This window comes from Grus americana, chromosome 1, assembly GCF_028858705.1.
Source record: "Grus americana isolate bGruAme1 chromosome 1, bGruAme1.mat, whole genome shotgun sequence".
NCBI classification, from domain to species: Eukaryota; Metazoa; Chordata; class Aves; order Gruiformes; family Gruidae; genus Grus; species Grus americana.
Window position 1 is genome coordinate 167,906,668 of NC_072852.1, and position 72,089 is coordinate 167,978,756.

Sequence of the window (72,089 nt, forward strand, 5' to 3'; positions counted from 1 at the left end):
GAAACAGACAGGAATTCAGGCACTCTTCAGCCCAGTTCTAATAACTAACTTTAGACAACTTTTTAACCATCTCAGACAGCAAAATCTCCTCAAGCGCTAAGAGCAGCAAACATTAAGTTTGTATTTTGCTTTGAGGTATAGGCATTAAAACATCAGTAACATCTTTGTAGGGACCCGTCTGCTGTTGATCTCACACATAGAAACAACTGGACCTGAGTTACCCAGTTTGAAAGGTAAGTGACTACAGCTTATAACACAGACCACGAGCAGCACATTTGAAACATGTCGAGAAGAGTCTGGGGCCCATCTGCAAAAAGCTCTGCAGGAATATCCTGAGTGCTTTTAGGATCTAGCAGTAAATTGTACCCTTTATACGGGCTTATATATGTGTGTCCTACATAGGCACCTTTACGTGTGTGCAATTTTGTGCGTGTTGAAAGAGGGAACTTCCTTCCAGGCTTGGAAATAGTTAGATTGGGCCTTTAAGCTTGAAACAATAAAGTGATCTTCTTCTTTTTTCTTGGGTTTTGGTTTTGGGGTTTTGTGCGTGGGTGTGTGGGTGTGGGTGGTGGTGATGGTTTTTTTGTTCTTTATTCTTTCAAGTGGTTTTAATGGTTATATTCAGATGGCATTTATTACATTAGTGCAGCCTTTTGAGTTAGAAAATCAGGTATCAGGCTACATTCACTCAGCCATAAGTACATGAAAAGATGTGCTTATAAAGATATGATAATTATTATCTAGAAATCCCTGAGTCCCCAAGAAAAAAAGAATTGTTTAAAAATATCAGGTTTGTTAAATCTTTATTCAAACCACCCCCCAAATAAAAGAAAAAAGGGGAAAAAAAAGAAAAAGAAAGTAAAAAAAAAAAAGAAAAAAAGGAAAAAAGAAAAAAGAAAATAGCCTTCAAAGTTAAGATATGTTTCAGAATATGCAAAAAGCCTTATAGTGACAAAACAGACAGAAATACAGGCTTTTATGTACAGTTTCCAAATTATTTTCACTCTGACCTGGGAAAACCTAAAAAAAATTTTGTTTTGTTCTATTCAGTGAACACCAAATAGATATGACAACAAAGACAACTATAAACACAGAAATTACACAAAAATAGCCTCAATGTAAATGAAAAATGTAGTAGAATTTTGATAGTCTCAAAGATAGATAAGCTTCATCTGGAGAATACCGCATCATTTCCAGGAGGTATGGTTACCATATGCCGAAGTGAATCTTATATATAAAACACGTAAGTTGGTTTTTTTTTTTCCTAATATGAAACTAATGAAAAAGTAAGAATACAAAGGATAGAAATTCTTTTTACTAGAAAAATATGAATCTTAACAATGAGGGAGCTTCACCATATGATTAGAGTAAGTATTACAGTAAAAATATTGAACTGAAAAAGGGGGGGGGGCATCCTATGAAACCAATTATCTAGTAAAAAATACACTCTCTGAACACTACAGAAATTCAAACTTTTTGATACAGATGTTTCTTTAGTAAAAATTTCCATGATAACAGTATATACAAAGATCATGATTAGGTTATGCCTTCTTCATGGGTAGCAAAAAAGATTCCAGAAATGCCAGATTTAAGTATTTAAAAGGTGCTTTTCCTTTAACCAACAGGAGGAATTTTTTCAGGAGGATGTTTTCAGATACATAAGAATTTGGAAGTGGAACTGCATTTAATACAAATAGACTCTGAAAATTTTCAGTATCTCTTCCATGCAGACAACAGTTTGATGCAGATGAACAGCAGCTTTTCAAGTCATAAAAAGCCTTATGAATTTCACAGGATCCAACAAAGTATTTTTGCCCTCCTGCATAAGTAATGCACAAAACTCTGCGTGAAACTGCATCCCTTAACAAAAATGTGGAAATATTGTTCAGTTGCATTCTGAAGAGTTAAAATAAAAATCACTTTAATTTTAAGGTTTAGACAGATTCCACAGAGAGGATGCTAGATTTTTTTTTTTTTGTCAAATCATAAAATCATAACCCCTTGAAAATATTTAGTTTCTTATGAGTATCTGAAAGTATCATTTGCTACTAAATAATCTCTTCTAATCTAAATCTCTTCTAATATAAATCTAATTTACTAAGTAATCACAGTGGACAACAGTTTGGAATCTAATACCACAATCTTTTTTTTTTTTTTTTTTGTGAGGACTGCTTACTTTCTATTTTTACTTCTCCTTAGATGTTTTGAAAATGTTGGAAATACCCTCAAGAATTTCAAGTCAAAGACTAAGTTGTAGTCCTGCATAAAAAAATCATTTATTATATGTTCTGTAACCTAATAAGTCTATAAGTCATTACAAAGATGGAGTGAACGGAGGAAGAAAACAAAATATACAGTTAAATGTACAACACATTTTACTTCACTATAAGATCAAAGCATAATAAATAGTCTTTACTCACAGTTTCAAAAAAAACCCTCAACAGTCTGAGCTGAAAGGCAGATGTCTGTATGACACAAGAATATTTTCACTGCTGGCTTTCAACTTGATGAGATTTGCAATGATACTGTAAAATTAGATATAACATTTTCACCAGCACATTCCTGTACTTCACTTTGTCCATCTGTGAGAGATATATAAGGAACTTAGACAGTGACTCCTAAAGTAGGTGTCCCAGATGTAATCCTACAATTGAAATGAGCAAAGCCAGAGTGCTCTCAAATGCTGGGATTATGAGCTCCTGTGCCTTGCCCCCATCGCTGTACTGCTTTCAGGTGTAAACCAGCAATTCTGAGTGTTACTCTGTTGTGCCACATGAGAGTTGCAGCATCACTCTAAGATGAGCAAACTTGGTGCCTCTGTGGAGAGTACAGTGTAGAGCTGCTTTCTGAACATTTTAGGCTAGCACTACTCCCCTGCTATTGATGAATTCTTGAACTTTTATATTTAACTGCCTTGACAAGTCAGTCTGAGGTATCAGAGATAAAATTCAGTTGCTTCTGGATTTCTGCATCCAGCAGCAGAACTACAGGGATCCAGATTCAGATGTAGACACTTAAATAGAAGTGTCTCAGATGTCGGTGTTTATAGATGAGCTAAGTGTCTACAATTATACTGAACAGAAAACTAGTGCTTAATTCAGGTTTTCACTCCTACACACTTACTGCAGCCTAAGGATAGGATGCCATAGGAGATCCAAGGCATCCACACAAGGCTAGTAAATACAAAATTGGCTTGTGACAAACTTGTGTTCTTCTGCAATGGCAGCTGGAGTTCAGGAAGAATACCGAACACCCCACAGTGTTAGGAGAGGTAGTAGGTATGTGTGTTTAGGTAACTGATTGCTGTCTACAGTCAGCTAATAAAATAGAAAACATGTTTTAGAGTGAGTGGAAAACCTCTGCAGACTCTATACTTAATTAAATTGTCTAGACATTCAAATTTTGTGCCATTCGAGATGCCAAACATTATTATTTGAGATAATCAATAGGTTATTCAAAACAGTAACATGGAGCTGGCAGATATGACAGAGACTTGTAACCTGCCAGATCCAGTAGATGGATGGCTAAGGGAGTCTAAATTTATACTAGTCATTTATTGGTGGACAACTGAATCTTTCCCCAGCCAGACAGTCAATGCAGAGCTTGATTCAGATGCTTGCATGTATGGCATGTGATGTTAATTTAGATGCCCAAAGACATAATGCCTACAGGCGATGTTCTGCAACAGCATTGATCTACCATAGATCATACTTGTCAGCTCTGTGCAGATGTCACAGAAGTCATGTGACATCTCAAACAGTGCTAAATGAAATGTCATATGTATTCACCAATATGTAGGTGTCTACAATATGGATCTTAAACCTACTGCTTCAATGAGTATGAGTTTATTTTCACTTACTCTTTCCAAAATTGACTTTGAAATTAATGTTGCAGGAATAAACTGATTAAACAGCCACAGAATATTGAAGTTGAGGGTCTGCATATATCTTTACAGCAAAGCAAAATTGGCAAAAAGCAAATATATTTACCATCTACTAACCTTTTAACCAAGATACCCTGTCACAAGAACTTTAGCATGTCTACTTGCTTTATAGAAAATTTTGTGTCTGCTTCAAATTCAAGGTTTAAAGCCCTGTAAAGTGATCCTGCGAAAGATATGGATAAAAGCATTTTCAGGTCAAAGCTTATTGTAGCCTAAATTTGAACTTGCACAGAATTTTTTTCATCAGTCTAGTCTCTCAAAATGTTTAAAGTTTGCAAATATTTCCTATTTCTGTTTTCTTTACTGTTGTTAGTTAGAGCTGAACTCAATGGGGATGTCACAACTAAGAAAGATGAGGCTGGAATATTGAGAATGTGACAGATGGGGATGATAAGAGAAAAAATATTTCCTCCAAGACAGAGGCTTGGCCATTGAGAAAAAAGTGCTGGTATTATTTTGTGGTTTTCCACTTAATATCAATCATGAAAATATATGATATGTTTCAGTAACAGGCACTAAGTATCCCTTCCTCAAGAAAATAGTAATAATAAAACTTCCTACAGTGAGAACAGAAAACAATCACACTCCTAAAATTATCCTAGAGAATCAAAAGCAAGGATAGACCAAAACAAGATGACCTTATATTTAGCTATAATGGTAAACTAAACAGTATAGAAGAAAGTTTCTGATCCTGACTTCTTTTACTGTTACAGATGTAACTACAAATTGGCAGAACAAAAGATACCTTTGCAAAGCCTACATGACAACTGAGGGGAAAACGGTGCAGGTTTCTATGAGTTTAATACTTTTCTTAGTGAATAAGAGTAGATGATCATTTAAAGTCATTTTGCTTCCTTTTAAAGGGTCATGAGCTCATAAGAGAGGAATCATGCAAGAGGTTCAACAAATATTCAGTCGTGTATAAATCAATGACAATTTTCAAACCTTGTAGAAAGAAATAGATACAGGAATATGAGAATCTGGGGGAAAATGGGAGTCCTTAAATAGTCTGCCACAAATAGCAGAAGATGTTCAAATTCTCTTCAGAAATCAGATGCAAGTCATTTTTGGACTGTATTTTTTCCCCTTGAATACTGCTCAACCATGGCAAATCAAGCACAAAGTTAGGTACATAGAATATATATGACTCTGTGGTTAGTTTGCTTCAAGGAATCTGACTGAAGCTAAGCAAAGAGCCCCAGGCAGCGTCAGTCTTACTTAGCTTCTGTCAAAAACAGTGCTGTTCCCTCAAGCCCCCTTTAAATGGATATATATTATTAATTCATACTTCCCCCCGCCCTTAACTTGATATTTATGACACTTCTGACATCTAAGACAGTAAAAAATGGGAATGATCCTTAATATCATCCAGAATTTCAAAGACATAAATGCACAATTCCCAAATATCTTCTAGATTAATTCTCCTCTTTTTTTTTTTCAGTTTTCACATCATTCTTGATCATTGAGAGAACAAAGACTTCCATTGTTTCAGAACAAATAAACCAAGACTACTCAGCGTAACGATTTATTAACCATAATGCCAGTAAGACCTTGTAATGAACAGGTACAGTAGTAGACATTACAGTTTTTCATTCCTCTAAGTATTTTGCTAGACACCAGCTCCGTCATTTGCAAAGATGTCTCCCTAGCATAAAACAATTTTTCCTTATATTTTTCTCCCCATCTCTGCAGGTGTGTAGCCACATATGAAGTCCAAATACTATAAAACATTTGCAAAAATAGGTGTTAAAACTAATCAAGTGATATGGGAACTTTTGACTTCACTTGTTTTATGTCTACCTCCCTCTACAGCAGATTTTTCTAGGATAAAGACAAATCAAGTGAGAAGTACCATTCAGAAATATGAGTAATCAAGCAACTCTTGATGACTTTCATCCTCTTTTATTCAGCAATAAAGCATTGCCTATTTTATCTCCTGTCCTGATCTATTTATCCCCTTAGTTTTGCACTTAAACTTCCTTGTTTCTTTTCTTCATCTAAGACCAGCTGATCTATCATTTAAATTATTTGTCAGTTTGGGTCTGGGAAAATTCTCTGCTTTTATGGTTTTTGAAATAACTCCACGAACCTTATAATGATGCTTTAAAACTCTTATTAATACTTTATTTTTTAATTCTCAGATATTTTTGTTACTTTCTTATTCTTTGTTCTGCTCTAGTTTAAAAGGTAAAAAATTGTAAAATGTTGCCCAATATACGATTTGTATGGAAGAAGTTATCTCCAATGAACTTGTATATATCATTGACTTTAAGGGAAATCAATGACAAATTCCTATTCATAGGAATGGAGCTAGGACTTCATCGAAGCTGTGGACTACTTTTTAGTCACTCAAATTAGTCATGTTTTCTGTGGATATATTAAGAAATAGGATCGCTAGGTTATTCACTAACAGAATGATTCATATCACTGTCTGTGTTCCAGGGACAGGTATATAAAGCTTGCCTTCCTCCAACTGTTGCATTATAAGCAACAGCTTGGAGGTTTTTCTTGTGCTCAATTTCACAAACAGTAAATCCTATATAGAAATGGAACCTATTTCATGTCACCTAGGGTTACGTAACAGCTTATGGCTTAATAAACTTCTGCTACACTTTGCTGAGTTTTAGCATGATATCCCCTGGCTATATACAATATTGAAATTGCCTGTGCCTAGTTTTGTGGGTCCCTTTTCTCATTTAATAATCATTTAAGTTTAAATCAATAAAGAGTGTTGAGTTTGGTTTGGTTTGGTTTGGTTTTCCTTTCTGTATTCTATAGAGCATAACAAAATTCAAGTATTAATTATTTGGATTTGAACTTGAACTCCCAGTTGGCCTTCAGCTGCCAGTCTAAAAGAGGATGGGTATCTCTAAATTCTATGTCAGATACAGAATATTTTATCAACCTTATCAGCCTATCAGCTGAATATTGTATCAGCCCTATACAGAGAACCTTGTTACCACAGAATATCTCCAAAGGCACCGAGCATGCATGCTATGGCAGTTGAATGGAGCCCATATTTTTATTTTTTTACGGACTTAAATTTTCCCAGGTATTTGCAGTGGGTGATCTCTTTGGATTCCAGCAAAGTCTTTTTTTTTTTTTTTTCTTCTTTTTTTCTCCTGTTGAACTCAAAACCCATATAACTCAGACTGCATATATGGATGAAGGTCTTCAGCCCACCTAGAATTTTGGTTCAACTCTTGTGGTCCTTTTCCCACTCCATGAATAATGGTGTTCAAAACCAGATTTAGCATTCCCCATCATGCTGTGTAGAGGTAAAAAACAATCAGAGATGAGTCTTATACACAAATGTTTTCTGATTATGCTTTGATTCAGGCGACATCAATTCCAGATGCCAAACTTAATTATATATGGTTTTGCCTAATGGCTGCTGTCAGTGAGTTAGAAGGAACTCCCTGCTTCTGTAAGCTTCTGAAACACAATCCAGATACCTGAAGAGGAATTAAATTAAAGAACTCACAAACAACAGCACTTTGTTGTAGAGAACCTTACAAAACTTTATGAATAAACAAAATCTATGTATATATAAGTTGGAACCATAAGAAGTCTGCTTGTTCAAACATGCAGTTGCATGTCAGAATTTAAAAAAAAAAAAAAGTTAGAAAAAACAATGCATGTTTGTGGGGGTTTTTTAAAGAGTTGTATTATACATGCTATGATACTTCTATCCAGGTATACTTTGCATTATAAATATTAACTAAAAAGTCTCTATATATTTTTACGTAAAACTGCCTGAATCTGTTAATAACAACACAGCTGTGCATGAATTGTGGGACATTTCACTTGGATTTGTTCCATACATTCAACAGGTAAAGCCTTTCCCCTTTATTTGCACAGTCTTTAGATTAACAGGTAGTTTCTGTTCATATCACAGGATGTGGCAGGTCAGATAAATGTCTAACCAAATTTTATTCATAGTCATATAAGCTCAAGTCAGTTGCCCACACTGAAGTGTATGAAACCAATTCAAACACCTTACAGATATGACACGGGATCTTTATTCAAATTCACATGGAGGGCATGTGAAAACCTTAAGCCATCTTAAATGTCCATAGATGTTGGTCTGTGGGCCTATGAATTGAGTCTTTAGTTCAGTACAAAGATAGCAAGAAAGTACAAACAAAAATCCCATATCACTAAACAGGTTAAAGAGCCTTGAGAGCCATTCAGCTCACTCTTAATACACCAAGGGCTATATCCAGTAGCCTGAATATAGGTGTTATTATGACCGAGATGTCTGACACATCTGTATGGGATGGCCAGATACGATACAAGATTTACAGGGATCCCATGTCCTTATGGAGAAGCAGCTGTGAGTCAGTAGAATACCTAAGGGCATCTCAAATGTTTACAGATGCCTATATTTAGGGAGCTGAGTTCAGCCCCGAGTAGCTATATATCTCCTTATTATAATGTACACCCTACTCGTGAATGCAAATAGACATATGAAGAAAGAAAAAGACAACTGTGATTCTGACCTCTCTGTTTACCAACCAGCTGCACATTTTGGGACTCTGGAAAATAATTCTCCCTTCCAGGCAGAAACCTGCAGGATACTGACCCAGGCCGGTGAAGTTCTGCAAGACTTCCTCCTTTGGGCTGTGTCTAAATGACATGCTAAATCTTCACTAAGCTTCAAAATTCTGTTTGTAAAGCAAATTGTGTTTGTCAACTACATTGCTACCAATTTCTTGTGTATGACAGGCCAGATTGATAAAGTAGCATGGTGTTACATTTCCATCTGTTCTTAACTTTCTTCCATGTTGCAATCCATGCTACAAAAGAAATATGTTTAATGTTGTGTTAAATGGATAATACATTTAAAATGTGGTATATTTGTACAGCATGACACTGAAAATATATTTTCATATGTTTTGAATAATGAAATGTGTCTAGTTTCAAAAAAACTGGTCGTATTTATTGTACAAAATGTGACATTGAAATATGCTAAATTTTAGAAGCATTATGGCTTCTTCTTCCTCTGAAATACAGTAGAAAATTACTTTTTATTTGGAAGACCATGTTTCTCTTTCCTGTTTTCTTCCCATCTTGCTCTCCTCCTTTAAAGTGAGTGGAGCTGCCTACTGCTGAGCTTGACAATAATGTAGTTCTGTTTATCAGCCAACAAAGGGAACACTCCAACCTGGCCCTCCTGCAAGATAACGAGATGAAGTGTTGCTGCCGAGACACCTGGACAATCAGTGCTTTCTTTCCTGTGCTTTGTTACTGTAAACTATTATGGATGACCTACTTTCTTTATCCTCTCCAATAATGTAGAAAAGTATCAGATCCAACTAAGATGCCAACGTGGTCTGTAATTTCCAGTTTAGAAAGCAGCTGTATCCCAAAGGAAAGGTAATGGATCAGATTACCATCTCGAGCTGCATTATGCTAGATAACCATGGCTAAATAAAGCTTTATAAAAGACTTGAAACTTGACAGCTTATTTCCAGTATTGAGGTATTTTTTTCTAAGTTTCATATGAATTCTTCATCTTAAAAATGAAGTTTAAGTGCCATAGTTTAAACTTCTTGAAATGGACTTTTGCAAGTTTAGCTAACAATACTTGCTCTGTGAAAAAAAATATCTCAGTGAAATTAATTACTGGAATCTTTTTAAGGTAAAGAAGTTGAACAAAGTATATCAAGAGTTAGATTTCCTTTCTTCTTTCTGATAATCAGCCATTTAATTCCTACTCAGTGTTATCCAAAATAATAAAAAAAAAAAAAAAATCTGACCTTCTTGTATTCCATTTGATGTCTCAATTAATGTGCCACAGAAAGTGTTCCTTCTTTCACTTACACTGAAATGGATATTCAGGAAACTTCTGACACATGAGTTGGATGAACATTGGTGCGGAACTGGACCAAGAATTCCAGGAAAACACTCAGAGATCTACAGGGAAGGCTGAGAAGTTTAATACTACAAGAAAACTCAATTTTGTATTAGTTGAGTTCAAACAACTGTGGAGAATCAATTAACTTGTCTGGACGCCAATAAAGAGAGTAAAAGAAACAATTATGCTTGGGGGTATGCTGTAGGGAGACACAGATACGAATGTGCCTTACAGCAGAGAATTCATACCTTCACTTAAATTCCTCTGAAATTCTAGGACATTTGACTGTAGGATATAGTGCTGGATTCCTGAACGCTTACTCCAATTGCTCCTGTTCACTCTAGACTTTCAGTTTGGGCCTCTAATTAAGAGCAATATAATAAAAAGCTAATTATTCCAAACACTTGCAGAAGTCACTAATTACTACATAATTCCTGTTTTCTAATCCTTATATCATCATTACTCATACTCAGTTTTTGCTTATTATGTTTCAGCTCCTTAAGCTATTTATACTTTGCCTGGTATTTTCCCTTTGTTCACCCTTAGAAATCAAGTCAGAAATATGCTTGACATTCTTAACTTGGGAAACATTGTGGAAATCATTTTACCTCTAGATGCTTAGTAACTAAGAAAGAATATGGATACTTGTATTATTGTTATACCAGGGTGCAGGTCTGTGAAGTTATTTATTGCACAGCTAATAATAAAGCAGATGGAAATACATATATTCTTAGGATTTAGAGTTATTTTAGTTACATAATTGGTCAGAAAACAATACACTTCATCATCAGTCTACTTGTCCATTGCTCAAGAGGTGAGCATCAGTTCATTTCTATAGTTTCTCTCCATATTTAAATATTAACTTTAACTTATTTTGGGAAGCCTAGCAATTCTAGTTCTTCATGGCAGTACTCAGTACTCACCTGTAAGAATAGTAAGAATAGAATAATGTACAGGTAATCTTTTTTACAACTTCTTTTTCCCCCTGTTCCTTACATAATCCCTAATGATGAGCCAAAACTTGACTATAAGAAAAGGATTTTTACAGCATCAACTGTTGCTTTAAGTGTATAAAGTATAAGTAGGGATTAACCAAAGAATGCAAAAAGTCTTGTTAAGTAACAATGTTTTTGAATAAAAGCCAGTTATTCCTCAGTTGTATTATCACTTAGAGAAAGAAATATGTCTTCATTTCTGCTCTCATGTATATGTTATTATTTCTTCAAGAACTATTATTGTCACCTAAGACTGACTACAGAGACACATGACAGTTTCTGGGCAACTGAGGGAAAAAAGCCTTAGCAGAGGAAAAAAGCCTTAGCAGATCATTTAGTATGAATGAACACATTCAAATTTAATATAATGCATGACTGAGAATTATCTTCACAGAGATAATTCAGTATGTTATGCATATTAGTGCCAGAGAGGTCATTGGTTCTTATTCTATTCAAAAGATAATTCTGGAAGGAATACCAGTTTATAGAAATCCTATAACAATGGTACTGCAGAAGTAATTCCTGGAAAGTGATGTTGAATTAGGTCATCATCACAGCCTGCTGTGTCGTCTATTTTGCCTTTTCTCAGAAGACTAATATACTCCATGTGAGGTATATATTTATACTTCGCAAAGAAAGATGGAGAGAGGAAGATGTTATTTAGCAAAATCTCATCTTAGTAGCCATGGAGTTCATTTATTAATGAATGTTTTAAAAAACATATGACACTTAAGAGATTTTAATGAACCAGAGCTGTAGCTCTCATCACAGTGCAGAAGTCCACAGATACTGAAGTTTATACTAAACATAACTGCATCATAAACATGATACAGTGGACATCAAAGTTTCTAGCTTTTTTTCTTTTTCAGATTTTAACAGTAAGGCACTATGCCTTATCTACATAGCTGTTGTAGAAACATATTCCTTGGTAGCTGCACTCAAGCTCATGTTGTTTATCTATTATATTAGCACAAAAGGAAAAATTTCAGTTATCTAAAGGACAGAAAAGTCAAACAAAACTTCGCAGAAACAATTTATACACAAGTAATTTTACATACTGAATCAACTTCTGAAATCATCTTTAACTATTAATTCATTTATGCTTTATTCTGAAAGTGCTGATGGGCAAATTAGAGAAAGAACTTTCACTTTGTCAAGAAACTTATTTTATTTACAGTTTGCTTGCATTGAATCTTCTTGTGACTCGTCATGACAAGACTGATGTTGATGATGTTGGAGTGCACCCACAATAAATAGTTCTAGAGGAAATGCAAGTTCTGTGCACTCCCTTTGGCATTTAAAAGCTTAAGAAGTTTGATGTATACTTCGTTCACTCCTCCATTAAAAACAATGAACCAAAACTTCAAATAGCGTTAATCGATGTAAGTCAAAGTGTAACTCTAAATTATCTCAGCTGAGGATCTGGCTTGTTTCAGAGATGAACCTGAATTACTACATAAGCCATTTGCTGATGGAAAAGGTTGAGATGATGAATTTTATTTCAGCTTAAGTATTATATTTTTGGATTGACTTTCTGAAGGAGTATCCATAGCAAATCTCTGATAAAGCAGGCCATTCCAGAGAAAAAAATCATCAAACGGTGAAAGCAAAGACGTAGCATACAAGGGTTTTTTTGGGGGAAAAAAGAAGAATATATCAACCAATATGAAACGAGTGAGTTAATAAAATCCACTAAAACAAGGCCAAACTTGTATCATTGACTGAACTTAATGAACATTGGAATCACAGTTAGGTGATGACATTTCAAACAGGAATGCAGTATATGCTTCCCTGGCCAACAAGTTCCCTACATTTATGATAAGACATTAACCTTCCAATAATTGTTATATTTTTCAACCAAGAGCAACTTTGCTCAGATTTATAGTTTCTGATTGTCTGCATGAATATAAGCATAAAAAAAATCTTACTGATCTGATGCTAACCCTATACTTAAGAAATGCAAAATTTAAAAAATCCTTAATATTTGTGAATATTTTCTCCCAAATTCTTATCCCAAAAAATTTCCTTAAGCCTAAAACATTGATTTGTTACATTATAATTGTTTTTGGTTTGATACCAAAAAGTCAGAATGTTGGAGGATTTAGTCAGAATAGAATACGGTCTGACTATGTACATAAGACTATTTCACTTTTTCTTTCTTTACAAGAACTATGAGATATTAAGTTAAAGTATATTATGCAGACAAGAACATTTTTAATTCATTTTTTTATTTAAGAAAAAAAGAAAAAAATAAAATTAGTATAAACCTTTGTCCTGGTCATCCTGTAATATCAAAGCTGAATAACATATCTTTTCTCCAGAATTTTAATTTTTTCAGTTAATATCTGGGATCTGTTGCTACTCACTACTTATTTATTCTATTTCCTAAAAAATATTTCTATTAGAAAGCTTTCTAAAATTTTGAGGTTTTTTATGGATTGGCTATTTTCCACTTACACTTCATTGATCATACACTCTAGTAGAAATGATGAGTCTAGGACTTTGTGATATGAACTTGAGATAGATGATAGACTGAAAATAATCACTATAAATATCTCAGATGCTGTAGAATCCTCATAAAATTTAGAACCTTTCACGTGAAAAATTTCTGTTTTTTCTGGGAGAGTTCCTCTTTCTGGTCTCTCTTCCAAACACTTCTTCCCCTGAATAAATTTTAAAAGAAACTATATGATAACTTGTTACCAGTGCCTTTAGAAAATAAATAACTGGAATGATTCTCTAAGGAAGAGATTTCAATTAAAAAGTTTGGGGTCTTCATTAAGGATACTTCATGGTTTTCTTCAGCAAATTCCCCAGAATTTAATTGTAACATACAATTGATATGCAATTATACTGCTGAATGCTTATTATTTTGGAGTTTCATCCTTGGGATATGCAGCTAAATCATATACATGAGTGGACATTACTTTTTCTCCCTCAGGAAAAACTCAAGTATTTCAAATGTAATTATCAGGAGGGAGGGAGGGAGGGAGGGAGGGAGGGAGGGAGGAGGGGAAGGAAGGAAGGAAGGAAGGAAGGAAGGAAGGAAGGAAGGAAGGAAGGAAGGAAGGAAGGAAGGAAGGAAGGAAGGAAGGAAGGAAGGAAGGAAGGAAGGAAAAAGAAGAAAAGGATCTAAACCTGTAATTTAACTGTGGAGTTTCTAGCAAGAGGACTTTGCAGTGGTATTGTAGATTCAAGAAAAGCTTAGAAAAATAAATGGAAGGAAAATCAATCACGGACTATTAAGCACAAAGACTATATTTAGCTATATAAAATAAGGCTACAGAGTATTTCTCAGCCACAGGTGAAATGACACAGACTGGTCTGTAGACATACTATTACCCTCAAAAGCATGTTAGCCACGTCCATGCCATACAAAATCTGGCATTCGGGTCTCCAATAGACCCCAGTAAGTTTAGTTGGAAGGTGCAAAATGATTAAGAGAGCAATCCCCAAACCAGTTCAAATCTTGTAATTTGTTGGTGGCAGGCAAATTAGTGACACTTTGATGCAAAGGAATTGTCTTCTGCTAATACAACCAAAGAAAACTGTTGTGCTTCTGATGGGAACTAGAAAGTCAAAAGAGAAAAAAGTGGAGAAAGTAAAGGTCATATTATGTGCATTTTCTCATGACCATAGGTATCTAATTTCACCACTTCAAGGTTCCTTTGGGATTTATCTAACACCTCAGAACATTTGTGTATCAAAGACCTTAAGAATCCCTACTATCATCTTTGCACCCTACTTACTCTTTAAGTCAGTCTGGCAATTTAGACATTTTAAAAGTATGTTTCTGTTCTTAAGGGGAAATGAGAACTCTCTTTAATCTTCAGGTGACCTGTTTATGAAATTTGATTAACTCAGTAAATATTTTTAGGGTAGGTTTTTTGTTGTTGGTTTTCTCTTGTTTTTTTTTTTTTCTACTTCCTCCCCATCCGCCCCCCACTCTCCAGTATGTGTATTTATCTGCACTGTCTAGATTTGTTCATGATTCAGAAATAGTGACACATGATAGGGAAAGGAAGTACTGTCAGACTTCCAAGTATGCTGAAACTACTGTTGGAAATGCAAGTCTTATGAGAGATTTTTTTGGGGAATTTACAGCTCAATTCATAAATTAAGAAGTTATTATATTTGGATGCATTTCAAAATAACATCCATTTTTCTATGCATAGCTGAACCAAACTTACAAACATTTTTCACCCTTTACTGATTTTAATATAAATTGGTTTACATTATTTTCAGTGTTCTGGAGATGCTGTAAAGCTCTCATGTGAAGCCCTCCTGAGAAATTTTGTGTTCCTATAATTTCCGTTATACGATGTACTATGCAAATTAGACTATGAAGCAGATGCTTTTTTTTTCTTTACTCTGTGCTCTGGGATCATAAAGTCACACTAAACTCTACAAAATAAAGAAAAATAAAATGAAAAAAATGATCGCAGCATTCTTCTATACTTTTATTTAAGTCTGTGTATTTACTGCAGATTTTTTTTTAATACTATGCAGAGTTAATATGCTTTAAAGGATAGTTGATGCACAGATGAGGATCTAGATCTGATTTAAAAATGTATCTAAACAAATATCAAGAGGAATTTCATTCTCCCATATGTACATACATGCTGTTTTAGTTGAGACTAACAAGCAATTTGCTCCCTCTGTGAGCTCCCATTTTCCATTCCCCTGTCACGGCACTGGTGAGTCCTGCAGCACTGCAGTTTTCCCTGGGTTGTCAGTCCTATAAACTAGATGAAACTAATTAGCCAGACAATCACCTGTAACTACCACATAGAAGGTAAAAAGGTATTGTTGTACAGAGACATATGATTCTTCCCAGGTGTAGCCTTAAGAGACCTGAAAGGATCTGATGGGGCCATTCATCCATCATCACACCTGACACAGGGACAGAACTCCATCTCATATGACATGATCGTAATGCTTAATTTCCTTCCCACTCTTGTCAAGGTTGCAGCCACTCTTCTTTCTCACATACATTAATATGACTTACAGTACCTTTCTTTTGCATCAACAGTGATAAATCTAACTAGACCTGACCTGCAAGTACTGTATTCTCCTATGAAGGAGAACTCATTGATTGATTGATTATATCCATAGTATGCATAGAGCATGATGTCCTTATTTGTCTTAATTTAGTGATTGTTAGGTTCTGGAGTGGGGGGAAGGACTGGGGTTGTTGGGGTTTTGTTTTGTGGTTTTTTGGTTTGGTTTGGTTTGGTTTTGTTTTTCTTCTAGGAAAATAACTAAGTAGCTCCTGATGACATACCAAAATGCCAGTGTGGCTCATAACCTGAGGCTGATGTACAGGGAACATTCTCTTGATTATACAAGAAATTTGAGCAGCCAAACATTTCAAAATTTCACCTGGATTTTACTATCTCAGCATGGATTTTGTTTGTTTGTTTGTTTTGTTCATAAGCCAAACCTGGATAAGTGGATGTTCAGCTCTATTTTCATTTAGAGAAGGATGTTTACATTATGAAAGAAAATCGACATAGTAAAACCCTCAGTACTTGCTTCTCTTAGCACCATATCTGTATTTACAAGGGCATTGAGAAGCCAGTGAATTGCTGTTGGTAGTAACTGGTGAATCTAAGTCTATGAGGCAAGAGCACCCTGGTAATAGATTTGACATCAACTGATTTGTTACTGATTGTTGTAATAAAATCATGTGATATTTTCTTCAAGTTTGGTTTGGAAAGATAGAACATGACTTTAAATGTTGCTTTAAAAATCATAATACTCTGACTCGAGTAATAAGTATAACACACTTAGTAAAATTCACTGCTCTGTGATAGGACATTATTACAAGAACCAGAAGGAAATGTCTAAATTCCCCTTGATTACAATGCAAAATCCAGGTTTTAAGTTTATCATGGGCTTGCGAGCATTCTGAACTATTGTCCTTAATCTTGCACCCATTAAAGACACACAAAAAGAAAGATATAAATTATTCATAGCACTAATTTCCTACCAACATCCCACCTTGCCATTAAGGAGGAAAAAAGTAAAATGAATGTGTTAATTTTCCTTCTGTTTTGGTCATAATTTGTTCATGTCATAGAAAATATTGGAATACTACTGTGGAAGTTAGAAATAAATAGAGATGGATCTGTGGTCCCTGAGATTATATCTCTTGACATGAGATCATGTGCTGAAGTAGGTGGTAGTATGAAAAGCGTAGACAATGCAGTCCACAGACTCTCTCATGGAGTCATAGAAATCCTTTCATGTCCAAAAGTTTAGCTATTTTTCTCAGTTATATCAGTCAAATGAAATATATTACTTCTCCCTACGAGTCTTACCTCATTTAATTCCAAGTGAAGCAGAGCAAGGTTTTTTGCCACTTTGTTCGGGTAAGGTAATGTTTGAAATAATGACTGATTGTACCTCCTGACATCTGATGCCAGGAATTGTTAATAAACTGCACAGGCTTGCAAGCTTTTATATTTATCATACTGAAAATACACCCAGAAGAGTAAGTTCTGGCTATGTGTTTTTTATGTATATCAACATCTAATCTTTGTCAGTATCTTGTCTTTCTGACTTCATGCCATACATGCACAAAACAGCTTTGTTTCATAACCAATGATTTTTTAAAGGAAATAAAAACACTGGAAGAAAAATCCAGTACTCCTATCATTACTTCCTCAGTTCTACTTAAGAATATCAGAACACAGGAAATGTCCTACTGGGTCAGAGAGTCTTGGTCAGTCTGTCTAGCTAAATATGCTGTCTCAGACAGTAACAATGGGAGATGCTATTAAGGAAAAGAACATGACCCATGGCAAAAGCTTGGTCCATCCCCTTTGTATTTCTCCACCATCTAGAATTCTTGTAATAGCGGCATTACACAGTATATCCCTGCATAGTCCTTGTGGTAGGTTAACCTTAGCTGGCTTCCATCAAGCTGCTCTCTCACCCTCCCTCCTCAGCAAGACAGGCAGAGAAAATAAGATGAAAGAGTTCATGGGTCAAGATAAAGACAGGGAGATCACTCACCAATTACAGTCAGGGAAAAAAAGAATTGACTTAGGGAAGATTAATTTAATTTAATATCAATTAAAAATAGAGTAAGATAGTGAGAAATAAGAACAAAACTAAAACCACCTTCTTCCAACCCCTCCCTTCTTCCCAGGATCAATTTCACTCCTGATGCTTCTACCTCCTCACCCCCCATGAGCAACACAGGGGGATGGGGAATGGGGTTGTGGTCAATTAATAATGCTTCATCTCTGCTGCTCCTTTCTCCTCATGCTTTTCCTCTGCTCCAGTGTGGAGTTCATCCTATGGGGTAAAGTCCTTCAAGAACTGCTCCTACAGATTACAGTTCCTGCCAGAAAACACATTCCTGTGTGGGCACTCCATGGGATGCAGCTTCCTTCAGGGTACATCCACCTTCTGCAATGTGGGGGACCTCCACAGGCTGCACGGTGGATATCTGCTTTGATGTGGTCCTTTCCATGGGCTGCAGGGGGACAGCCTGCTTCACCATGGTCTTCTCCATGGGCTGCAGGGGGATCTCTGCTCTGGTTCCTCCTCCCCCTCCTTTTTGACTGACCTTGGCATCTGCAGGGTTTTTCCTCTCACATTTTTCTGACTCCTCTCTCACACAGCTGCAGCCAAGTATTTTTTACCCTTTCTTAAATATGTTATCACAGAGATGCTGCCAGAGTCGCTGATTGGCTCAGCCTTGGCCAACAGTGGGTCTGTTTTGGAGCCAGCTGGAACTCTATTAGACACAGGGGCAGCTACTGATCTCTTCTCACAGACACCATCCAGGTAGCCCCACTGTTACCAAAACCTTGCCATATAAGCCAAATACAATCTGCCTGGAACCTGGTTTTGGAGCTGTCCTCCAGGAAGATGTTTAATCCCTCTCTGAATGTATGTTTTTGTAGCCCTTTTCTACCTCCACTCTTTTCACTGCAGTGTGTTTCTGATGTTCCCTAACTGCTGTTTTAAAAAGTACCTCCTTTATATATTTGAAACTGATGTCCTTCAAGTTTCACTGAGTGCCCCTTAGTGAATAACTGTTCGTGTTCAGTTTAGCTACTGCTTTGATGATTTTGTAAATCTTAGCCATATTCTTTCTCAGCCTGCTCTTCTCCAAAAGTTCCAGCTTTTTTAAGCCTTCCTCTTAAGGCAGCTACTACATCTTGATCATCATTGTATAGATGTCCTTCTCTATACCTCCTCTACCTCCATCACAAAGTTCTTGAGATGGAGACAGTAAAACTAAAGACAACTCTCAGGATACTGGTGTTTTATTCCGTAGCAAATAACATTTTCTGTCTTCATCTCAATATCTTTCCTGTTCATTCTGAGCACCTCATTGCTTTTCTGGCTCCCACTGCACGCTGAAATTATTTCAGAAAATGGCTAGTTATAACTCCAGTATATCTTTCCATACTTTACAACTACTCAGAGTCAAGCTTGCTTTACCATCCCCTAAGGACAACGTACTCCTGATAAAGCAGAATGTGGTTGGAGATATGCTGATCTTTTGGATAGCAACTGCACGTAAGTGTTATTGGATAAAAACAAAGCAAAAGAACATTTCTGGAAAGTCTAGCTCTCCTGTCTTCTAACTGATGCATTAACCAGAAAGCTGGAGTTAGGCAGAACTATAAATCAAGGTAAAATTATTGCTAAAATATCAAAATGTCAAACAAATGTCTTTAATAGGTATTCTGAATCTCTATGTTTATGAAAAAAGAGGATGAAATAGTAACAAAGAGCTATGTTTAAAAGCACATGGTACTTGTACTGGGCCTTTTTCTCACAGGGAGATTTCCAAGCTACTAAGAAGTTGATATAATGGTACATTTTACTTTAATATTAAAAAATGGGAGGAAAACAGATCAAAAGGTACACAGAGAATATTATTTTTAAAAAGGTCTAGAGAAAGTCCTTATACTTTTGGGTCTAGTGTAGGCATCTACAGTGACAAGCTGATCTCCCTGACAATACAAAGTAACATCTGCTTCAGAGTTTAAAACAATGTACATTTGGAGTTAGCAATAAAAAAGGACATTTTGTAAACAGGAAAGGCAGTGCTATAAGTATAATTCATACTTTTCTTTGAGCAAAATCTTATAAATCAAACCCCAGACTGTTTATGTATATACAGATTCCTGAAAGCTATTTTTTTTTTTTTTCCCATAATGGTCATCTTCCAAATGAAGGTAACAGTGGTAATTCATTAGCCATTGTTATTTTTCACATCCTGAAGCATATATGTGGAATGTATTTAATTTAAATTCTTTGCTTCCTGGCTTCATATTCATGCAGCTCACACTTAAACCAATTGTATCACTTTCAGTAATCTCTAGAAGAAAGTCAAATTTGTTCTAGTTCCATTATGCTTGTTTACGGCGATATAAATTAAATACATCCCTGCATATGTCTAATACTTTTTATTTAGAAAATGCTACCATTTCTTAATATCTGTTTGAGTTAATACAATGAGAATAAGTTGGAGCAAAAAAAGGTTGCAATCTGGCTTCAATTTCCACAGATAAGCATATTTGCACAATTTTTCTAAGGAACTAAAGATTTTTCAAAGACTTTAGTTTGAAAAATCTTTAGTTCATTTGGCTTTAATAAGAGGCAAAATTGCAAATCAGTTAAGTTGTTAGTAGCTGTATTTTTCACCTCTGTGGGAAAAAACCCAAAAACCCACTACTGGAATGTTTTAGGAGACAACATATCTTGGCTCCTCAGACTGGAAAAACAAAAGGAACCTTCTGTAATATCACTGATAAACACTGTAATGACACATTTTTCAAACTATCCAACTGAACTAGATGTGTTGACAGCTAGAGAGGTCTCAGCTGCTTTTGTTACCAACAGACTGCTCTTCCTAGCCTTTTTTTTTTAAATATATTTTAGTTATATAAATATATACATAAAACAATATTTTGTCTTTGCTTTAAGTGGTTGGAGATCATGAGATTCAACTGGTATTCAAACTTAAGTGACTTAGAAAGTAAGATCTCTACCCTGAAAGATAATTAAATAATACAATGCAGTTATCACTAAGCAAGCTGTTTTATGGTTCCAATAGCATTTTAATTACAAGCAATACTGCTAGTTATCACTGATAGATCAGTTATGAAATGTCATCTGCATGATGATGATGATGATGCTTAGCTCATCTTGCAGACAAATGTTAACCACACCATCTCGTCTTGCTCAGCACTTAACTGACTGGGTCTACACTATTTTGATAGTTGCTTCAGAGAGGCTGTTAGCACAGCATGCTCTGAATTACCCTCATTTTCCATTATAAGGATTCCCTGTGGTAAAGTAGTAAGTGAACACAGCTAAACAGAGTATTGCATACTCTGAAGGGCTTACATACTACAGCCATTTTTGAGGGTGTCTTTCAAGCTCACTGTATGGAAGGCTGGTGAATCTGAAATTTATTGTAGCTTCACAACTTTTTCCATACATTGTTTAGAGAATGTCACTGAATTAGATCATGCATGAAAAGAAACTAGTGATGGCTACAAAGTTGAGAGTAGCGTAGAAAGGAGAACACTTCAAGTAAAATGTTCTCCTGCAGCAATTGAGGGTTAAGTGGATCCAGTGCTGAGGGGCCCATCAAGCCTCATCGACAGTCCCATATGATCTATGAATGACTGGAAGATTTGTCTATCTGTTAAGACTCAGTGTGAGCTGTGTTAATTTGCCCATTTGTGATTTCCAGGCTTATTTTTCTTTTATCTAAAAACAAAACGATCTACTAGAAAAGCTAACCACCAAAAACTCCCCCTCAAAGTTGAACACCAAAAACTCCCCCTCAAGGTTGAACACCAAAAACTCCCCCTCAAAGTTGCACATGCTTTAGAAGCTTATTTTCAGAGAAACTCAGGTCTCCGGGGCCATAATCACTTTCTAGTGCTTTCACATTAAATGTTCAGTTCTCTTCAATATTTCTGTCTGTGCTTCAAAGCCCTTTGTGAGACTGAGAAATTAGCTAACTAATTTTCTTTTTTTTTTTTTTTTTCCAGACTTCAGTCCACCTGACAGCTATGCTTCATCAGACTTTTAAGAAAAGAGGACAGATATCCAACGAGAATGGAAACAAGATTAAGGAATTCACTGATCTGATGAGATTGCCCTCAAACATCATCATGTTCTGAACAAAACATACAGCTCACTTCTTTGAGTTCTGTTTTCCCACAGCAGATTCTTTTTAGTTATTAACACAAAGGTATAAAGTGAAATAGAATGGAGACAGCATCTGTCATAGTTTATTCCTAGTAAAGGGACTTACTTTGATACTCTGCTGGAAAGTGACACAAAAATTCAGGACTTTGTCAGTTTCAAACCAAAGATTTCTTAGCATAGTGGTGAAAATTTGTATTAGAAATTTTTAATGTTATTACAAGTTTCCTTTGGGGAAAAAAATTGTGATGTTTTGGCAAAAAGCTTCATAACGGAAGAAATTTCAGATTCTAGAAAGAGAATCTGAAAGGTTTCAGTCCAAGAGGGGATGATTTACAAAGCTATGTTATTCTTAAAATCCTTCACAACAGAAATAGGTAAAGGCAAAGTAGCCCTAATGTCTTTTCTGATGTCAGTTCATCCAAGACTTCAAAGCTATAGGTGATATATATCTACTCTGGATTTTGAAAAATTGTGAAATAAAATGATTTTTTGATTTTATGTTGAGACAGACTTCAGATTTACATTATTATTTGATTAACATATTTATGACAGAGTAATAAAGAAGAAAGTAATGTTTTGGGCATCTGAAGAAGAAAATGGTAGTTTTTCAGTAATCATTAATCCCTCCTGAGGTCCAAACTATTCCTTCCCATTTCTTCCCCAGATTCCCTTTCCCATGGCATGGGTGAGCTTTATCCACACCGAAGAGAATTTGTGGGGATAGAAGGAAAACCAGTACCCAAAACCTTTAAAATTTAAGCTTTATTTTGTACATGGTCATACTGTGCTCATGTGTATTGATAATATAACAAAGTACATTATCTATGCTTTTTATTCATAGATAAAATATGAATATCTTTTTTAGTGTTGTGTCATGAGTCTAATATAATTTCTGGACTGATGCTTCAGAATAGCTTATCTTTCAACTTGTTATTCACCAATGAAGTTAAACGTGACATGTTCCACCAATTTCCTCACAGTTTCTCCTCAAATCACAGTGTTTCTTCTCCTTCTTTTTACAGAATTCCGAAACAGTAAAAGGTTTTGATTTCAGATGCTCTTTTACAGAGACTTCGTTAAAATTATTTTACCTGGCTTTGTAGTATGAGTTGGCTTCATTAGTTAATCAGAATAATTCCAAAATTGAATCTTAATTTAAGTAATTCTATGGTAATAGCTTTCAAGCCTTCCCTGAATGAGCTACTAAAATGGTTTATTAATTACAGACTTCAATTTATCTTATTTGGGTCAGCCAGCAGGAACCAGACAGCTGACCCCTTTTTACTTCTAAAAGTGCATGAAAACCTGAGATACCTGAGGACTCTATTTCATTCCTAAATCTATTTTGAAATATACCTGATGCAAGACACCAGATATTTGTCCAAACAGTTTTATATTTAAATTAAATAAAATTATGTTTCATCTGAATCTATTATTGAACAAAATCATAAACCTTTTTGCAAGCTTTCAACTGGGGGGGGGGGGGAATTTTTTTAAAATAAAATAGAGGCTAGTTCTTATCTTCTTGGAATGGAAAAGGTGAATGCTTTTATTTTAAAATATATCTCAGAAATTTTCTTCAAGACAAAATAATTTTTAAAAGTAATTTAAATATATCTAAGTAACGAGTTCAGCTGCCCCAGAAAAAAATCTCATATATCTTGTAATCTCAAGCTTAGTTTATTAGTTTCCTGAGTATAGCTGGTTTATGAGATGTGTCTTCCTCCTTGATGTTTGCTCCTTTTAGCATACCTGTAAGCCCAGGTTGTGAGCTCTAGCTTCTCATTAAAGTACAGCCACTTATTTTTACTAGCCTGAGATCATTATTTTCAATCCAGTGAGTTTGCAAAGACTGTCCAGTTCTCATCAGTTTTTCTCTGGCTTTTGTTGCTCTTTTAGGGATTTGTTTTCTTTTATGTCATTAGTCTAAATAGTCAGGTCAAAGACAAATATACCACTGGCAGTAGTTGCAGCAACAATCTTTTCAGAGTAATTTTTTTTTTTTTGTAGATTTTTTAGAAAAAGCTTTTGCAGACTATTTGCACTCCAACCCCCAGCATGTGATACCTACTCATGCATCCTCATTCACCTCAACTAACTGCTGTATCAGCCACATATTGCTATATTTTATCTTTATGTATTGTTTTTAAATAGATAATTTTAAATCTTAAGGATGTCAGATATATAGAATATAGTCACCATTTCAAAACGGAAGAAAACTAAACCTCATCTGATTCCCTTTTTGCACCTGGACTACTTTGCAGTCAGTAATGAAGAAGGGAAGTGAAGATAAGTCAGCAGAGCTGACTCCAAAGCAGTCTTGAATTTCATTCAGAGTTTATTTTGGCCAAGTGTTACAAATACTGTGAGGTTTAGGAGTATTTGTCCTCGATTACCCTCTCAAATGAGAGACGTTCTCTTATTTGCTGGATAATGTTATATGTAAAGTGCAAGAGGATAAGGCAGGTACGCATATAAAAGAAGTAGTCTGCTTTTCTATTTGGAGAAGTCTTAGTTGTCTATACATTGCCGGATTTCTTGTCCATTGAAATCTAGTGAACTTGGACACTTAATTTAGGTTTGTCCTCCGAAAGCTATCCTATAATGTGGTGCTTCTGTACCTCATTAGTCACATAGTAACTGTGTCTCATATTCCTTTTTTTTCACTTTCATTGCTATATGACCTAAAGACCTTGTCTCTGCTAGAGTTTGAAATGGGCAGAGAAAATGGGAACACAATTATTTGAAAATCTAGTAAGTGGAGGCAGAACCATTAGAAAGGGGATGTTCGCTTCTTAGTTACGAAGGACGCACAATTTATAAAGAGATCTTAGGATATGAAGGCCTTTGAAAGTAACTTTATAGTTGAAGTCATAGAGTGAAGACAATATTATGGGATGTATTATGACCATGCACCAGCGGCGCTTATCTTTGTGACCTTAGAGTCTTAGACATCAGTGACCAGTTTTGACAGCTAGGTCTCAGGACTCTGCCTACCTATACCATCATGGTGACTGAACTTCTATAGGTTGTCTACCTGACTTCACAGTGAATCAAGGTCCAGCAGTCCTAGACAAAAAGTAGCTTAGATCGTATATTATTCTATCACTTCACTGTAGTTTTGGTTTCCTTCCTTCCTCCCTTCCTCCCTTCCTCCCTTCCTCCCTTCCTCCCCTTCCTTCCTCTCTCTCTTTTTCTCACTTCATTTCTCTCTCTCTCTTTCTCTCTTTCTCTTTTTCTCTCTTTCTTTCTCTCTTCCCTCCACCCCTGCCCCAGCACTTGATTATGCTGTCTAAATTTGGCTCAAATAAGAGAGCCATGAAAATCATCTTTACAACAAAATTATGGATAAGCAGAGTAAGAGTGCATTTCTCATGACTAACAAAACTGACATTTTATTAAACTAAGTATAAGATGGTGAGAGTATGGATGAAATTATAGTTTTCCACATAAAGTAGTTAGACTATGTCTTTGTCAGGCGACAGCCAAAATGTCCAAATATTGCTATTATGTTGATTTCAAATTAAATCACAGATCCATTCTTTATATTACATCTCTTTTGATATCACATTGTTTTCCAGTATCTAGTATGTGGGTAAATAGTTAAGTAATACTTGAGTTTCAACTGATCTTTTTAATAAAATAAAATGTTGTACATATACTCCAAGACAATATCTAGATTAGAATGTGAGAAATATTAATTTCAAGAAATTCATTCAATATTTGTAACTGCTCTTACTTTTATTTAGAAGGAGCTCACAATGTAGACTTTCAGGCAGTAGTATAAAACTGAAGTAGACCTAGATACTGTGATGTCAGAGTGAAGAAGAATTTAAAATTATTTACAAGAGTTTTGAGAGTTAGTATACATATATGTTAGTTCAGGTGAAGAACATAATATTCAGCTACACTCTGGAAGAGAAAATAATTAGATTTCTCTAGCAAGTGTTTGAATTTTCAATGATGAGTGGGTTTTACAAGTGCAAAACACATCATGTCCTGTCATCACTTAACAGATACAGAGAAGAGCAAGGTACATATTAACAGCATTTTATCTCTCTAAAGGTGAGTGGCTTCTAAAAGAAATCTATAAAATGAACAGGTAGTGAAGATGTAAAAATACAGAAAGCTGTGAATAAAGCTCCAGAAAGAGAAGAGAGGCAACAGAAAATGGAAATTACCTTTAAATAAGCATATCTTAGGAATTTTAACATTCATAGCTTATCAGAAATAAATTTATTGTTTTGATTTGTGCTATTCAAACTTTTAAGGGTTATTTCAGGTTTATGTTTAAGAGAGGACAGATAACGTCAGAGGTGAGGCTGGCAATAAAAAAGTAATCTACAGTATAGAGTTTGAATAAGAATAATGATTGTGAAAAGATAGTATTGCACAGTTAGGGAGCAATGAGAAGTTTAAATTCTGTATATCATACTTCTATCATTAGGTTGAATAATAGGGTGGCTGAGAAAGGAAACAACAGAAAGCTGTTTTTAAACAGAAGTGTTCATACAGAAAGCAGAACTATTGCATAATCGCAACAACATCCTAATAACAACCTTTTTCCTATTTGCAGTTGAAACTCTTTCCTAATCTGTAATCTTCTGATAATTGCTCACCTCTGCTTGCACATACATTGCTTTATAACATGAAAAACTTAGTTATTGCTATGTTTTAATCACTATACTTGCACAAATGTTTGGGGGGGCAGGGGTAGGGGTTTCCTTCTTTGTCTTCGTCTTCTTTTTTCTTTTTTTTTCTTAAGTTATTTTCCATTCTTCTGGCTATAGGTTTCTCTTGGAGTGAACCAGGAGAGAATCCAAAATCCAAAAGTTAGAATATATGTGCTTCTGCTGGTCAGTGATGTGGATTTGTTGACTAGAGAAAATGCGCTCTCAAATAGTATACTTAAAAGCTAACAGAAAAACCTTCTGCTAGAGAAAATATGTGTTTGATCTTATCTAGTCCTTTTCTATTGAGAGACTAGCCACAGAAAAGGAAAGGACTGGGAAGAAAAATGCTCATTAAAATGTGGCCTTAGATTAGACATGGACCTCATGCTGAAATTAAAAATGTTCAGACTCTCTCTAAGCCATGAACTTCCCTTAGAAGAAGCTTCTTCTTTATTTGGGGGAAATAAGATTAATTATATAAATAAAAAATAAATGATAGTAAGAGCACAACTTTCATTTAACGCCTAAAAGGCATTGAAAGGTGTGATCTGATATGTGACTGTGATCTTTCCATTTACTCATAAAGCACAGTCATCTGCAATATGGTTGTATTTTTGTCAAATCTGTAAAGCTTCTTGAGTTCTTTTTTCTTTAAAGGTAATACTTTTCATTTAACTATAGGATTGAGAAAAAAATTATAAACATTGTTCTTAAAAAAAGAAATGTTTTTTTCCAACCTAAACAATTCTATGATTCTATAATAATAAAACATAAAATTCTTAAAAATGCTGATAATTTTCATTAGAAATTCATTGTACACAATGCATGGTTAAAATAAGGCCATTAAAGGTTATTTCAAAACCAGTACCTTTCTGAAAGAGAGTTTCTTGACATTACTGATGTATAACAAATAAACTGTGACAGTTTGCGAACCAGTCAACACGGCCATCAACATTTTGATCTGTCACATAGATGCATGCATCCACAACACCATTTCCTCTTGCCACTTTATTTGTGCTTGCATGTGTGGGGAAAAAAACAAAAAACAACAACAAAAAAAACCCAACCAAAAAAACCCCCAACCTTATATAGCTATGAGCTATTTTGTCAGTATCAGCAAATAGCAATAATGAAAATGAATAAATATGGAAGAAACTGACAGACAAATATAAAGCAAATTGTACCTGACATTAAATTACCTTTCAGACCCCTGAGACTCCCTCTTGAAGGACACTGGCTTTTATTTGGCTACTGCTGACTGATCACAATGAGGCAATGAGAAAATATAAATCATACCAATCTTAAAATAGTCTGACTTATGAGGTTATATGAGTTATGTTTCCAACTAATAGATTTAAGAGAAAACATCACATTTGCAGAACATTAAAGGAATTTCAGCCAGTTGTTGCACATCATAGGTTTGCACCAGCTCTGTGTCTGATCATGACAGTCTTTTATACGTAGAATTGTTATTTAATTGCATATGCAGTTTGGATTAAGTGTTTCAATACACATTTTGTGAAAGTGTCCTGACCTCCTCAATGCTTCAGGCAAAGTCAGTCATATTGAAAACTTCAGTTTGAAGAACCCACTCACTTTTTGTCTTTTGTTCCTTTTTGTCTGTCCTGACAATCCAGTAGTCTGTGCAGCTCACACTACATTAGGACCTGGCCTTCAGCTGTAATGCAGTGTGATTACAGCTGATGAATTTCCTTTCTGGATTTCTGTACAGGACATTTTGGGCCAATGTTATGCACCTTACTATTCATTTGCACATGCTATAATGCTGAAGTTCCCAAACATGAGATTTCAGTGTTGTCTGCAGGATGCATACCTGGAAGAGTATAGCCGATATATATATATCAAGGAAGAGTAAAGCCAATCAAACTCCTCTGAGACAAGGTATTTGGGCAAAAGAAAGATGTATTTTGGGGGGATATGAAAGAACAGTGCTCTCAGACTTTCTGCAAAGCACATGTTTGAAGTAGTAGAAACTGTTACTGCCATATATGACTTACGTGTATATTCATTGTCTTTTGGGACTTCTTGGATACAGTCCACATAAGCATTTTAGTTCAGATCAGGGGTGCATTTTTTAATCAAATATCCTGATTGCCTCCACTTGCTATGCTTTGTTTCACATCATGGTGTGCATGAACTGGTTTATTTCCAGATGTTACTGAAATGGAAGATAAAGTCAAGTAGATACCTGATGCACTCCAGCTGCAAAAGGGCACTCAGTCCATGGGGCTTGGCTATAGCTTGTCTAAACTAAAGTAAATGTCCCCAACACCACATATTTTGGGTTTTACGTCTGCTCCCTTTGATCTATGCTACTTGCTATTCTGGTCTTTTTTTTTCCTAACATAGCAGGAAATTTTGCTATTGATAATAATGGAGATTTCTTTACATTTGCAGAAATGATAGAGTAAAAAGTTTGTATTGGTGAATTTACTATCTTTTATTAATGAAAAAATCCTTGTGAGATTCATCTAAAAAAGTAAAATATGCATGTGGATGTCTTATATTTCTGGTCTTTGTGAACATCAGGATTTGTAAAGAGCTTAATAACACTAAGAATTCGAGGACTGTGACTGAGGATCCTATCAATGGATATTGTGACCTAGCTTTGCTCATTTGCATTTAAAAATTTGGTTTAATAATAACTCTTAAAGGGAGTCTTTGGTGCCCCAGGTCAAACGTACTCAAGAAAGAGGGGCAGGAGGAGGGAGATGCTGCTGAGGACACAGCTGAAGGGACGGTCTTTAAAGGATTCACTCCATACCAAGGGAGGGACAGTCCTGAAGGACTGTGGTCCACAGGGGACCCAAGCTGAGGCAGGGTGACCCCTGAGGGACTGAGGTCCATGGGCAACCTATGCCAAGGCAGAGACACTGCTAGGCAAAAAGCAGGAGAGGAAAATGGGTGAGAAGCAACAAGTGGCAGTAAGAACCCACTAATGCACATGACCCCACACCCCAACCTCAGTGCTGCCTGTCACCTCATTGGAGAAAAGGGGACAGACTGAATGTAACCTTCAGTAAAAACAAGGGAAGTAGAGACAAAGAATGAGAAAAGGTGATTGTCTTAAGCTGAATGTTGAGAAGGGGGAGGAAAGCTATTTACTTAAGTATTTATTTGGTTATATTGTGGTTTGGTTATTTTTTTTTCCCTCAGTACTGGAATCAATGATCAGAAGTTGTTAATTTCCCATAAATTTAATTAAGTAAAAATTCCCCGAGTCTAGATGGTTTTTGTTGCAACAATAATTCATCTGGGACTGCTTATGTTTAAAAGATTGTTGTTTGTAATGTATGATTGGATACAGAAATATTTTTGTGATGTGGTTTGATTCTTGTTGCTATTATATGTAGTTGCATTTTTGTTACAAAGCTTGTTGCAATGACATAGACATAGCATAAGGGGGGAAATATATTCAAGGGTTCCTATTCTATACAATATGTGAAGGTTAATATATATCACATACACCCTTTTACCCTAACTCCAGAAAGCTGTTAGTATTCCCCAAGGTATAGTTTCTTTTGTTCTTACAGCTTTATTTTATTGAGTTTGTTCCTTCTTTTAATTTCCTATATTTAACTTACCAGAGACTTTTAGAGTGCAACTAATCACACATTAAGCAGAGGCAAATGGAAGACTGAAGTACCTATCTATAGATGGTATAGAGCTTTGTTTAGTACAGTATAGATGTTTAGAGTCATAGATCCTTTTGGAGAAATGTTGCATGTCCTGCTTTCTTCTACATTTGTAGCATGTGTTAAAGTATTGCTTCATATGAAGAATGTTTTGAAACCCTCAGTCTCCTTATTGATCATCTTTTTATTTTTTCCATCCCAAGTAACTGTTTCTGCAAAACACAGACAACAGTGCATGATTGTATTTGGCTTGTATTTTTCCTCAAATGCTCATTAGTGACAGAAGTAACTAGCTTAAGTCTTAGCATTAACATATGGTACTGATAAATGAGAGCAGAGATATATTTCAGTCTGACCATTTGACACATTTTAAGAATATTTTTTCACCAAAAAATTTACATTCTGGTCCATTGCTGTTGATTTTATTTTTTGTTTGCTTGTAATTGTATTTTCTTACAAAACTGCTTTTCTTTGTATAATATCTATCATATTTCAAATAACTTAGGCGTAATTTTGTACACATTAGTGAGCTACTTGGAGAGGACTAATATATCAAAGCAACAATTTGCTGAGAGGCTGAGGAGAAGAAAACATATGAAACATTTTGGTGGGTGGTTGTATTATGCAGTTTGAACACTGGAAACCCATGGATAAGAAATTAATTGTCTTTGCTTTTATGCCATGATCTAAACTAGACACACAAGACAAATCAGAGAAAAGTCTATGCTCTTGTCTTTCTGTATATTTAGGTCAGTGTAGCATGCAAGTATATAAAACAGGTATTTACATTGCAGACTTACATGTAAATCAAAAAGAAAAGCAACCTTTATGTTTTTAAAAGGAGCAATTAGCTACTGATCAAAAATCAAGCATCAAAATAAGCAAAAGCTTGATTATCTATAAACACATCCCTGTTCTTTCTAAAAACCTGAAACTGGAACAACATTCTCGTATTTGTTTAGTAGCATTTACAAATACATTTTAATAGGCTCTACTTGGATCAAGCATACATTATTAGACCAGATACAGACTGATAAAGAATTAAGCTGTGTTTAAGCTTTTCTGCATTTTGTGAAGCATCAAAGAGGCACAGCAACCAGAGTCTTCATCATAGAAATTTATTAAGTTCGTCAAGCATGACTTCCCCTTGGTGAAGCCATGATGATTACTCCTGATGAATCTCTTGTCATTCATGTGCTTGGAACTGGTTTCGTGGTTTGCTGGAAAACTTCCCAGAGAAAAAGCTAAGGCTGACTGGCATGTAGTTTCCTGGGTCCTCCTTCTTGCCCTTGAAGATGTGGGTGAAATTTGCTTTCATCCCTCCTTGGGTACTTCTTCCAATCACTATGATTATTCAAAGATTATTGAGAGTGGCCTCACAATGACACCTGTCAACTCCCTCAGCACTCATGGGTGTATCCTATCAGGTCCCACAGACTTCTGTATGTCCAGTTTGCTTAAGTATTACCTGACCTGATTCTCCTCCACCAAAGGTAAATCTTTCTTGCTCCAGCTTTTACTCCTGGTCTTTGGAATCTGACATTTCTGAAGGCCAGTCTTGCTAGTAAAGAATGAGGCAAAGAAGACATTCAATGCTTGTGCCTTTTTCATGTGCTGTGTGACCAGGTTCCCTGTCTCATTGAGCAATTTTCTCTAGTCTTCCTTTTGTCACCTTTTTATTCATAGAAGTTTTTCTTGTTGCCTTTGACATCCCATACATATGCCTTTGACATATACACACAAAATATATAATCAAATGTATAACAAACACAATCCATAAAAATACAAAATTATGAGGTCAAGTGGCACCATAAAAATTTCATAGAAATGTAGGGACAAGTTCTGTCTAGTGTAAACATGGCTAATCTGCAGTAGAAGATGCACTCAGCACAGGGCAACTTCAAACCAATTCTGCATAAATTGGTATATCCACACATTATAACATAGCACCATTAAAGCCTTCTGTAATTCCAGGAGCAGAACTGCACACAACTCTATCAGTTATACTAGGGTTAATTAACTCAAATGAAGTACCAAATCGATACAACTACACATCCCAAGGTCCCTATGTTGGCTTACTTAGTACTTATCCTCAGGTGCCTACACCATTTTGCATTGCATGCTGTTTATTTCCCAACATAGTAGGCCTCTCTGGAGTCATGTGAATGACTCATAACTGACTTTTTTAGTGTTTCTTATTGTCATTTTGTATTAACATAACAAGGAAGAACTCTCAGCCCTGTTTGACAGAACAGGGATAGAGGAGGAGAAGCATCTTACCCAGATCATGAAGGGGTAAAGGAGTCCTGGAAACCATTTCCAGGCACATGAATGACAAGTCTGCATGGCTTCAACAAGGAGAATTCATGATTAAGCAACTTGATAGACCTCTATGATGAAATGACTGACCTGGTAGATGAAGGGAAAGCAGTGGATATCGTCTACCTGGACCTTAGTAAGGCCTTTAACACTGTGTCCTGCAAGATCTTCATAGACAAGCTGTATGAGCAGACAGTGAGGTGGATTGAAAATTGGCTAAATGGTTGGGCCCAGAGGTCCCATCATCTGGATGATGGGTCAGAGTGTATGCTCAGCAAGTTTGCAGATGACACCAAACTGTGAGCGGTGGCTCATACGCCAGAATGCTGCCGTCCAGAGGGACCTAGACAGGCTGGAGAAATGGACTGACATGAACCTCATGAAGGCCAACAACAGGAAGTACAAAATCATCCATCTGAGGAGGAACAATCCCATGCACCAACATATACTGGGGGCTGTCCAGCTGGAAAGCAATTTGTCAGAAAATGACCTGGGGCTCCTGTTAGACATCAAGCTGAAAGTCAGCCACCAGTGTGCTCTTGCCACAAAAAAAAGGCTAATGGTATCTGTGTTGGGTTTGCGTGGCAAGGTTTTGGTAGCGGGGGGGCTACAGGGGTGGCTTCTGTGAGAAGCTGCTAGAAGCTTCCCCTGTGTCTGATAGAGCCAATGCCAGCCGGCTGCAAGACGGGCCCGCCGCTGGCCAAGGCCAAGCCAATCAGCGCCTCTGTGATAACATATTTAAGAAGAAGAAAAACACTTAGAGAGAGAGAGCTTTTGCAGCCGGAGAGAGGAGTGAGAAGATGTAAGAAACTCTGCAGACACCAAGGTCAGTGCAGATGGAGGGGGAGGAGGAGCTCCTGGCGCCGGAGCAGAGATCCCCCTGCAGCCCGTGGTGAAGGCCATGGTGAAGCAGGCTGTCCCCCTGCAGCCCATGGAGGAAGGATGAGGAGGTGTAGAGATTCCACCTGCAGCCCGAGGAGGACCCCACGCCGGAGCAGGTGGAGGCACCTGAAGGAGGCTGTGGCCCGTGGGAAGCCCACGCTGGAGCAAGTTCCTGGCCGGACCGGTGGACCCGTGCAGAGGGGAGCCCACGCCAGGGCAGGTTTGCTGGCAGGACTTGTGACCTCATGGGGGACCCCAGGCTGGAGCAGTTTGCTCCTGAAGGTCTGCACCCCGTGAGAGGGACTCCATGCTGGAGCAGGGGAACGAGGAGAGGAGTCCTCCCCCTGGGGATGAAGAAGCGGCAGAAACACCGTGAGATGAACTGACCGTAACCCCCATTCCCCGTCCCCCTGTGCAGCTGAGGGGGGGAGGAGGTTGAAGCCGGGAGTGAAGTTGAGCCCGGGAAGATGGGAGGGGTGGGGGGAAGTGTTTTAAGAGTTGATTTTATTTTCTCATTCCTCTACTCTGTTTTGCCTAGTAATAAATCAGATGAATTCCCTCTCTAAGTTCGGTCTGTTTTGCTCGTGACGATAATTAGTGAGTGATCTCTCCCCGTCCTTATCTCGACCTACAAGCGTTTCGTTATACCTTTTCTCCCCTGTTTGGTGGATGAGGGGAGTGAGAGAGTGGCTCTGGTGAGCACCTGGCCTCCAGCCAGGGTCAACCCACCACAGTATCCTAGTCTTCATTAGATAAACTACTGCCAGCATGTCATGATCCTTCCCCTCTACTCAGCACTGGTGAAGCCACACCTCAAGTTATGTGGCCAGTTCTGGACTCAGTATAAAAGAGACATGGACATACTGGAGAGAGTCCAATGAAGGGCCACAAAGATAATTAAGGGACTGGAGTATCTCTCCTATTAGGAAAGGCTGGGATTATTTAGCCTGGAGAAGAGAAGTCGCGGGGGATCTTACCATTGTATACAAATATCTGGAGGGAGGGTGTAAAGAGGGAGCCAGGCTCTTTCCAGTGGTGCCCAGTGACAGGACCAGAGGAAATGAGCACAAACTGAAACACACGAGGGTCCCTCTGAACATCTGGAAACACCTTTTTTACTGTGAGGGTGACTGACCACTGGAACAGTTTGTCAAGGGAGCTTGTGGAGTCTCCATCCTTGGAGATATTAAAAATCCATCTGGACATGGTCCTATGCAACTGGTTCTAGGTGGCCCTGCTTGAGCAGGTCCCTTCCAACCTCAACCATTCTGTGATTCTGTGAATCTCTAGCAATTAGGGAGTTTGAAAGCAAAACATTTTATTAATTCCATACATTAGGTTACACAAAAGATGTAAGAGTTGCTCTTTTCTGAAGATAATAATAAGGACGATTTTAAAGATTTCTCTTCCTAGGAAATGTTTTCCTCTAAATCATATAACAGAATGCTAAGAAAGAGAGGAATGAATCTTGGGAAAAATGTTCTTCAGGGAACAATTCATGGGCTGGCATAAAAAGCGGAAGCTAACACCACAGCAGTTTCGCTAAAAGCTGAGACTATGGGACTGTGGACATAGTCATTTCCTCTTACTTTCATGCTATGCTCTTCCAGTTTTGCATAGCTGTATCTGTATCACATAGTATTTTTTGCTGTTAGTAAGCCTTGTGTTTTAAACCTCTAATCTCATTATTATAGTATACAAATTCTTCTTATCTCTTCTAATTTTTTTAATGCCTTTGCCAGTCTTCATATTTCTAACTCTGAACAATGAAATATCAAAAGGAACAGCAAATGAAAACACAGGTATTTAAGAGGTGCATGTCCCCAGTAAACACCCAATCCGGAAATCTATTTATTGTTTTCCAGTAATTTCCTTACTCTTTTCACAACTGTGGATCTAATTGGGAGATATGGCACTGACTGTGAACAATACTCATTGAAAGCAAGATGTATTTGCCAAAAGATTGTTTTAATAATTGGAAAAAACCCCAAATCAAACCAAAACGCACTGCTCATGACAACTCATACCTTTGTTTCCATTATAATTAATGACATAATTCCTTTTCAAAATGCAGAATTCATCAACCCTGCCTCTTAAAAACTGATGCTACAGCAGACAGCCTTCAGGGAAGACATTCAAGAGAGTTGTTTGGATGAATCTTCTTCAAGAACTTAACCTTGGCACCCAGAGCAAATGAGAAACCTGGCTTAAAAGGAAGTTGCTGCTTCTCAGAGATGTCCTGCCTCTGGGAATCTGTCAGTGAAAGAGGGGCATGGCCAGGTCAGGCTTTCATTTTATATGTTTTGCCAAGTGTCACCACAAAGCAGAACATATATCCTAGCTGAGATAGAACTTGAACAGCCACAAGCCAAATTCCACATTGTGAAGTTTGGAAGACAACAGAACATGCATTGTGTCTTCTAAACAAAGGAAAGAAAGGAAAAAAAACGGTAAGAAACTAACCATGCTCAGAAATATACATCGGATTAGGTATGAAGATTTTACACCATACATTTATGCCCAATGATACTTTTTAAAAAATAATTTTAAATAGAATGTATTGTTGGATTTATATACTGCAGATTAAAAAAAAAAAAAAAGAAAGAAAAAGCATGTGATAAGCATTGCAGAATATATGACATTTTAAAATTCCCTAGTGAATAGCCAAAAATATTATTGGAACCCTAGTCTGAGAGAATTTGTTTGTATGTATGGCATTTAGGCCTACACTATATTAAAGACTTTCAAAGTGTAAGATTATGAATGGACTCTACTGTTGAGGTTACTATGAACTGTAAAATTCAGTGGAGTGCCAGAAACTGCCAGCTGGAAAGAAGACAAGGGAATATCAACAAGCTGCATTCAGAAGGAATCCTGATGTGTTGATGTAATAGCCAGATAATGAAATGATTTGCCTGTCTTAATATTCCATTTACAAAGAACTCATTTAGCCTTTGAAGTGGAAGACTTTGGAGATCATGTAAACATATCCTAGGTTGAAAACAGTCTCTTTAAGAGCATTATATTTGGCTTTGTAAACATTAATTCTAATATATTGTAGCTAAGGTTGATGTATTTAATAAACAAATATAGAAATTTATTTGATACCTTGCTGGCTAAGAATTTAAAAATAAATTGTACTTTTTAGTAAACACTGGAAAAATTCAATTTATCTGTCTAGACAATAGCAAGTATATTGTCATCACATGAATAGTGTAACAGAGTAACTGAAAAGTTCACAGACACATTGTAGGAAACAACGAGCAAAAGCATTCAGTTTTCAAATGGTTCTAAGGAGACCTGCCTCATAAATAGTAACTTCATCCAAAACACACTTAAATTAAAGTTTATTCTCTCAAAATCTTCCTATCGTGTTTAAATGTTAAAGTTTCAGCTCATAATGTTTAGAAAAAGCTACATTTCTCTTGATATTCCTCATTATCTTACTGAAACATCTGTATGAAATACAGCAATTGAATTAATGAGACAGTCTTACTTATGTGACTGGAACCATGATTTCCACCATCTCATAAAATTTGACAAAGCCCTTCATTATTGCTCTTTTACTCTTCAAATAAGACTTCACTCATCTGAAAAAAGCATGTTGCATACGACATATTTTTCATTACATCATACTGTTGCACAACTCCATTGTTTGAGGATTTTTTTTTTTTTGGAACCTCTTTAGATTAATACTTTAACATATTTGGTAATTAACTCATGATCATTCTACAACTGAAAAAACATTTTATTTAAGTGTCTAGATTTGTGTTTGTTTTTCATAAAATCTGGAGGAGAATCATACTAATTTATGAACAAATTTTTTACTTTTGTCTATAAATAATTTTTTTAGATTATTTCATATTTTTCATTCTCTGTATTTTAAAATAACTATTCTTGTTTGCATCTCTGTATCATATAGATTTTTCTGAGCCTGTAAAAGACAATTTAAACATGAGTGATCTCTAAATCTGGATGAAAAAAAAAAAAACAAACAAAAAACCAAGAAAAAACCAACAAGTCCACAATTATTTTCTCACTAGGATCATTCTCCTACAAGAAAATTTAAATTCTCTGATACTGGAAGAAATTAGATATGATTTAACAGCAATGGAACTGGTTCATCTTTTCATAACACAAATCTCAATTTATACCTTAAATTTATTTTTGTTTCAAAGTAATATCTTCTAGTAACTTCTAGAGAATAGAAGCTGTCCTCAGCATCAACATTTAATAAAGTTTTTTGGAGATGCCCATTACATTCATGTTGCAGTCTGCACAGGAGGAAGGATGACCACTGTGATTTTTTTTCAAGCTCTGATTCTGCAAAGTATAGACAAACACATATGTTGATGCTAATCCCTTTGGTATCAGCAGAATGATGGGTGAAAATGTCACACAAAGTGTACATTACTGTAAGGTCTGACTCTTCTTATATTTTCACTTATGGTTTGCAATAACAATACATTACAACATTTTTAACAAGATTACTTCATGTTATCATAACAGAAAGTGGTTTTGAGGTAAATAAGAGTGAAAATTTCCAGTTTGCAGGAGGAAAACTTTTCAGAAAAACACACGTCAAGGCTCAGATTCCATTCCATAGCGTAGAATTAATTTTTGTGTGTGTGTCTAAATATATGTATCTTTATGGTAGCTGGATTTCTAAGCTCTGCTAAGCTTAACTAAGTTATAGTTGAGATTTTGCAAAGGAGTTTGGCAAGTTATTTGGTTTGCCCAAAGCAGATATGCCTAATTTTATTCAAGTTAAGAATTCCTACATGTATATATAAGATGCTGAAATTCAAATGTGAGAACTCACAAAGGAATCCTAAAAGCTACAGTACATTGTCTAATATTGCAGCCACTGCTATCAAATTCAGAATACAACATTGCAAAATATTTATTACAGCAAGAAAATATTAGAAAAATATTAGAAAAATTATATGACACTAAAAAAAAGACAAAGTTGTTTCTTTGTCATTAACATCAACTTGCATTTCAACTGCATCAGAACTAGTTCCGTTATCATAAAAGAAGACAAGCAATTTTTGCCATGGAAGAACTTAGGGTGGAGTAGCTATAAAAATAGAATCACATCAGTCAGTGGCAGAAAAATTATTTATTTATTTATTTAATAAAATGTGTATAGCAGATGGATAGGGGTCTCTTTCCTAAGGTTCTGTTCTACAGCACCCACAGGATTCAGAATTTTGCAGAAGATACCCGCTCACACCAGTTAAGCCCCTGACTGGCTGTGATGGGTACTACACCCTCGGAGGAACAACCAGCGTGTCCTAGTCCTGGCAGGCACCCTGGCTTTCATCCAATTTGGGCTTCCCTTTTGTCACGGTGTTGAACATCCCCGGATGTGTTTCCCCACTTCAGGGCCTATTGTTTTCACTATTTACTGCCTTCTAATTTAAATAGTTGCTATAAGCTGCCAATTGCCTCCGTGTTCACATCCACACAGGCCAACTTTCTCCATATCTAAAGTCAATTAGCATTTGTTATCTGGTTTACTATCACTTTCTGGCATCTGCCCCAAGTGCGTTAAAAAGATGTAAAGCTGTTACTATTTCTCTGTGATTTGTTTCTTTCCCACACATACCTTAATTGCGAGTAGGTCAGATATAGTCCAGGTTTCATTTATGAGTGCTTACAGGTAGTGCCCTCATGATAATTGTCTAGGTTTTTTTTCTTTTCCTGACACATAGCAGAATCACCTCATTAGTAGAAGCTGGACAGATGTAGTCCAGGACTTATTTTATCTGAAAGGGTAAGTTTCACCCTGTGATAATATTCTTTTACAAAAGACAACAGATACCTATATTTGAAAGATGTAATAGCGCAGAATACAGTGCTGTATATACAAATAATATGATATACTACATGCATGGTGATATATATACACACATATGTAGATAGCTATAGACATATATAACCTCTCTCTCCTTTTCTCTTTTTCATATGTCTACCTATATATATAAATTTATATATATAAATAGGCAAACACCCACATATATTGTAAGGCACTATTCTGTAACTAGAAAGAAATACTTCCTTATGACATTATTACTGCTTCAGAAATCATGCTGCACTGACAGCTTAATTACTAAGTGTAGGTACTAGAAGGTAAGTCCCTCGGGCTCCCTGGTGCCCTTACACTACTGAGAAAGCAAAACAGATGTTTAAAGCATAATACAGCAGCTAATGGGGGGTGGGGGGTGAGGAATAAAAACACCAGCGCAAAACATGGAAAAAAAGGCTGGAGAACAGAACAATCTCCAGAAGTTGATGCATTTTCAACATCTTTGAGACTCAGGTGACATTTGGGTTCTTCAGTACGGACGCAAGATACTAAACTTAGCTTGCTAGCTAGTCCTGCTAGCCCTGATGAGAACAGAAGCTTGCCTCCCTTAGAGCCAGGCTAAAGGCTGTGGCCACAAGATTTGGGCATACTTATTTCAATTTAAAGAAATCTATTTCTAGTTTGAATGTTGCCACTGAAAGTAAATACCAGCTTAGAGTAATTTTTTTCAATTTACAAGAAAAACATTAAATAACTGTAGCATGATAGATCCTAGAATCTGAGCGTGAATATACACCCTTTTATGGGGAGCATAAAGGGTCTCCAAAAGGGATCTGTGTCCATGCATAGTTCATGAAAACATATATTGGGACTGGCAAAATAGATGGCTCGTTTGTTTGCTGATCTGTAATCTTGTTTAACATGGAAGTTCTTCCAAAATAAGTTACAACTTAGAACTGCTTGTTCTAAAAAAGAAATTTGTCTAGTCGTGTAACGTGAGGGGAAAAAAAAGCATTGCCTACCTTCACATTCCTTATTTTATTCTGCTTAAATTTATGTTCAGAGTTCGATTTAGTAGCAATAAGAAAAAAAACCTGAAAACTAGCTTAATAGTAGTCCAAGTGCTTGGCCTAATACATATTTCCCTGCTCTTTTCTCCTTTTTTTTGTGAAAAAATAAATAAACGCATATTTTCTGGAACTGGAATAGAAGACATCTGTCATCTGTAAGCACACCAAAGAACACGAATAGCTATCTTGCTCAGATTACTCATTTCCAACATGGCAGGAAAAATCTGGTTACGAACTCTGTGCAGAGCACTGTGCTTTTGTCGTGCCAGCCGTATCTGACACACACGTTGTTCTCCTCACCACTCACGTGCTCATGTAGCACTGTTGAGCCACCGACCGAAACCTCTTGGTTTGCACGGCTGTTGTGAGGCTTTCTCCCTTGTTACACTATGCTCATGCTGCAATACCGAAAGAAACTCAGCTCCACGTAACTTCAGCCGTCTCTTGGTTTAGACTTTCTAATTCGTTTTCTCTTCAAAAGGATATAAAATCCAGTCTTACATCACTTCAAAGCAGTATTCAAGGTGTACTACTTACATTTTGCAGTGTTAATCAATTTATAGCTGTATTTTCTTTCCTGGTTTATGTTACAGTAGATATAGGAATAGTCTAGATTTTAAGGAAGGCTATTTCCACATAAAACACGCCAAGAGGCAGACAAAGAAACAAAGGCATCACACACTGTAACATCTGCATATTTCTAAGTAATAATTTCTAAGAGAATTAAGTATACCGTTTGAACACTTCATGAAGAAAAGTTAAAAAGGAAAATGTTTACACCCATACTTTATTTGACAGGAAAAAAATATGTAGCTTTTTGAGATTAATAGCTATTTAACAATATTTCCACCCATAACAGAATCTAAAAATACTGTAAAAAATAAAAAATATTGTAATATTGTAAAATTGTTGTAACATACACCCCCTGAGGTGTAAATCTCTAACAATAATGAGCCATATACATGGAATTTATTTAAAAATCTTTACAAGGGTATAGTGTAAGCCCCCTCCCCCCCCCCCCCTTTTTTTTTTCCCGAGGGTACCTCTGTATTTATCTGTTGGAGAACACTACTGCACACTCTGGACTGAGTGTCTGTTAACAGATTTCCTTTCCCTAAGAACTTTATTTTAAATGGAAAAATAAAAAAAAAAAAAAATTGAGTTGACACATTCCAGTATTGTTTCAGTGCAGAGTTAAGCTGAGGAACATCTGTTCTGAGAATTATGGAATGACTTCATAGCTTATAGTCAAAATTCAGTGAGCAAATCAAGGTGCTAATCTGTATTTATGTTAAAGAAGGGGAGAAAAGCTGTCGTTAAGATTGTAGTTTCTGAATTTGTAGTAGGCAGGTAATATACGTCTAGCATGCAGAAAAGCTAGTGTACTTTTCACTAGCTAGTGTTCCTTCAGTCCTTTCACTTATTACTCTCTGAAAGTAAATTCATTAATTTCAACAGCACTAGCTCTGTAGTACATGGTGGTTGGCACAAAAGGGCTGAATCATTTCCAAAGATGATGTGTAAAAAAAGGATCACCCTTCTTTAGAGGATGAGTGTCCTTTCTCAAAAGGGCCTTCACCTGCTGCTTCAGGAGTATAATCTTGCACAGGGAGACGTTTTCAACAGAAGCTGATAACCGACTTTCTCGGCTTTTCTAACCAGTTGACAGCATTCATACAGTCAATATATGGACTTTCTTACTCCTATTATATACCATAACCAAGAATTTTCTTAGTAGTTTCAGCATGTCATCATTACCCACACTTCATAAATATTATTTTGAATGAGGATCTTTTTATTTTACCCTGTTCATTTATAAAATAGAAATCAAATTTTTACCACAGAACATGTGTTGAAACTTCTTCCTCTAATGCCCAATTATAGTGCATCAGTCGTATAGCTGAAAGGTGAAATTTCAGTAAACGACCCTCAAAACTGCCTATCTATTATGCACCTGAATGCACAATTTTCTGAATTATGTATACAAATGTCATTTAAATTGATAGAAATTCTGTCACAGATTAATTTCTTCTGAGGTTAGGAAACTAAAAAACAATTATCTTTGTCTTCTTAACCTAGCTAAGTCATCGCACCAAAGATATCAATCAGATCCTATTCCCGGGGTGATTAGACACTAAGTGGATAACGGATAAATATGTACTTACACATCTGTATTTAAGAAATTTCTAAAAATAAATTTATAGGGAGTTCATTTTCAATACTTTGATGGTAGCTCGGTTCTGTTAAGAAAAGTGTTTATATTTTTATATCAGAGCTAGAGGCAGATGTTACTCCTTTTCATTTGTGAAAGCCGTTCTCCCAGTTTTCCTAGTAAAATTTAGTGAACATATTCTAGCGATTTATTCACGCTTACCCAGAGTAGGAGGAATAAATACTAAATCTAAGTAGACCGGGTAATCTGATCACAAGGGAGCTACACATGTACAAGGGCTGAGTTTTAGCTGCAGGAGAAGGCTTTCTAGCTCTGCGGGAAAGGACCTGGGGGTGGTGGGGGAGTATGGACCCTAAACTGAACATGCTAGGAGTGTGCCTCCAGATGTGAAGGGTGGCCTCAGCAAGAGCAGGCTGAGGAGAGTGATTGTACTCCCTGGGAGGCTGCAGTGGCCATGTATGCCCAAACTTGGGACCCCCAGGTCAGAGCAGTGCCAACAAATTGGGAAGAGTCTGTAAGAGTTCCACTTAGAGGGCCTGGAGCACAAGAGACACAAGGAGCGGTTGAAGGAGACAGGTTTCTTTAGCCTGGAGATGGCACAGAGAGGGAATTTATTGTTGCCTTCCAGAACATGAAGGGATTATAAGAGAAAGGTAGAACCAAACTTTTCTCACAGGTACACACAAAAGGGCAAGAAACAATGGACGCAGAAGAAATTCTGATTAACTCTAAGGAGAAGAAAAATTTGTAATGAGAGCGGTTAGGCCCAGTGTGTAATAAAAATTTCATCCTTGGAAAACATTAATGGCCAAGGCCCTTTAGGACCTTGAGCCTGATATACCTCTGAAATTAATCCTGTGTTCATGATCTCCAGAAGCCCTTTCCAATTTAAAGTGCTCTGCTTTTATTTAGTGCCAACACTAGCTTTTTTATCTTGTTTCAGTCCTTAATTGTTTTCCTTTAAGCTGACTAGAGTGATGGTATAAGCCTATCTGTTCAACATTATATTTTGTAAAAAGGCAAATTTTATCCTTTGTGATGAATGTAACATGTTTTATCTGCTTGCTCTCATTTTATATGCTATCTTCACTTAAAAGCATTATGACTGAATGTGGTGGGAGTAATGGAGAGAACATGAAATTGCATCTGCCTTTGGTAATGACCGAGAAAGCTCAGGAAAAAAGAGTTTCCAGATTTTAGGGAAGGGCAGAAAGAGGAGGAAGCAGAGAGTGAATGTTTATCAAGTATATGGGAAGCACAGATTGCTTACAGCGCAATTGATGCTTGTGGTTGCAAAGTCCATAGGAACCTGGGGAGCTACTGAGCTCACAAAAACTGTATGTGAATGCAAGTCCCAATCTGGAAGGACAACAGTGTACATGGAGGTATTTCCTTATATGTTCCTATTATCTCTATTCTATGTAATCACTTTGAGTGAACTCTGTTTCAAAATATATACATTATTCTAGTTAATTTTCTAATAAAATACATATTTTTTAGTTCAGAAAGCCCCTTTTGGTTTTCTTTTTGAAGTTCAATTTAAGGAGAATGTTCAGGGAGATCTATATCAAAACTTTAACCATCTTATATCTTGTCTTAAACCTTAATGGTGCAGAAAAATAATGAACACTAAAAGTATCTCACAGCTATCAAGAAGAAAATAGAAAGACTATCATGTCGGCTTGTCCTGGTTCTGGCAAGGATAGAGTTAATCTCACAAGGAGCCAGGGCAGGTGACCCAAGCTGGCGGGGGCTATTCCATACCATGTGACATCATGCTCACCATAAAAGGGGGCCAGTCGGGCAGGGGTGGGGGACAGTCTGAGCAGTCGGTCGGTCGGTCGGTTGTCCGTCCGTCCGTCCGTCCATCCATCCATCCATCCATCGGATAGGTAAATTGTTCTCTGTTATCACCCACTGTGAATATCTGTTATCAGTACTGCTGTTGATTGTTTCCCTCTCCCTTGCTGTCCCAGTAAACTGCCCTTACCCCAACCCTCGAGGCTTTGCCGTTGTTTTTCCGTTCTCCTCCCCATCCCGCCGGGGGAGGGGTGAGCGAGCGGCGCGTGGCACCCAGCTGCCGGCTGGGGATAAACCACGTCACAGCTATTATAGAATTCCTCATTTGAAAGCCCCTTTTCCAAATGTGTTCTCCAAATAGATTGCCCAAAACTCATTCCAACCTTGAAAAAGAGACCTATTACAATTAGCCACACAGATGACAAAAGCACCTAAAATGTTTATCCGTATTGGAAGTGAAACTGGACTACAGCAATCAACTAATCCCAGACTCTATCTACTACTGATCTAGGTCATTCATTGCAAAAGGGTAAAGATGAGTTTTCAACCAGTCCTCTACACAGGACTGAATTACAATAAATACATTTAAAGCTTCCTAATTTACCCATACGGAGATGTCTGGTTTTGTGCCATAAAAGCAAGTATCCATTAAACAAACACACACTTTTAACTTTTTACTAGAAACATTGCAAGCAGTGAACCATAAAACTCCTTTCACAGTATGAATTTAAGACATACATCCACCATTTTCTAACCCTATTCTAACTATTGTTTTCGCTGGATATTTAAGAAAAGTTTAAGTGAGACATACTAGTTAATAAATTCTTAGCAGTTAAACCTACAATATGAAACAGCTGTTATGTGAGAATATGACAGTGAGTTATGCTTTTTTCAAGAATTTCAAAGTAAAAATAAAATAGTAGTGGCTTTTTCTATTATTTTTTTTTTCATGCATTGCTAGACTTTAGCTGGTGAAATCCTTTGAAATAACTTTACAAGTAAGGAAAAACGGCAGAGGAAGATATTGAATCTATATTAGCAGTTCTTTAGTGAGTTCCACTGAAAGTAAAGCATTGACGTAATTGCTAATTAAGCTCATAATTCATCTGCTTTCTATTTTAAGGTCATCTCTCCTTTGCAGCATGGGGACAAATACTCAATCTAACTTTAGTCTAACTATAAAAACTACATAAAACATACCACTGAAACATACCATAACAGAATTCAACACAGGTCAATCACATGAATAAAAATCCAAGACTCCCAGTGAACACATACAGCCTGAAATGAAGCTTCCTCCACTTTTTTCAATACTGTAATTCATGTTGTTTAATGTAAAACAACACTAACCATATGTTTCATCACCTTGTCACCAAAGGTTAACTTCCAAATTCTATTTGGAATTTCAAATAAAAAAGAATAAAAAAAAATCTGCCAATAATCTTCTCCAGTAAGAAAATTTCTAATTCTGTCTTACTCCTTTTGTCACTTTTTTAATTAGAATCCTCTGCTTTTGCAAACCATACTCTGTTCCACTGTTTCTAATAGCTCAGAGATACATAGCTACAACAGGTTAATTTCATGACACTTACTTTACAAAGACAGGGAAAGTTATTAATGAAATATGGTTCCCTTACACAAAGTCACATTTTTAATTTACATCGAACCATTTTTCTGGCTACGAAATTGTTTATACTATACAATAACATATCTTTCCATAGTAAATATTTACAATATTTGAGTACGTTTCAAATCAGTTTGCCAAATCAAGTAGCTCTATAAATTCAGAAATTATTCAAACATTATTCAGCTTACAAAGCACATTTATAAATATATGTGTGTGTGTGTTTGTGTGTGTGTGTGTGTATGTGTGTTTTAACTCGCTTTTTCCACAACTTGGATGTCAATTGTATCCATTAAGCTACTGTGTAAAAAGCATACTGTCACAATCATTGTTAGCTCACTGCTACTTCATATCACTATTTATCCTCTGGAAGTCTTCTGAGTTCTACCTCAATTAGATTTTGGTTGTTTCTTCCAAAAGAGAGAAAAAAAACAAAACCAAAACCAAACACACACACCCTATACCCCCCTTCCCAGAACATAAGGCACCACATTTTCTTTTAATCTGATTAAAATTCATAGTTTCCAGATGACTGAAACCACATTATACAGAAAATTTTTCCAAAAAAAAGGCAAGGCAAGTACTATTTTCAATAAATTTCAACAATATAGTTACAAACTGACTGAGAATGCATAAGTTAATTAATTATAGTTACACAGGAAATCTCTCCTTGGGTATTTTTAAAGTACAGAATCCTTAAGTTTACAATAATAAGAAAGTTATCGCACTGGAATGTTTTGCTTGTGTGTGAATGAATATAAACTGCCTAAGACTGAAAAAAAAAAACCAAACTAATTCTTCACCTATTTTTCCACCCAGTTCTTCTGTGTGCTTTACCAATCACCCCAATGTATGAACCCAATGAAGCTATGGGATGACTAAGATTTATATCTGGTAGAAGATGGGAACCAGTACACCAAAAAAAAAAAAGGACTTTTATTTTTTTCCACAGGGAAAATATTTCAGAGACCATTAGCTGAAGAACAGTACTTTGAATCCTAGATTTCCTTCTACAGTTTAATAGGAAATGTTTCCCCTTGGTCTAGGTTCCTTCTGTTTAAGAAAAAGGCTTGCAGTTACTTTGGGGATTTTTTGGTTGGTTGGTTTCGGTTGTGGGGTTTTTTTGTTTTTTGGTTTTTTTTTTGGGGGGGGGGGAGTTCCCCTCAGATCCAGTCCTGACTATTCCTAGTTTTTCAAGTTTTCCTTCAAATCCAGCTCCAACCTGCTCTGCTTCTGTCTCCTACATTTTATCTGTTCCTCATTCCAACTTGCACAATCTTCTTCCAAAAAAAAAAAAAAAAAGGAAAGAAAAAACTTTTCTTATGCTCATCTCCTTTCTAGTTCTCTTCTGATCCTGCCAATTCCAGTGATTTTTCCACCAGTTTGATTTTCCATATAAGCTTTCTTTCTGTTTCTTGGACTGTAGTAACTCCTAATTTCTCATCTATGTATGTGATTCATTCTTTCCTGTCCCCCAGCTTTCCAGAAGTCCTTCGTCCCAGACTTTTTCCAAACTAGCCTCTTAACCTAAACTTTTATTTGTTATCACAAATCTGTGCTCCTACTTTTTTCTCTTCATCTGTTCTATTACACAGGCTCCTCAGATGCCTGGAAAATCCACCAAAATTTCATTAAGTGACTTTAACAGCATAGTTATTGATAACAGTTCCAGTAGCCAAGTTTAAGCTTTGTTTTCCATTAACTCTTCCTTTCCTTGTAAGTTATGTATCAACCGTACAAAAAGGATATTTTAAAATTTTACACAGGAATTTTTATGTTCTGTAACTATTTCTCCCTCTTCCAGCCTTTTGCTGTTCCTGATGCTGTCGTAACTTTTACACCATTATGTTGGTTGATTAAAGGAAAGGACAATCATGTTAGTATTTCTGAACTAGTTCATGCTGTTAGGTAGTCTGCTTTAACTGTCTAATTCTAATATACACCACAGTGCACAGTGGTTGTTCCACAATTAACTAGTGATATACTGCTTATATTTCAAGGGAGTATAGGAACGATAGACTAGGAATCAAGTTTAAACTCAAAACACTAAAGGAGAAACTGTATTTTCCCTGATATAATACTAACTTGTGTTGCAAATTGTAATTGTTTGAAAATTAATTGCATTACTCATAAACAATATGTATATATTTTACATATAAATAAATTATCCACAGGTGATGGGAGGAAGTTTCTGCAGTACTGGCATTTTCTCTAAGAAAATGTATTTAAACTGTGATAATGAAGGAAAAACTTCAGTATTGATGTGTGTTAATGTGTTCTTTATCTACTATATCAATTTAGGAAAGAGGCACTGCAGATAACTCATTGAAGATTGTGTTCAATGTTCATCTGTTGATAGAAGAGTGAAGGATTTATAGTTGAGATGGGAAAACAGAAAACTCTAAAGCCAAAATAATCATTAGACCTTGAAAGCTATGTGAAACAACCTACTGAGAGGTTAAAAAAAGGTGACAGCCAATGAAGAGATTTGCTAATGGGAATAGAGAAGATTTTCATATACAAAAGGCTGGAAAGAATGAAATTGCTTTCCTTTGAAAAAGAAGGAACAGTGGTGGTAAAAGCATAGTATGAAGAATACATAATATTCAATGGGATAGAGGTAATAAACAGGGATTAGTGTTCCCCCTCTTTCATACCACATTTGATGCACTGGAAAGCTATTGATGGTCAAAAATTGGATTTACTGTCAGCAAACTACATACATTTTTAAGTTCCTTGCCAGAAATGTAACTTTATTAAGAAAAAGAAATTCTGTAGGAATAAATTTATTATAGCTAGATGTAAACAGAAATCATGAGTGGAATTCCAGTTCAGATTTAGGCATGTAAACTTATGTATCTGCATGAAAGGGTCTATATGTGAGGGATGAGTCTATACTTCCATGATGGTAAATGGAGATATGGAATACAAACCCATTGCCTAAAGATGAACACTTTCTCTCATTTAAGATATTCGACCTTCTCTTAACCTCCACCCAAGAGCGGCACAGGTCTCCCATAGGTCCTGTGTCATTTCTGCCAAGTTAATGTCCTTTTTTCAAGGTCCGATGTGCTATGTGATACTAATGTTTAGAGTGCAGTCAGGTGATCAATTTTAAGTTTTTGTCCTAAGGTAAACTAGCAACTCTAGGTTATATGTGACTATTTGGACTCCATTGTCAACACTGGGAGCTTTGACAGTAGCTCACATTTAGCCTGCGTTGCACACATCTAAATGGACGTATATAAATCAAGAATTGATTTCCACCTCACCGACTTTGATCTAGCCTTGTGGTTCAACTACATGACAGGTTACCTGAAAAGTATGTAGGAGTCTTGGGCCAGTGGATCCTGAGAAACATCTTACGTTACAGCAAAGTCAATTTATGAGAAATCAGAACTCCAGAGTTCCTAGGAATCTTGGGTGCTAGGTTCTCCAGCTCCTTAATAGTACCTGGATCAGGGGCAGTTTTGGCTCTTCCAGAAGAAGGCTTCCCAGAATTTCGCAACTGACAGTTAAGGTTCCTAATACCTAATTGTTACAGAAGCCTTATGAATACAAGATTGTAAACATTTGAGAAAATATAATAAAACAGTTTTCAATTTGCCATGTTTAAGGATTTTTTTGTTTTGTTTTGACTGTCTTCCTTTTTGTGGGAGTGAGGATAAATTCTCTACCATTTTAAAACTCATATTTCTCAAAAGCTAGATTGTTCAGAGGATTCAATACCATGCATTTTTGAATGTCTACATTTAACTAATAATAATGTAACAATATGCTCCTACTCTGCACACCAGTGAATTCTGCATAGTATCCTATGATCTGATTTTAGGCATGAGCTTCTAAAATTGTAACTGCTCTGCCTTTTCTAACATAGGCTAGTCTCATGCGTTATTTTAGTATACAAGAAATGGAAAATCAATAACTCCATTCTCCCAAGTTGACATTTATTGCATAAAGATATAGTATATGTAAATTATCTGCTATATATATTTCCTCACAGACCAATGCACTGAAGCTGAAACAGTAGTAATAAAACCATCTCTGGATATTTTATTTAGACAAAAATAAATAAATAAATAAACAATGTATTAAAAAGTGAAACAAGAGGAAAAAGTAGTATGAAACTTGGTTGCTAACAAATACATTAAAAAATATTAATTTGGTCCAGAATGTCCAGAAGTAACTAGGAACTTACCATTCACATTAAGTACTTGGGGGAGAGCCCTAAATCTAATAAAAAACCTTGACAAATGCCAATCATGGTAAAAAAAAAAAAAAGATGCCCATAAGCTGAATATCTCATATTAGTGTCTTGTAAAAACTCCTGTGTTGAATTCATTAACACCACAATAAAGAATTACATCAGTGTCAGCGTATTTCACGACATTCTATTCTGATGTATTGAGTTCATTCACTCATTCTTTGATGATAATATGGAGAAACAATCTTTCTCAGTGGAGACTTTCAGCCAATTAAATAGCATTCAGCTATACAATAACACCAACAACAGAAAAAGAAAAGCTTCTTTTTATTATTACTCTATAATAAAGGGAACATACTTTCAGCACAAAATCCTTGAACCTGACCCAAGCTCTAATCTAGCTCTATCATAATTAGGCGGATTTCAGAGTTCTCAGTGTATAAATACCTATGAGGTGCTGCCACAATTCTTTGTCTCTTCATTTAAGTTTCCAGGTAGAAGCAAAGACATTTTTACAATTTTGCAAAACATGTATTATGCCCTGATTAAACAGGGTACTAAGATTAAAAAGAGAAGGAATGACTGTTGCTGCAAGAAGATTCTCTAAATATAACAGCCTCCAGATGTATAAAGCACAGCAAAAATATAAACAATACAAAGATACAATTCTAATTCCTATTGCTTATTAAGCCCTTGGACAGTGTTTGAAGTTTAATTTTTTTTCCTTATTCTAAATGCATATTGTGTCACTTTTTCAATATCATTCCACTGAACTGAATAAACAAGTGAATTGAACAACACAAAATTAATCCACTCTTCCTCGCCTCTGGGGTGTTTCATAGATTAATATTTTTCATTTATACAGGCTTTGAAATGTGTCAAATAGCATTACAGACATTAAATAATATCATTTCCATGTTAGACTAGAGATGAGAGGTGGCAAAGCTGTATATACTGAGAATTTTTGGCTCATCCTTCACAAGGCATTTCTGATCTAGCAAAAATTTAAGAGTCACAGCTGCTACAGACCAGAAATCTAGTATCTTTCTTTGGCAGAAGTTCGTAGGTCTTGCCATCTCTACCAAACTAGCATAGATTTATGTTAGACTATAATATATCCTCCAGATTACTAGAACTTGTAACTAAGAAATTTTCCTTAGAACATAATTTATTTAAAAATATTATTTTGTGATAGTTCACCTCAAAAGGTTTGTTTATCCTCAGCTTTTCTGGTTTTGGGGGTTTTTTTTGGTTGTTGTTGTGGTTGTGGTTGTTGTTGTTGTTATTATTAATATTAAATGTAATTTGTAAGTAAGCGTATCATGAGATAATTTCCTCCAAATTGTAATATATGTCTAGGAGGCTCTGAAGGACTCCTACATTGATACTTCTTTGTTTTCTCAGAAATAATGTAATTTGTAGTATAATATCTGTATATTATGATCTATGTATATATATCTAAATTTATATCTACTATATATCTATCTATATATGTAAAGCTGTGTTTATCTTGCTAAATAAATAAGATCACAGAAAAAAAATCACATGATGACTCCCTGATCTCTCGTCTCTCCCGGACTCTCTTTTGCTCCACTGCGGCTCCTTCCCTAATCAAGCCCAGGCATGGTTCTAGGAGCACATCACTGCACGGTCACATCCCAAACAGCAAACATAGATTAAATTATCTCAGGTTTGTTTCCATCTGTTTTTCATGCCTCTTTCACAAATAATTTTGCCTTTAATTCACAAAGGTAAATAACAAAAGAGCTTCTGGATGGACTTTTAGGATTCTAAAGGAGTGTGACACTTTTCTTTTTAAGGTTTAGAATATGTGCAGATATCACTCCTTCTAAAGGCTGGACAAAGTCCAAGAGAGATATTTGTCTTTACAATAAACAGACACATCCTTTCTCTTAAAACTCATAGCTTTCAGTGATTCATGAAGGCTTTTCATGGTGTTCTGTCTATTTTAGATCTCTTCTATATTCAGTGGAGAAAACTGGGAATTACTATAAGGTGATCTATTAGAATTAGAAGTATATAAGTGGAGATGCTTATCTTCCTCTTTTGACTAAGCTTTGGATGGCTAACTTCAGTGAGATTAAACCTGTGGGTAAAAAAAGTGTTCATGAGCTGAATGTTATCCTGAAAACCTAAGTAAAACCCTGTCAGAATATCTCCAATATTGTCTATACTGTAATAAATCAACAAAGTAGAAGGAATTCAGATAGCATTAATAGTCTGAAACCTAGCTTTTTATCAGCACTGTTAGTTTAAGCCCCATGCATCTTTAACTTAGCTTTTACTGTACATTGAATATCCTTAGTTCTTTGTCTGTGTTTGTAAGCCGATTTCCTTCTGTGTTTCAAAGAAAGTGCTAGAGCTGCTCATGTTGAGCTCAGAAAGTGCCTCAGAAACATTTAGAAGTCTTCAACGAAATGACAAATGAACAAAGCTTTTGCAGGGAGAAATACAAGAAACAGCATAAAGAACCCTGTAAGTGACTTGACGTTATTAAAGCTGGCATAGCACTTAATTAATCTGTAGCCATCTGCTTCTTTATGATTGTTTCCTCCATAAATTACAAGCAAATTAAAGCCCAGTAAAATAAAATTACTCTATGGATTCTGAGCATTATACTGCCACCTTTGTAAAGAGAGATTAGCTACAAAGGAAAAATTAGTACAATTTATCTCTTGAAATGGATTAATTAACCTGGATCTTTATATGCATGCTTATTTGGAAATAAAATAGTATTAAAATGGTTCGGTTTCTTTCACTTTGAAATGAGTGTACCCATTTATTCGTTCTGTTTCAATACTTCAAATTGCACCTTCAATATCATGAGCTGACCTCTTTGTGCATCCCCAGGTAGACAAGCTCTCTCAGATTAAAATATCTGAAAAAAACACCCTTGTGGAGCATATGCCCAAAGAGCCTAGGCTACTAGTTAAGCGATTTATTTGACTTGCTAATAACCGAGAGGCAGAAGCGCTTCTTAGCCTGCCCAAGGGTTTGTAGCGTATGTGCGCCTCACAGATAGTTAAGCGATCACAATGTCCGCAGGTGGGTGGATAAGGAAAGACTGCAGCAGGGAAGAGAGAGGCTTGGGAGAGAGGATTTGTCAAGAAGATATGACAGTGGGGAAAGTGTGGCAGGTGGTTTGAGTCTTTACTGCACCACCCACTTCATCTGGGCGCTGCCAAAGTTAGTCATGACACAAAGTCCTTCTCTTCTTATTTACAAATGAATGAGAAGGAAAATCAAAGAAAGATGTGTATTGCATCGGGAAAGAAACAGTTGGTAAGATGTTGCAGTGAAGAATAAAGCAACTGTGGAAATACAGTGATGTACGTCTGAAAAAAGAAAAAAAGAAAAGAACAAAGAAAAAAAAACACAAAAAAAGAAAACCTGCAGAGAGTTAAGAAAAGAAAATAAGAAAAGTTATAAAAATGACCGAAGAAAGCTATACCCTAGGAAAAACGTTTATGAGCAATTGCTCTGCTAATTCTGAGTAAAGGAGACATGCAATCTTGCCAAAAATCCATAAAGGAGAACTATGAAGATGGTAATATATTATTTGCTTTTGTTAGCAAGAACAAAAGAAAAAGTAATGTTTAAAGGAAGCAGCAGGGAACATTTATTTGATCTTAAAGGAAAAGCTAATCTAAAATTAAGTTTTTAATGAACTATGCTGAGGAAAAATATAGAATTCTTACTATCACAGAGAATATTCAAGGTTAACATGTCTCAGAGGTATAGTTCAGGCATAATTTAAGAAGTCTTATCATAGTGAACAGTATTCTCAAAGTCCTAATACCAGTTTTGTTCAGTGGTTCCTGCCCCTATAGCTTCTGCCTCCAAAGGCATAATCATTGTCTAGTCTAAATGATTCCGTAATATATTCACTTACACTGATGTTACCTTTTTTTCTAGCAGGTATGCAAGTTACATTGTTTGTGTTGTAGAACCCATTTCTGCAACAAAATTAAGAGTTTAATTGCAGTCTGTACTTATGTATCACTGAAGTCCATAGAGTTTTATCAAATATCAAAGGTTTAACTGAATAAGAATCTGCTCACTCACCTTTTTAACAAGTTTTTTCTCAAAATGTGGTACTATTTCATCATCTATTTTATACCAGCATGGTTTGATTGACATGTCTGAAATACTTTGAAAGTAAAGAGAGTTAAATAATTATTGATAATAAATATGTTAAATATATACAACTTTCTCAGCACAATCAGTGATATGCTGCCACATCATAGTAGGATTAAGAATTATCCAGTCTTAATCCTACAATGTTTAATGTCTATCATCAAATGGTCCACTTAACGCTACAATTTGAAGCATTGAGTAAGAATATATTCAGAATATTCAGCAAAAGCTTGGGATTTTATTTGTACTTAATCCATTAAAATTGTCATAGAAATCTTTTATTTTTAAGTATCTCTGAAGAAAATGAGGGATTAGTTCTATTAGTTTATAATAAGTTACCACCATCAGCATTCCGTCTGTTTCCCCGTAACGCAAGACCTATGGGAGCACTTAAATCCCATTAATATCTGAGCTTTCATGGTGGATAGGAATGGTACTCTATTTTGCCCTGAGGATAGTGTTCTATTATATATTACATCAGTTACTTTCAGAATTAAGCAACTTTCAGTTGTGTTAACACATGTAAGTTAATAACATAGAAATACGTATGATTAAATAATGGCATATTTGTTCTCTCAGGTGACTTGCTTTGATCTGAATTCCTTAAATACAAATAAATGCAGAAATTTACTGTCTGGGTCTCTTTATTCACATTTTTAAATCCTCTTTTAAAAGAAAAACTCCTTAATAATTCTTACGTATATGTGTATATATGCATATAAAGTAGAACACATTTAGCATATAAAAAGGCATTTCATTTCATCCTCCTTTCTGGATTGTGAGAGAAAGTGCACTGATGATTAAGGCACATATAAAACTATGAGCTTTTAGTGGCACGCTCCACTGAAATTAATGCAAAGGCATCAGTGGCCAGAACAAGCATCAGTCTGATAAACAGCAAAAAACCAGAGACAAATTGAAAGTCCTTTAACCTTTAATTTATAAATTTTTTGTGCCTTCAAACATCATAACTTTTAATTCAGATGTTTAGAATGTATCTATCAAGTAAAAGAAGGAAGATGTGAGCTTAAGAAATTTGAAGGATTCCAATGACTTGATAAACACAATAGATTACAAATTTGAGACTCAACACTACTGGAGAGTTTGACATTTTTATATGGAATGGAGTAATAAATGCAAAATATACTAAAATGAGCAATAAATAAATGCAAATTGATTGACTGTTCAGTCCTGTATTTTAAGCTCCTTAAAATCTTATATTCCCTGCATTTTAAATTCTTAACATCTTAAACTCATTGTATTTGTGTAGTCTTAAAATTTTGCAGGCTGTTCTCATTCCAAAAATGGATGTTGAATACATAAGTAAATTTCTGCGTTCAGGGATACTGATATAAATACAAAAATATTCTCCAAGGTAAATCCATTTACTAGAATTTCACATGTCTCTGTTACTGCATTCCTTCCTGGCCACAAAAATGGGCCAGAAATTAATCTCATTGAAAAATTCTAGGGCAGAACAAATCTTTCATTTTATACAAGAGAAATATCACTGTCTCAGATGTAGACATTTACCTTTACAGCATGTAAAGATAAATAAGATGGATCCTTCAAAAGTACCTTCACTTTTTCCCCAGAAGTACTCTGGTCACTGAAGTTGACTCAGTTCTATAGGGGAAATACCCGCAGTACAGATTCACAGCAATTATTCAATCCTAACATCATAATTCCTTCTTGTCAGTACTGCAGATAACCTGGTGCTTACCAGGTACATTCTATTTCGGTCCACTTTCCAAAACCAGTAAGTTGCTCTGTGTTTTATAGATGACCATGCTTAAATTGAAGTTTCAAATAGCAATTATTTTTTCTCTTGTTTATCAGGGTTATTTCTCCATTTGAGGTATGTATTGTGATATTGTACAAGAACTCAGAGGTTATTACTAATACTCAGTGTAAGAATTAAAAAGCTCCTTTCATATCTGAACTTCTTAAAGAGCTCTTTTGGCATCCCCACATCCGAGTACAAAAGACACAGCAGAATCTGTTCAATATCCAGTTTCCAAAGGCTGATTATTCTTCATTTCACAAGGCATTTAAAAAAAATCTGTAAAGTCTCACAACATAGCAGTGTTTACTGAGGATGCATCATTAAAGTTAAACAACTTGAGAACTGGCGCCATGCTTCACTAAAATATTAGAGGTTTTTTGTTCTGTTTTTCAAGTAAACAGGGTAGTTCACGTATAGTTTAACAAATTCAGAGCCATCCTCTACTCCTACCGGCAAAATGTTAACTGATGCCATTAACTGCAGCCAGGACCATAATAATTCTTTCTTTATTCCATTGACTCAGTATCTTTTGTAAATGCAGATTTAGGAGCAGAGATTAGAAGTGTCATGAATTTGTGTTAAGTGAAACTGAAGGACAGTACATTGAATTCATTAGTGGCTTGTGTGGCCCACTCAGACATGGCTTCGAAAAATTACCTTCCTCATGGTGCAGAGCAGTATTTTCTGTGTGTTACTCTGGATCTATTCTGGAAAATAAGAGTTTCTTTGTGAAATTAAATAATTCCAGAGGAAAAGAAAGAATTATGAAAAAATAGACACCTAAACACCCGTAGTCAAGAAGACAGATCTGTCCACTGTAAAACACTGGATTCTTTCTGGAGACCCACTGCCAACAGATTGTTAACTTACCCTCTTTGGAAGCCAGAGCTGCAGCCATGGCTGAGAAGCAGGGAAACCACAGGCTGGGTGATAAGTCCTATTGCTCAATGCACTCCACAGTCTTTGGGAATCTGGTAAGTCACCAAGCACAAAGTAAATCTCTTTAGTTGGAGTCCTACCTTAGACATAGTTTTTAGAAAAGTATATGAGATCCTGTGCTCCCCATCTACAACAGGAGTGTTCCCGTCATGTTCTGAAGAAACTTGAACGTGACGCTAATGACTCTAGGTGAAGCCTCAGTAATGACATAGGTATCTATGTATAAACTAGCTAACCTACCTCCCCTCCCCCATTAATGAGAAAAATAGGTGTCTCTCCCGCATGATTTCAGAGCAGATATCTGAAACAAGTAAAAGAGATGAAACCCCCCAAAGCCCATCTCTGAATTGACTGGAATGGTTGCTAAAATAGTTAAGTATTCTGCCTTAAAGGTATCTAAATTAGGTAAGACTTATCTTACCTGTTTGAAAGAACTTGATATCAGAAGAGAAAAGTGTAATGAATATAGAGGAAGTTATTTTTATGCTTTCATGTCACTAATTATTCAGGCAATTCTAATCAAACCTAATACATAAAGTATGCTCTTTGGGGTAACACAAATACAGTGGTATTGAGAACTACAAGCTGGACATGAAAATTAACAATCTTTTGAATTCTTCATTACATTACAAATTGTGTTTTATCTAGAACTCTGCTTTGAATCTACAGTGGTTACAATACAAAAAAAAAAAAACAAACCCAAAAAACCCCACCAACCCCCCCCCCCCAAAGAAAAAAAAAAACAACAAAAGCAGAAAAAACCCCAACCAAACATAAAGGAGAGGTTTCACTAATACATCAATTGCACATCATAGCTCTGAATCGTTGGAGCATGAGAACTGATAAAAAGTTCCCCTCTTCCTTTTGCCCCTCTACTGTGTTTGTATTTTTCCTTGTTGCAAACAGTACTTTTCCTGAAATCTGGTCAGAAATAGTTGTTTATCAAGATTATTTCTAAACATATAAAAATGAAAGTCCTGTTTTGCAGGTGTTCTTAGAAAGGTTAGACAAATTCTAATTGGTGACATTGCAAATGCTTTTTGTGAGTCTGATCATGACACTTATGTTGTGCAAAACCTAACTGTAAATAATTTCAATGAAAATCACTATGGAGATCAGCACATAACATAAATCAGATTTTTTTTTTTTTTCAAATTTCATGATAACAAGAAAATCAGAAGATAAATTCTCATGTACCTCTAAAACCCAATACTTTTTGCTATTGAAAACAAGTGCATCTCCCATATGTTCTCTGCTGTTGAAGGTAACAGCTTTAAATAAATTTAAAATTTTCTAAAATAGCCTAATTTGTCAAGTAAAGTGGTTTATACTTATGAGTAATTGCAAAATAAAATCACAAAGGCATGAATCATACATCATACAGAAAATCAGAAAATATTATTTTCAAGAGATTGATTCAAATCTGCTAAGGTTACAGATGAAAACAATTTGTTATTTTAATGTGGACACCAGTGGAAATAGCATACCATGGAAAAATCCTCAGGTTTTTAAGGACATTAGTCTGAAAATAGCAGTATTGAAGTACTGCAGTAGTGAGTAGCAATGGCAAGAGTCAGAAAGTAATAGGGGCAGAAGGTAATTTATAGAAGGATTCAGTTTGCTAAGCCCTTAGGGAAGGGCTCAGTAAGCCTTTCCACTTAGTCATTCACATTTTTTCCACTTCTTTTCTGTTAGTTAATGCAGTTTAGTATAAAAAAAAAAAAAAAAAAAAAAAAAAAGAAACAATAAGCTGGTCTCTGATACCATTATATCATCTACAATTCCACTATATATCATTTGAATGAAATGGGATTACTCATCAGGAAAAATATTCTTTAGCTTGAAGGGTGACAAAGTCTGACCCTAATTGTAAGACTTTAAAAAGGCAAGAAAACAAAATATGAAATAAGGAGAACAGACATGTCTACAAGGCTGAACGCGGACAGCATGTTAATGATCTAAGAGTGGCACAGAGCTTTTATCTTCAATATGTGAAGAACCAATTACAGAACTGTTTCTTTTTTTGTTTAAAAGATTCCCCACTCCAAACACTTTGTCCCTCCCTGGCTAGAATTCTCAAACATTTTAAAGAATTGTAGAATTTTTTTTGTGGGTATTGAGACAAGCAGTCTATGTAAATGTTCTCCTCAAGATGGAATGAAGCATTCAAACACATAATATAAAAGTTTTGTGCCAATGTTTAGCCCAGACATTATTTTTTAGTATGAAAAGCGACCACTTTGACTGGTAGCAAAAGTGACACATACAACTGAGACATTAAATATATTTATTTTTATATATATTTTTAAATGTTATACATACTAGAAATTTAATTAGATGAGACCTTCTTTTAAAACAAATGTTTACATTTCTCTTCAGAAGCTCTCTGCTGACTCCACAGTAGCAAACTTTTTCAGGAATTTGGCTGATTGAACATAAAAGCAAGTTCTTCAGAATCCCTTGTATAAGAACTAACATCCCAAATATCTTGGGAAGAAGTCAACTGAGAAATACTGAAGTTCAAAACAGCATGAAAATTAAATGTCCACTACAACCTATACTCAAGGTACTGCAACTCTATTACAGCCAGTAAAAGGTCAACACTATCATAGATGATTTTTCCAAATATCAACCTTTTAATTATACCAAGATAGAGATACTATCTACTCTTATTTTTACACCCATTCAATTGATGAAGTACATATCAACACAAGCACCCTGGCATGCAGCAATTCGTAATATTTACACCTACAGAGTCCCATATTTGCCTCCTTTGTGAAAAGAATCACAGTTTAACATATAACATGAGAAACATCCGTCTAATACAGCAAAGAGTGAACAAGCATTAGGCATTAGCCTAGACAGTTACACTTAAAGTTGACTTTAATTGGAAGAGCAAGTTCTGTTCCTGAAGAATGCAGGAAATCCCAAATCTACCAAAATGAGAATTTGAGAATTTTCTACATTACACACTCCATGCAATCACAGAATTTTATTTAAGGTTGGTATATATGGTATGCCTTAAAGTACTCAAAGATTTCTCCCAGTTCTCACTAGCAGCTCTGCCCCTTTCTCCCTTGCACTCATGTAATCTGGCTAATCACATAATGATGTTGCTATCAGGAGAGTGGAACTCTCCCTGTTTGTCTTTTCCATGCTTCACTGCCCAGGGAATGCCTAATACATTGCATGTATCTATGGCATACTCTTTTCAGAGCTGAAAAATACAAAACACTTCAGATTGCAAAAAACTTCTTTCTTTTTTTAATCCACAAATACTAATCACTTATCACTTAGACCTGTGAAACAGACCTTTCTGTTTCACAGACAAGGGTTTTCCCTCATTTAAAAAAATATTAACATGAAATAACCTAAGAATCATTCTTGTAAATCAATTTGTACTTAATCTGAAGTTGGTCACTTCTATTTCTCATTGAAAGAAAGACTTGAAAGCCTGAAATCTTGCCCCTTTTTGTTCCTCTTCAGCCAATAAAGATATCTGTTCTCTTTACGAAGTTACCTTCACTTATAGAAATAGATAAAGTCTGCAGACAAGTTGAAACAGATTTCTAAGACTCAGACTCTCCTCTCAGTTTTTGTGTGTGTTTATGGTAAGAATACAGAAAAAAACCCAAATGCTCACAGATATAAAAATAAGTAATTGGTGCTAAGAATGGCTTCATAATTATATCTGCTCAGAGAAAACAAAGAAAGAAAAGGATTTTCAGCAACAATTCAGAAATGTGAAGAAGATATTTTTGGAAAATGCGTAATAACTTATCTAAATAACCATTATTTTATCCTAATTTGTTCTTTATCATTTAATCTTAGTTTGCCATCTCTGTAAGAAATGCCATTAGCAAACACACGAAGAGCAAGACGGAGATACATTTCTTCTCTCTTTAGTTAATAGACGCCTCTGTAAAAATAGATCAGAGAGAGAGAGACTCCTTACGATAAAGATGCCTACATCTAGATGACCTGAGCTCTCCTTAGCTATGCCTAATTTAGCAAGTAATCTGGCCCAAAAGGAGAGGATTTGTACAATGAAAATTCCTGCTGAAGATATGGAATTCCAATTTTCATCATTTGAAGGATTTTACTTTAGACTTCCTTTGATCTAGTATAGTGATCATAATGCTTATGAAGAGCTGGTGTGCATTAGGTACATTGCTGGAGATTATTTTCTGGTTTAATTTCTTGCTAAAGGAATTAATGAGATCACTCTGCAAATAATAACCAAAGATGGTAGAAGGAGATTTTTTTATAAAATTGTGTAGACAAGAGAGTTTCTGACATTTATTAATTTTTCCATGTTTTACCAGCTGAACATGTAATAAGAAAACAACAAACCCTCTTGGTTTTACATCAATGTACTATGATTTCCTTGTTCTATTTTCAGAATCCCAGTAGAGATGTCAGAAGAATGACATGACCTCCTTACATCATTTCTATGCAGTATTAATTTCTAAGTCTAGTTTTGCTCATTGGCTTCAAAATCATAATATACAACATCTGTCATCACTAGGATCTATTTAGAAGACATTTCCACTGAGAGTACTAATTCACAATCTAATAACTTTGTAAGGCTTTTCCATTTTTAATTTAAAAATCATTTATATTTCACACTTTTGCTAGCAAAGGAGTTTGTAAGTGGCTCAGGGATGTGAGCATTTAAATAAGGCCAATTTTTAAAATTCCTCTTGTTCTCTGGAGGATTTTTTTTCACTCGTGGACTTATGTGAAGCTGTAGTTAATCTAGAGAGATCCTGCACAGAAATCCAAGATTGTAAGTCTACAAAAAATAGGAAATAATCTCACATGAATGATGTTATGACTTGAGGAATGAAAGTGGTTCTTTATATTTGTTTTTCTCAAACAGATTTACTAATCATGATCTGACATATCTTCAGTTTGAGGACGTACTAAGAGAACCTATGCATCTATTAAACTCCAGTCAATCTAGACCATCATTACAGGAAAAGAAATAAAAAACATTCAGCTAGTATATCACTCTATAAGATACTTTTCTCACTGGAATTCAAGAAACATAGCATATAGTAGGGACGACAATATATCCGGAACATCAGTATGTGTCCTACTCTGTTGCTAACTGAATGTTTCTCTAAACATTGCATAAACATGGTAAAACTGCAGCTTAGGGCAGAAGCACAGGAGTGGCTGTGCACCACTTGTAGCATCAGTGCTTGGGGAGATAGCGTATGAGATTTTTTTGTTGTTGTTAATTCTACTACCTTTGTCTTCTGTGCATTTTGCAGCCTGATCTCCTAGGTGAGATGATATAGCTAAATTTAAGATGCATCTGAGATGCATATTGATCAATATAGTTTAATCTTTGACATGGGAGATAATTTTACATTAAATCTCTTCTAGTGCTTAAGGCTAACATTAAAGTTACACAGAATTTTTTACAGATTATTGCACCATCCTCCAAGTTCCTTTCTATAATTTTGTCACTACCTGGGCTATTGGTGGGATTTACAAAACCTTTTCAATAGGTGTCCACACTGTTTCTAAAAGCACTTAGGTGCTTTTGGAAACATTTGGTAGCAAGTTTCATCAGAACCTTAGCAGATAAATATAATGTCCAACATAGAAGGATAGTTCACATCATCGTTTCAGTAAGGCAGTAATAAAACATCTGACTTAACAGAGGTTCCAACAAGTGTTCAATGCATTATGCAACTATAATCCAACGTACGAAAAGAAATGAGGGTATTTTGTGTGTGTGCAGCAAAAGGAGTTGGTTATGGAAGTAAGACTTTTCAATAGTGAATTCACTAGTGACAGAGTGACAATAGTAACAATTCCAGTAGTGACAATTTCAATAGTGACAGAGGGTGACAGATGTAAATTCTGATTTAGCCTAGAATACTTACAGATTCCTCTGTTTTTGTGGAAAATCATGAGCTTTCTTTCACTGGGAGGAAAAACATCTGAAATGAAGACTCAAATTGTTGTGGTTTTTTTGTGTTTGTTGGTTTTTTGGGGTTTTTTTTAAATTTCAAGCTTAAAACGCAAACCATCTGCATTCTGAATAAAGATAGGAAACTAAAGATGAATTACCAAAATAGGTAAAAATATCAAACATGCTAGCTTAGATACTAAATAAGTTGTGAAGCCTCTATTTAAAAAAAGAAAGGCAAAAGTCTGCACGAAGCAACTACACAGGAAGCTGTTGCTACTTCAAGTACTTGCTTGCAGAATTTCACAAATACTGAATATAAGAATGCTGTTCAGTCTGTGGGGTGCAGGGTAATCATCACTGAGGAAATCCTCAGGCCAAGAGGAAAGAACATAAAAGCATAAACAATGACTAGCTGTGTGAAATACCATGTTTTCTCTTTCCTCTCCCCCTCCTCCTTTTCCTCTTGCTTTCTGAATGTTCTTGAGGATAAATGCAGGTCTGCTACAGGATTATGGCTTTGACATAGTTATTGATCCTTTTTCTTCTAAAGGATTTCTCCTTACCAACTGCATGTGCTTTTTTCATGTCACAATGGGAAGAAACTTTTGTTTAAAAAAATCCCATCAGCTGGAGAGCATGATGATGCCTGGAAAGATACCGATAATACAGATAATATCATCTCTGAACTGAAATATCTGACACATATTTTCTATTGTGCAAGACATTAATTTGCTGGGGGTGTTTTTTAGTTGGTTTTGTTTGGGTTGGTTTTTTTTTTCTGGTTCAGACAACAGTCTTTTTTTCTGCTTTAAAAATTACCTTCTGCAGTCAAAGAGGTATAGATAAACCTAGTAAAGTATAATCAGGAGACTTTTTAATCTATCATCACAAGACATGATATGACTTAATAAAAGACAAAAGAATTTCCAAGCATATCCAAATTTTTACAAGAGAAATATGATCTTTTTTCCTGCAGTCAGTAACCTTTCAGATTATGCGGCCGAAGCTAATTAAATAATACACACAGGCACACACATCACAAGAAACTAAGCTATGGCAAATCTGCGACACAAGACACGTATCATAGTCTGAGCTTTCCACTTGCTAACAGAATCCAGGTGTTGAGACTATCTGATTCAGATGGAGTGTTTCCCCAACTCTTTCACTGACTTTCCTTGTTTTCAGTGGAATTTGAGAAACTGCCTGTGTTTGTTTCACAAACTTCATTTATACCAGTAAAGAGTTCCCCACACCACAGACAAAATAACATCATCTCAACACCAAGAAAAGTAGACAATTATCACACACATCACCCCTTGTCTCTTCACCACATTACAATAACAAAAATTCCCCACAATTATTTGGCCATGGAAATTTGAGAGACAGTAATTCTGTAGGCTATTAAATCCCTCTCACCAACCCTACAGCTCAATGAGCTGAGATAATCATTAAAGAAGAAGGGTTTCCCACCTTTATTGATTCAGATTGTTTTACCAAGGATGTGGTTATCTCTGTGACTATGCTGAGGGAAGTATTGAAAAAGCTATCTATTGAGTCATTAATATAATGACGAGTTTAAGTCTTACATATGCACAAACAAGACAATTTTAGTTTGGCCTTTCCTACAGTTTCAGTGCTTAAAAAGGCAAATGAAATAATATTGCTCTAAAATTATTATTTAAAAAAAGAAAAAAAAAAGATGGTGTTTTCAGGATATGAAATCATTCTGTCTAATGCTTTAATGTTCTGTCCCTGAACAGTTTACTGAATAGTTCAGTGAATTTATCTGTAGGTGCCTTTGTTAATGAAGACTTAAGGTGAGAGAGGAATTCATGCTTTTCAGGAAAGTTCCTTAATTCAGTTCAGCAAGGATGAACCTAATTGCTGTACCTTTTGCCATTTATACAAGAGTATCTAATACTTAAAAGTACTGCATCTCTTCTGCTTTAATAAAAATGAAGCTAATGTGACTTAGAACTAATTTCCTTTAAAGGCTTTTATGTCTACAAAGATAACTGGAAAGCTCAGCTCATGATCTCAAATTACTCCCTTACTATTCCATTTAACATAACTATAGATACAGAGGAATTTTTCATTTATTAAATCTAGTCAATGAAATATTATCTACAGTTATGCTGAAGGATATTTTTTTCCCTCTTCTTTTTGAGCTAAATGAGAAGGCTGACTCTATAAATGAACTTGACCAGAAATTCAAAGAGAGCTCAGAATTACTGGGAAGGTTTCCTTTTTGTAAAGCAAGCGATGATAATTGCTTAATATCCAGTCTTTACAACAACCTTTTCTTTAACATCATGCTCAATCCTGGTTTTGCCCTTTGATAATACACTCATTCATTCCTGTGGCCATACCATGTTATTTATGTGTAGCACCAAGAAAGCTGTTACTTTCTAAGGTACTGGCATACAACAGTGTAACTGTGGCAATTTAAAATGTTATAGCAATTCGGAAGGGTCATGAATTCAAATTCTGCAATTACATTATTAGTATTTGTTGTTTCAATATACCAAGAAAAATATACTGTCATATTAATGCCTTTGAAAATCTGAGTAACTGTCTTTGCAATAATGGATTTTCAATCTCAAGCTAATTGATAAAAAATCCGTCGCAATCTGGAATGATGAGTTTTTAACAATTAATAGGAACATGCTTCTAGATATTGGTTGTCCTCTGTGATCTTGATGGTTGAAGTGTGAAAGCAAGCTCCACTCACCACTCACAGTCTTTCTGCCAGGGGAAAGTCTGGCCACACTGTTCATGATCACATGTTGTTATGCTAACCTATTGTTTGTAAAAGTACCTGGAGTACTGCCCAAAAAACAAGGTTCTACGTAATAGTCATCTGTCATGAGAAAGCTTTAAATATACAAACAAAGCAGTCAGCAAACCCAGAAACATTTCATTTTCTTCCTGTATGTCTGCATGGTCCTTCTATCTGCTTCTCACTGAAGGCTACCTGGGTCTGCTACAGTTGCAAAATTGTCACCAGGACCTCTGTGGCTACTGGTTCTATAAAAAATTTGGGTTCTTTTTTCACACACAGTAATTAGGGAGAGATGAATGCAAACCATTGCCTGAATGTTATATGTAAAATATGTAAAAATGTTTGTACTGGGTTTGGTAGCAGGGAGGCTACAGGGGTGGCTTCTGTGAGAAGCTGCTAGAAGCTTCCTCCATGTCCGACAGAGCAAATGCCAGCTGGCTCCAAGATGGACCCACCGCTGACCAAGGCCAAGCCCATCAGCAATGGTGGTAGTGCCTCTGGCATAACGTAGTTAAGAAGGGGGGGAAAAAGCCTGTGCAACACCAAGAGAAATTGTAGCTAGAGAGAGGAGTGAGAAGATGTAAGAAACTCTGCAGACACCAAGGTCAGTGCAGATGGAGGGGCAGGAGGTGCTCCAGGCGCCGGAGCAGAGATCCCCCTGCAGCCTGTGGAGAAGACCATGGTGAGGCAGGCTGTCCCCCTGAAGCCCATGGAGGATGATGGTGGAGCAGATATCCATCTGCAGGCTGTGGAGGACCCCACGCCGGAGCAGGTGGAGGCACCTGAAGGAGGCTATGACCCCATGGGAAGCCCACGCTGGAGCAAGTTCCTGGCAGGACTTGTGACCCTGTGGGGGACCCACACTGAAGCAGTCTGTTCCTGAAGGACTACATCCTGTGGAAGGGACCCATGCTGGAGCAGTTCGTGAAGAACTGCAGCCTGTGGGAAGGACTCACATTGGAGAAGTTCATAGAGGACTGTCTCCTGTGGGAGGAACCCCACACCAGAGCAGGGGAAGAGTGTGAGGAGTCCGTCCTCTGAGGAGGAAGGAGCAGCAGAGACAACATGTGATGAACTGACCACAATCCCCATTTCCCCATCCCCCTGGGGGACGCTGGGGGGGAGGAGGTACAGAAATAGGGAGTGAAGTTGAGACTGGGAAGAAGGGAGGGGTGAGGGGAAGGTGTTTTAAGTTTTAAATTTTATTTCTCATTATCCTACTCTGATTTTGATTGGTAATAATTTATTTTTTTCCAAGTCAAGTCAAGTCAATTACCCATCACGGTAATTGGCGAGTGATCTCTCCCTGTCCTTATTTTGACCCACAAGCTTTCCATTACATTTTTTCATTGTATTTTCTCTCCCCATCCAGCTGAGGAGGGGAGGGACAGGGTGGCTTTGGTAGGCACCTGAGGTCCATCTTGGGTCAACTCACCACAACACTACGTGTGTTTCTCTCAAGAAATTAATATTTCAGTTCAAGACCTGGACTCAAGAACACACAGATAAATTGTTCACGACCAAACTAGAAATGCAATCTCATGGTAATACAGCCAGAAGGAGGATGCAACCAGAAGGGTATTACTGCTTCTTATGGGCCAGCAAGCCCATACATTATAACATTAAAATCTCAAGAATGACAGGGGGTTGCACATTGGCAAAACAGTCTAAATAATATATACTATGTATATACAAGTAGTCTGTGTACACTGTTGATAATTACTAATTCTTGGTCATAGACCATACTTTAGGAATGACTTGGTAATGGAGAAGCTTCAAAAGAAGACCAGGAAATAGTTATCTGTAATAACTTTAGTGAGCTTTATTTCTAATAAAAAGATATTAGATCTGCTTATTGTGTTAAACAAGGGTCTTAGTACCTGACAATCCACTTTTTTGTATGCATGAAAATATCTGAATTCAGATCCAAATCCCTTGCAAACCATATCTTATGATCCACTTTGATTATAAGCACATGAAGGAGCTTTGAAAAGGAATATGGAGTGAAAGATGAAGAAGCATTAAGCCCTTGAAACATTTATTTTATTGTAGAGAATGAACTTAAAAATAGCAAGTGACAGCTCTAAGAACAGGAAATAGGTGAAATATGTTTGCAGAACTTGATAATGCATCTGCAGAAACCCAGGTAGGGGGAAATAAGGTGGTCCAAAGCTACGCTTCAACCGAATGTTAGATCAGAATATGGAAATCCCACAAAAAATTGAGAAACTCAGAAGAAATTTTGGTCCAGCAGGATATTCATAGTTGTCATGAAGCCTTGAGTAACAATACACTGGTATTCCTATACCATAAGACGAAAATGAGTATTCAAAAAAAAAAAAAAAAAATCACAGATAAGCAATGTAAAACACGTGTCTAGACCGAACCTTTCAATAATGCATTGTACAGCCATTTACAGCCATTACTGGGAAGCATAATTAAAGCCAGATTTTAGTGACTACCAAATATTGTCTGTCTGGCTGTAGCAATCACAGGTTTAGGCTCTCCAGAAATTTCTGTCTGCCCCATGCGTAGAAAGCCAGACAAAGTTTTCTGTTTCTCATGATCTGATCTTATTCTGGATAGATTTGATTAAAGTACATTACACTTCTTTTTGTACTAAAACATGCCTAGCATTTCCCCGAATTACCGTTCTGAGCTTTTATTTCCCTAGGTTTCTATAGAAAAATCTCGGACTGATCATTTGATTTTCTTTAAAATGAACACAAATGTGTTAGTTATGATTTTTGTTCCTTTTGTCTGCCAGTGGGTAGGCATTTATGTGTGTTTCAGAGAACAAAAAAAGATACCTGCTGTGTCGCTCACAGTGGAAATGGTGAAGAAAATCTAAGAACTGTTATAGCAAGAAAAGTTGCTATTGCACCTGGAGACTTTGAAGTCAATTGTTCAATGATTATTTCTAGTAGGATTTTAAAAGTTAATGTCTGCTAACAGGAGGGAGCCTCCAAACAAATTGCAGTTTTAGATATCTCACAATCCCTCTTTTCTCTCCTATTCCCTAGTGCAAAATGCTGCATGTATAGCATAGGAGGTATGAATTCAGGTGCTGGAATAAAGGGGGAGATCCGTGTATTTAGTCATGCTGCATGTCATGATCTGTCAGGTCATAATGCTGCATGTCATAACCCATAGCAGTTGTAGTATGGTTCTGAAAGTGGTAAACATATTCGGGGGGGGGGGGAAAAAAAAAAAAAAGCTACTTAATGAAAAATAAAAAAATATCCAGTTAAGGAAAGCCCTGAGAAATTGGATAGTTCAATCTGTTCTTCTGTATCTAGTAGCATCTGCTACTGGACACTGATAGAGGCAAGGTATTACATAGAACATTTTTATCAAAATAGTATGCTCAAAAATACCTGCTTAACTCTGCTCACATTGTCACTGCACTTGGGAAAAAAAAGAAAAAAAAAAGTCTGCTATGACTTTTGTTTTAAAACATATACTGAATGTACCAGTTAAAGATCGGAAGTATCAAAATTATACGCGCAGATAGAACCAGAAAAATCCACTGAAGAAAAGGGCTATTTTCTCATCAGAAACAAACAAAAGACGAAAGATGAGGTAGGAAGGCTTCCCTGCATGCTGATAACTTGCACAGAAATCAGTAAATTTCTTCTAATAAGAAAGAGCTTAATGTGCTTAAAAACCAGGAAGGAAAACCAAAAGACATCATTGTTAGGAGGGCGTATATTTTAAAAGTCTGTTATTTTGCTTCCTGTGGTGTTTGGAAAGGATTGGAAATGCTTTAGAATATTCACATATTAGTCAAAGACACATTTTTTTTCTGGATTTATAGGAAAAATGTTTATGGGATTTTCTAGTAGAATCCTTGTGACAGATACACCTTAACTCTAATTCCATACATCAAAACCAGCTTATATTTGATTTGAATTTTTAACAGGCAGTCTTTTCATAGAAGAAGGACTTTTTTTGTTCTTGGGCATTTCACTTTTGAAAGCATTTGGTAACATGTGAGCTGTCAAAATGCTAGTTAGGGACCCTGTGTATCTGTGACAAAAATAAACAAATTAGACACTGAAGAAAGGGGACCTAGAAGTCATGTTTGCCATACCTACATATGCAAGAAAGCTTCTGAACAAGGCAAAACTCAGTACCAAGATACTGGTCACTGAAACACTACTTCAGCTATTCCTTCAATAAACTGATCTTTAAACATATGTACACCTCACTAAAACTGCATACAAGATAAGCTTTAAGGGTAAACAAGAACTATAGTGCAACTTCACAATAAATACAACAATGTAAAATGTCATCTCATGCTCAGCTGACACACACACAGTTGAATACCTTTCTCTTCCTGTCTTCAAATACCTTTCCCTTCCCTTCTGCAAAACTTTTCACAGTACAAATTAATATAAATATGCTACACTGGGCAGGACAATGGTTTTATACCTCAAACAAGTATGAAAGTACATAGGTGAATCCATGTAAGAATTCCTCAGGCTAATTCCATTTTCTTGAGTCCTAGTTAAATTTTAAATTTAATTGAATTTATCAATATTAATAACTCTTCAAGATGTTCTCTCCATCTTGTATGCGATTCTGAAAATAAGTTAAAATATCTTAAGGTAAAATATGCAAAAAAATACCCCACCAATTTGTCCCATTCTCTAGAGTCAAATGACCTTTATTATTCAAAGTCTTACTTCCTTTTTGCATTTTTATGTAACTCATTTTTCACAGAAAATTAATTTGCGTATTCCTGGGCATTGTTGCTTGTTCTCAACATACAGGGTGTGGTTAGGACAAGCTCAGATCTCACTCTTTGCAGTTGCACCAGAGTTACCTGAAATTACAGTTAAAGAAGGAAAGAAGGAAAGAAGGAAAATTAAATGTACACATCATCCATACTGGCCTTTCTGTTTCCTCCCTCAAAATACTTTCTGGGTACTGATATTCCTGTTCTCTACACTAAAATTACATTTTCGTGAGTGTTTAACTGAATCAGGAGATTCTGGGGCTAGTTCTGAATTTTACTGACTGCAGAAAGCGTCAGCAATTTGCAGAAAGAATAGACGGTTCTTTAGTTTTCTGTTCAGTCTTGCTTAATTCTTTATCCTCTCTGATAGAAGTTGGAACCAAACTCAAGCAATTTGTACGTACACAGTCACAGAAAACACTTCAGTCTCACATTTTTAAATCATTTATTCTTGCATTTTTCTAACTGATAACCTAAGATGTGGTTCCAAGGTTAAGAAGTCAAACAGGTTTAAAATAGGAACTCCAGGTAAACTGACACTTTTAAGTCTTATAAAAAAGGGATTTTTAGAGGTGTTTCTTTTGAAGTTAAAAAAAATAAAATAACAAAAGCATGTAAAATAAAACATCACCCTGAAATGGAATGAGAAACTGAAAATACACTGAGTTTTTTCCTCCTTCTTGTAGATATATTACGTATTTTTGGGAGAGGGACATGTCTAGTCCACCAGAAGACACACCACCACTGACTAGAGGACTTGCAGGCTCGCTGCAAAAGCCTGTCAAGGCCTCTCCAGCACCCGGATTTTGATGAAATTCAATTTCCTGAAGGAAAATAATTGAGGGAAGGTTTTTACTTGCTCTAACTACAGTTGAAATCTGACTGGACAATCAAGCAGGAGTCAGGAAGAGGGGGATTGCTCTGAACCAGGAGCAAGTGCTGAGGCTGTGCCCTGCTCAGAAGGACTGGCAGAAGGGCTGGTTTGAAAGGCAAGCCCAGGCTTGCCACATTGGTGAAGCACGGAGGTGCAATGCTGCAGATGGGACTCTGCCTGAGGAATGCAAGGTGGAGAACTTCCTCTCTTACTACACTCTTCTAGGAGCACAGAACGTAAGTTGGTCCCTCTGACATGAGGGTAATGCTTGTCAGAGCAATGCTTCTCTGAAGAAAAAAAAAAAAAAAAAAAAAAAAAAAGGCAGTTCCTTTCACACAGTGACCTAAGCTGTTATATAAACTAGATGCTACAACCTTCCCCTTTAAGTACACAGCACGTTTCTAAAGGCTTTGCAGCCTGTGATATAACTTCAAAGCAGTGTGAGTATTAAACACTCATGAACAAAGAAACTCCAAACAAGTATCAACAAAGACTTATACCAAAACAAAGAACTCTGCTCACCTGCTTCTCCTTCACTACCAAGTATGAAAAGGTATCATGTGTGACAGATGCCAATCACATTTCTGGGATGTACTTGCATACTTCAGTGATAAGCATGTTGAAAGAATATGTATTAAAACTACAGCATCCAGCTGTCTACACTAAACAGTGC